The sequence below is a fragment of the Pleurodeles waltl genome, chromosome 10 (assembly GCF_031143425.1).
Source record: "Pleurodeles waltl isolate 20211129_DDA chromosome 10, aPleWal1.hap1.20221129, whole genome shotgun sequence".
NCBI classification, from domain to species: Eukaryota; Metazoa; Chordata; class Amphibia; order Caudata; family Salamandridae; genus Pleurodeles; species Pleurodeles waltl.
This window is the reverse complement of record NC_090449.1, coordinates 66,200,382-66,272,470: the sequence shown is the minus strand read 5'-3', so window position 1 is coordinate 66,272,470 and position 72,089 is coordinate 66,200,382. Positions and strand designations below refer to the sequence as shown.

At 47.8% G+C, this 72,089-nt stretch overlaps 1 protein-coding gene across 1 annotated transcript; it reads left to right on the top strand.

The window, feature by feature from the left end:
* Positions 1 to 45,392: 45,392 nt before the first annotated feature.
* Positions 45,393 to 51,677, top strand: LOC138261062 (ras-related protein Rap-2c-like). The gene has a single exon (XM_069209682.1). The coding sequence runs from the start codon at positions 49,423 to 49,425 to the stop codon at positions 50,089 to 50,091; it is 669 nt and encodes a 222-aa protein (XP_069065783.1). The 5' UTR covers positions 45,393 to 49,422; the 3' UTR covers positions 50,092 to 51,677.
* Positions 51,678 to 72,089: the final 20,412 nt, after the last annotated feature.

Below are 72,089 nucleotides of genomic sequence, written 5' to 3'. Positions count from 1 at the left end.
CGTGTGTGCATGTGTCCACTGTACAAAGTTAATGTTGTGTTGGTTTGTGCTTACTTTGCTTTTTTAATGGGCTACACATCATCCTTTCATCCAAGATTGGAAGCAAGTGACAGGCAGAAGTGGCATAACATGCTAAGGAGAGCTGGTGGTTTGAATTGGTAAAATAAGGGTTCTGTTTGCATGTTGTGGACATTCATTACAAGACAGTTTCCTCTTCTGGCATAACTCTGGCCATAACATTGTGGTTGCAATGAGCAGCATAATGGTGGGAATTATTGTCAGAATGAGCCCATCAATGGCATGTTCTACCCCATGCTGACCATGGCATGAAGGAAATAATTGTTGACATACTCTAACACACATGCAACCATTGAGCCTTCTCCTGTGTAATGCTTGCACTGGCATCATTTGGGAAAGTCTTAACATATTGTGGCATATTGGGCACAATGATGCCCCAGTGTAATAGATGCAGTGGTATAGCGTCCATGCAATGTCCCATCCATTAATCCCCTACTTACCCATAAATTATCGAAGCTTATGCACTCTCACATACGCCTGTTCATCCAGTCTAAACACACAAACATGGCAATATGTAAAGAAGCAATGTCACTTAGCAATTAGGCTGACTCATTGACATTACTTCACAAAAGGTGCTTGGTTTAGTATCCTATCACTGTTGAAGCTCAGATATAAACATATCTAAGGGTATACCCCAAAGTATCCTTTTATGCATGGGTACCCTTGATATAATTAAAAGATCATGGTGATCACGGTGAAATTGTTTTAATCTGACAGCAGTGAATCAGCCAACCATTCTTATTGCCAACACGTTTCGACCAAATTATATAGCCTTTACAGGTCTATGGTCTTCTTCAGGCCTGAAATACTCCTTCCATAACTAGTGTGCATAGCTCATGCAGAAAAAAATGAATGAGGCATAAGGTCCTCATACATGTTTGTTCATGTTCGATATTGGAATATAATTAAGAAGAAGGCTTATACTTACAACCCTTTTTCTTTCATCAATAGCTGTGATAGGGTATAGACCTAAGCACCTTTTGTGAAGTATAGTTTATATGGGACATGCTTGGGGGATTTTTCCTCTATCTCTCCCTTTGTGTTAAGAATGATCCATTGACATTGGCAAGGCTGGTTACTTTTGGAAATGTTAGCTCCTTGTCCTTCACCTAGTACCTTCGGACGCAATAATGAGGCTGCTGCGGACCCTGCAATGTAATTGAGGGGACGAAGGGTGTATGGTGTCACTCCCTCAAGCCCTGGAATTTTGGTGGATGTTCATCCATGAACCTAAGGCACATTACAGGAGGTGCCCTGACACTTTGTCGGTCTCAGTAGCAGAAGAGCAGCGGATGAGGCACAGAGTCAGGATGAGCTGTGAAAGAAAACCGTGGTTGAGATTGCTCCTGGTGAAAGATGAAAGACATCACCAGAGTTAAAACCTTGACTTGGCAGCAGGAATTACAGTGACCAGCAGGGAGGCATCAGGTTTCTGAGTTACTGTCAAACCCTTCTGAATAAACATTCCTACTGGAAGAATATGGTTCTAGGGAAGAGAAAATATGAATGGAAATATGCAAATCAGCTCAGTGTTTACAAGCAATCGGATTCCTGTTACCTAGAAGCAGAACCCACCCTGGCTGGATTACCCTGTCACTAAATTGTGGCATCACTGACCTCTACCTCTGGTCAAACACACAAATAAGAGTGTAATTCTCATGTAGGACCCCTAGGAGCTTAAGCCTTTGTAGACATAAAAGTTGGTGCATTAAGGTTTCTATTCGCTAAAGTCTGCCAGGCCTTTGAAATGCACCTCACTATTTCTGCCCACACGTTCCAGGCATGATCATGAGCGTGCAGGGAGCAATTGTGGTACCCTTGCAAGGAGACAACAGTAGAAAGCAATGTCCCCCCCCACCCTGTCCCGACTGAGCCCCACCACGATCATCCATTCTCTGTAGGTATCTTACGCTGGTGAATCTCAGTCGGCGGAGCATCCAGGTGTGACAGGCTGACCCAAACCGATTGACTTCCATGAAGTCCTGCTGTAGTCCTTCTGGTAACAGATGCAGTGTTGTGTTGATAGCTTCCTGTGCTGCAGAGGCACTCGCTGCTAAAAGATGGCAGTAGATGGAACCCAGAGAGGATAAAGAAACTCACATCACTATCTTTACACAGTACTATACTGACCACAAGGATTTTAGATTTGGGGCAGCTTCAGACGGAGCAGAACTTGTGGTATAGTCTGCTGAATACTGCAATGAGTGGTTGAGCAAGAACTCTGCGCATGAGCATTCTGGATGCTAATGCCGCTGACTTTTTTTTACGAAACACTCAATATATTTGATGCTGGTGGAGATGTATGCAAATGCAAAGAAAGATTTATAATTTTCTGTAGCATCTTCTGCTGTCGATCTGCCCATCACAATTCAGCATGTGTGCGCAACAGTAACACCACATACAATGTCCAGTAGCTACTACAGGGTGTATATTATGTACTGTCCAGCTGTGTAAGAGCACCGCCTATGCCACGCCCCTTCTCCACCTATGCCACGCCCCTTCTCCGCCTATGCCACGCCCCTTCTCTGACTACAGCCATCATGCAGTATCTGAAGTGCCAGTTACACGCACCCAGAGGAGGATGAAGTGGCCATCGCCAACCCAAAAAATATTTTTGATGTGCCAATGTATCACTGTTCAGAATGAGAACTACAGCTTAAATTGAAATTCCCAGAAGAACTAGGAGAAGTTGTAGAGGCATTGCCTGTCCAGCACACTGAGGCACGGGCAGATGAAGCCTTTGATGTTCCTGAGACTTCGTAACAGGAGGAAAGCTCAATTCAAGCCCTTGGAGAACCAGGGCTGGGTTTAGCAAAGTCCAGTCCTCTTACTCCCAGGACAGAAGCAGCAAGCTGCAGGCCAGAACAGCAAAGCAAAAGACAGAGTGGCATTCCCTCCTACGGCATCCAGCTCTTTTTCCTGGCAGAGTGTCCTCAGTGCAGAAGTGTTCTAGCTTTGTGGGGTCAGAGGTCTGGTTTGTATACCCATTTCTGTCTTTCAAGTATACAAACTTAAAAGAAAAATCTTTGTAGTGCACAAGACCCAGCCTTTCCTGCTCTGGCCCCAGACACATTCCAGAGGGTTGGAGACTGCTTTGTGTAAGGACAGGCACAGCCCTATTCAGGTGCAAGTGTCAGCTACTCCCACCACTCTAGCTCAGAAAGACCCATCAGGATATGCAGGGCACACCTCAGCTCCCTTTGTGTTGCTGTCTAGAGTGAATAGCCCAACTGTCATCCTGACCCAGACGTGTATTTCACAGACAGGCAGAGGCACAGAATCGATAAGCAACAAAATGCCCACTTTCTAAAAGTGGCATTTTCAAACTTACAATCTAAAAACCAACTTCACCAAAATATGTCTTTTTAGATTGTGTGTTCAGAGCTCCCAAAGTCCAAATCTCTAGATGTTCCCAATGGAAAATTACACTTCAATTATATTTCATGGCCATCCCCATGTTACCCTTATGGGTGAGATCGTCCTTGCAATAGTGAAAACTGAATTTAGCAGTATTTCACTATCAGGACATGTAAAGCACACCAGTACATGTTCTACTTTTTAAATACATTGCACCCTCCCCATTGGGCTGCCTTGCAGCAAGCAAAATATCCAGAAGAAAAAGATATGTACGGAACTCTCTAAGTGAAAAACTCAATTGTTCACTGAAAAATAATTTATTTTATATTCAATTAAACCAATTTAATCATAGTGCCTACAGATTACCTGTTCAACCAACAGGAATGTAATAACCCACACTAATAAAAACAATTCTAATTATATACACATATTATACATAGAAAAATCAACCAACAGTTCCATTAGAGCACTGTAATACATCAAATCTGATCTGCTTAGCCATTCAATAGCCAGCAGTCACAGAAGAAGGAGGTGGCATTTATCTAAAGAACGTATCTCGCCTCAGTGAGAGGTTACAGTCACTGGAAAAGAGTCCGATACAGTCCGCAAATTCTTAAATCCCACAGTTCAAAAATTCAGAGAGTCACTCCTTAAAAGATACAGTTGACGCGTTTCGGCCTTAACAAATCCAGCCTCCTCTGGACAATGGAAACAGTGCCTGCATGGCAATAGGGAAATGATGCACAAATGATTATAGAAGAAGGGCTAATGCTCTCTTACATCATTGTGGAGCCGGGCAGGTAATTTCCAGAACTTGGAGCTCTAAAGGAAAACGTGCTCGTGAGAGTCGCGTTTATGTAATTTCTGAAACTTGGAGCTCTACAGGAGGCTGCCTTGGGCTGACCTAAGGGGTGACTTACATGTAGTAAAAAGGACGGTTTGTGCCTGGCAAGTGGGTGCACTTGCCAGGTCGAAATGGAAGTTTAAAACTGCACACACAGACACTGCACTGGCAGATCTGAGACAGGTTTACGGGGCTACTCATGTGGGTGGCACAATCAGGCGCACCAGTAGCATTTGATTTACAGGCCCTGAGCACACATGACGCACTATAATAGGGACTTACTAGTGAATCAAATATTCCAGTCATGGATAAACCAATCATCAATACAATTTAGAGAGAGAGCACTTGCACGTTAGCACTGGTCAGCAGTGGTAAAGTGCTGAGCACTCTAGAGCCAGAAAATTCAGCACAGCATCAAAAACAGGAGGTCAGAAGCAATAGATCTGGGGATTACTCTGCAAAAAGGGCCGTTTCCAACACTTGTCTTTTAATATTTTATCCCTCGATACTCTGTCACACTATTGTAACCACTCTATATGGAGACTTCTGCTGAGAGTCCTGACTTGTCAAGTGGTGCCAACTCCAGACCCGGGGTCCTTGGAAGTGTAAGCTGGTGACCTGAAAAAGAAAATCCATACACCAATGCGCTGTGGCAGAAAAATTGATGCAGCACTGGTCCAGCGGCTGAAGAATCGACGCAGCACCTGTCTTGCAGCTGCAGAACCGATGCAGCACCTGTTTCCATGCTGCTCCATGAGCACAGCACCTCTGGATTTTCCATGCATCATACCCAGGGTGTCAATGTCTCATTGGTCCTGCACTGCAGTAAGGTACTGAGGCTGCTTTTGAGGAAATCAATGCATCCCCTTTCCTGCGAGGAAATAATCAACACATCACCTTCCCTTCCAGTAAGGAACCGACGCATCACTTTGCTTTTCGGCACCTCACCTCCTCTGAGGCCCGCATTGTCTTTGTTTTTGATGCATCCAAGATACAGCCATTGATTCCTATGGCTTAAGACTCATCTAAACCTTTAAAAAGTGATAACTTTACTTGTGTATGTTGGATTTATGTCATTTTGGTCTTGTTTTGCTCAGATAAATATTGACTATTTTTCTAAACTGGTGTGGAGTACTTTTGCAGTGTTTTCACTGTATTGCTGTGTGTGCAAATACTTTACACATTGCCTCTGAGATAAGCCTGACTACTCGTGCCAAGCTACCACGGGTGTGAGCAGGGGTTATCTTAGCTGTGTGACTCCCTTACCCTGACTAGAGTGAGGGTTCCTACTTGGACAGGGTGACAACCACTGCCAACTAGAGACCCCATTTCTAACAGTAAGTTTGTATACTTGTTTTATAATTACCTCCATGTGTATGTACCTTGGTTTATATATATATATATATATATATATAATTTTTTTTAAAGGTAAGTAGATGTGGAGTTAAGAATAGTAAATCCTTACCACCCTCTGTGAACTACTTACCTGTTCGATATTTAGTGCTTGATATTTCCTTCCACAATCCCTGCCAATCAGGTACAGGCCGCACAAAAAGGGCTGTGCTCATGCTCAAGTGCACCAGATTTGCAAGACCAGCATCTCTGCGAAGAGGTTTCTTTGGAAAAGAATGTTCAAATTATACTAATTTCTTTCCACACATTTCTTGAGGGAGACCACCCCAACCCAATAAAAGTGAGCTTCAAGCCAAATCTATTTAAGAATAATATATGATGATCCAATGTGCTCTGGAGTGCACCGGTCTACACTATTTGTAAAGGAATCCCTGGGAAAGAACTGCTTTGCAAGTGGTCTCAGTGCATCCTAAGGTGACCACTGCTGTTGCTCAATCCTGCTTTAAAATGAACTAATATACCAACATTTCCACAGTGGGTCCGACATCAAGCAATTCTGCGATCAGGCGAGGATATGTGCAGCTCTGAACTAACACCTCCTTCATTTTTGTCTTGAAAAGTTGGCAGGTACATAAATATTGCCCACCATCGATAATTGGAAGCAGTCACTGGGCACGTTATATGCGCGCAGTGCTTAATTTGTAAGAGAAAGAGTGCCGGTGTCCGAAGCCCAGGACCGGTGCAGCGAGATGTCTGCACGCCGAATAGCCTGTAAGGCCCCCCCAAGCCTCTCTCTCCACTACCAGGGTCTCCCTCTGCCTTTAACTCACTCCTACAGGTCCCTGCTTTCTCTCTTCCTGTCGGTTTTCCAAATGTCTCTACATCCTTCCTTCCAGTTTGGGTCTGATTTTCTTCTTTTGGTCTCGGAAATTATCCGATCAGGAATAAAATAAGTGTCAGTGCTCAAAAATATGTACCGGTGACCCCCCACCGGATACCACCGGCTCAAATTAAGCACTGTATCCGTGTGGTAAAACTATCCCTCTGTGCTGTTTTGTGCCAGAAGGATGATCCCTCGTCACTACGGAAGTGCACTGAAACCATTTGTGACACACAAACAGGTAGGTGCAACACAACTTACCCAGTGTGTGCATTGAGTACGTCTTGGTCGTCTTCCACGTGTTGTTCGTCGATGCACCGTGTACGTGCCGCGTGGAACAGCGAGTTGTCACTATTTTCTCAGAAAGTCATTAACTGCAGAGTGCACGGTGCCAGCATCAAATAAATGCTTCTTTATCCGTAGACAGTACTCGTCCTGCACCAAAATCCCTGCGGGTGTTTCCCTCCTCCTGGAGTTGAAGGGATTTTGCCAGAGTTCGTGCATCACGCGCAAAGCCCTTCACGTCCCCACTCCACCCTGTCTGGCTTAGAAACTGACTCTCTCTGGTGCTCGATGGTGGTCAAGAAATGCAGAATCCCTTCTCCCGCAGACCCCCACGTCCAACCACGAACCATGTATGAAACAGACCTTCTCAAGGACATGGAACTCACTCCCACCGGCACCGTGCACGCCCCCCTGTCTTGTTCCCTTAAAAAGGCTCCTGTTTCAAGCACATCCTGCCGAAGACCCAGTATCCAAGTCCCATTCCTGAATTTCTGCTGATTTGGCCAGAGTGAATCGGTTGGATGGTTAATCGTTTGTATATGTCGATTGTCATCCCTAATTGAATTCCTGTTCTTTTCGAAAGCGCACTAATGCCCTTGGGTCATGCTTGTCTATTGAAAAATATAACAGAAGAACAACATTGTTCTCTATAACTGAGTAAGGGACATAATGCTCCAGTTACTTACTGGTAATCTTCATTACTCCAGGTCCAAGTCTTCCCGATACAATCCTGGGATCCCTCCTCATGTCCCTGGGTGAGTTGGGGGGGAGGAGGGGGGGGGGGGGGGTTGACTATATGTGGTTCTTTTGTCTGTGGTTTGCTTGGTACTACAGAATGTGTGTATTGACTACTTCCTCTTGTAGTGGCCCCTTGGTAATGGCGGCCATGTTGGGGGAAGTATTTTGAGTCAGCCAGGGAATAGGTTCTGCCAGAAGGAGACGAGCTCTCAGTGTAAGGACTGGATCGGGAAGATAGACATGTGAGTAATGGCAGTCAAAAATCATGGTGGCTGCTCGGGATGAAGTGAGCTCTCTCACCGGGGGTGCACGGAAGTGTTCTTTGTACAGTGTGTGCACCTCCAATGGCAGTGCTCCCCCGCCCCAAGGCTCGCTGGTCTCGACCTCTATTCACGCTGCTGCCTCAGAGTAATAGCGTCCTCTGAAGTTGGATTCTTCATTAATCAAAACTATTCGCCTCACACATTTTTACCATAATATTTTTATTAGGGCTTGCCTACAGATAGCTTTGAGCTGTATGGTGGCCACAACCTGGTGTGGACATCGCCAATACTTACAATGGTCTTTGGGTCAGCCCATCTTTTCCATTGGTTGGCTTTCTTCTTAGTGAATGACGTTCATTCCTCTGCTTGTGTTTGTTCCTCCAGTGGAGCACAGCTTCTTACCCTTCTTTTGATCAGCTTGTAGCCTTCCACTGCTTACATTGAGGGGACTACTTTTTTCTTTTTATTCAGCACTCCATGGAAGTGCATGCATTTTATTTGCTGCTTCCAACCACAAATCCCCACCCTCCCACCTTTTTTGTGTTTTTCTCCCCTCCCTCTCAGCTCGTCAGTTACTTTCCCACACCACTCCTTTTTTCAAACCCACGCGAAGCTCTCGAGTTGCACCCAAACCACCCTACTCCACAGTGAGTGCTCCGCTCCCACCGCTCCTCCGTGGCATTCTCTTAAGCAGCTCTCTTCTAAATAGAAATGCACTTTGGCCCATTTTTTATGCTTTTTTAATTTGCTGTTCCAAGATGGTTGTCTGTAATCTTGGAACAGTAAATTAAAACAAAAAATGCATCACTATGCATGTGTGTGGTGTGTCCATCTTCACGCGTGCAAGCACATGAATAATGGGGCTACTGAGTCGCCTTGATGCATACATGCACGATGACACATACAGGCCTGTGCATTATCGCACATTGTTTAGAAAAAATGCTTGCCAGTGCTGTTCGGCATGTTCAGCAATAATCTTTTTTTTTATTTTGTGCCAAAGCTGAAAATAATTGACAAATAGCATTTCCAAAGGCAATAGACCTTCATTGGCTAAACGAGGTGATACCTATTGGCTTTGGCAAAGCATGTTGTAACTCTAGAACTCCATGTTAACCTTAAACAAAGGCAGAGTGGATGAGTTCAAATGAGTGAGTTAGTGACTGTGTTACAGTACGCTATTTATTATTTTCTAAACTATTTTTAATGTTTAGTGAGTTGGTGAGCAGATTTGAGTGTGATTGTAGATGTTAGCCAGTGAGTGATTTTTCTCTTTCAGCACACACTATAAATGAGAGGCCACTGATGAAATATGGGAGAGTGGCTCTAATAATTAGGAAAGGTTCCAGGAGTATGTAACCTGTTAGTAATAGTAGCTATCTGCATGACCGTCTACTTTCCACTCATTCACAATATCCTTTCTGTATGAGAACAAATATGCCTCTATGAACAACAATGCAGCCTTAGGCTTTCTGGCAAGCAGCTGTATGATGCACCAACGCATGCGTAGATCACGCATGCCTTTACAACGCGGTCGCTACAATGAATCCGTCTTTATTACGTATGCCTTTACCATGCATACCTTTATAACGAATTTCGTTGTAAAAGCTTATTTGGTAAAGGAACATGCATGGTAAGTTCTCACCTTCCTCTGCCCCCTACGCATAACACCATACTCCACCTGCCCAAACCCTTATATCTGCCCCTTCCACCCCCGCCCTAAACCATAAAACCTACTCTTTCCTAAAAACTACCACTCGCTGTCCTAAACACTACCCCAACCCCCCGCCCTGAAACCTAAAACTTAACAAGCCCTGTCCTAAAAGCTACCCGACCCTCACCTTAAACCCTAAAACCTACCCTGCCCAGTCCTAAAAACTACCCTGACCCCCAACCCCGTCCTTAACCCTAAAACCTACCCTGTCCTAAAAACTACCACAACCTCACCCCAAACCCTAAAAGCTACTTGCCCTGTACTAAAGCCATCCCTGCCCTTTCCTAAAAATTACCCCACCCTGTCCTAAAAATGACCCGCGCCTTGCCCTGTCCTAAAAACTACCCCTTCCCCACCCTAAACCCTAAAAACTACCCTGACTCTCCTAGAAATTATCCCACACTGTCCTTAAAACTACCCTGAACTCCAGCCTCGCCCTAAACCCTAAAACCTACAATAAACTACTGCACCCTGTCCTAAAAACCACCCCGACCTCCTGTTCCCACCCTAAACCCTAAAAGCTACCCTGCTCTGTCCTAAAACCTACCCCGCCATTTCCTACAAACTACCCCTCCCCACCCTAAACCCTAAAAACTACAGTGCCCTGTCCTAAAACCTACCTGCCCTGTCCTTCGAACTACCCCGAACTCCCACGCCGCCCTAAACCGTAAAAGCTATCCTGCTCTGTCCTAAAACCTACCCTGTCCTGTCCTAAAAACTACCAGGTCCTCCCTGAACCCTAAAACCTACCCTGTCCTAAGACCTACCCCGCCCTGTCTTAAAAAGTACCCCGCCTTAAACCCTAAACCTACTCTGTCCTAGAACCTACCCCACCCGGTCCTAAAAACTACCTCGACCCCACCCTAAATCCTAAAACGTACCCTGTTCTAAAAACTATCCCACCCTGTCCTAAAAACTACCCCGACCCCCGCCCCACCCTGAACCATAAAACCTACCTCACTGTGTCCTAAAACTACCCCGACCCCATGCCTCCGCCCTAAACCATAAAAGCTACCCTGCCCTGTCCTAAAACTTACCCCACCCTGTCCTAAAAACGACCCCGACCCCCTGCTTTCACCCTAAACCCTAAAAGCTACCCTGCCCTATCCTAAAACCTACCCTGCCCAGTCCTAAAAACTATCCCCACCTCCCCGCCCTAAACCTACCCTGTCCTAAAACCCACACCACCCTGTCCTGAAAACCACCCAACCCCCCGCCCTAAATCCTAAAAGCTACCCCACTCTGAACTAAAAACTACCCCGACCCTGTCCTAAAAACTACCTCAAATCCCCCGGCCACCCCTCCCTGTAAACCCAGCCCCACTTTCCTCTCTCTCCTCTGGTCGCTGCTCCTCCCTGTTCCGGCAGGACTGCTCTCTCTGCCGTTACCACGCATGTGCTTGGTAAAGGTATGCGTAGTAAACGCATATGCGTGGTAATGGAAGCGCGGTTGATACATAGCGTTGCATTGACGGCGTTGTTAGTGATGTTTTCCCTTTTTTCTCTAATAAAAAAACCAGCAACGTCGAAGTACCTTGTTCTTTGATTGATATTTGCATTGCACAAGTCTAACTCTACCTGGATTGCAGAGCTCCACTTTCTGGGCTATCCGGGGTGTGTGCAGACTCACGTGTTCGGGCAGTCGGAGTGTGCCCTGCTGCACACCCACGCTAGGAGCAGAGCATGGAATGACCCACGCTAGGAGCAGTGCTCGGAATGACCCACGCTAGGAGCAGTGCTTCTAATGACCCACGCTAGGAGCAGTGCTTGTAATGACCCACGCTAGGAGCAGTGCTTGGAATGACCCATGCTAGGAGCAGTGCTTGGAATGACCCACGCTAGGAGCAGTGCTTAGAATGACCCACGCTAGGAGCAGTGCTCGGAATGACCCACGCTAGGAGTAGTGCTTGAAATGACCCACGCTCGGAATGACCCATGCTAGGAGCAGTGCTTGTGATGACCCACGTTAGGAGCAGTGCTCGGAATGACCCACGCTAGGAGCAGTGCTCGAAATGACCCACGCTAGGAGCAGTGCTCGGAATGACCCACGCTAGGAGCAGTGCTCGGAATGACCTACGCAAGGAGCAGTGCTTGGAATGACCCACGCTAGCAGCAGTGCTCAGAATGACCCACGCTAGGAGCAGTGCTCGGAATGACTCGGAATGACCCACGCTAGGAGCAGTGCTTCTAATGACCCACGCTAGGAGCAGTGCTCGGAATGACCTACGCAAGGAGCAGTGCTTGGAATGACCCACGCTAGGAGCAGTGCTCGGAATGACCCACGCTAGGAGCAGTGCTTGGAATGACCCACGCTAGGAGTAGTGCTTGAAATGACCCACGCTCGGAATGACCCACGCTAGGAGCAGTGCTTGTGATGACCCATGCTAGGAGCAGTGCTCGGAATGACCCACGCTAGGAGCAGTGCTCGAAATGACCCACGCTAGGAGCAGTGCTCGGAATGACCCACGCTAGGAGCAGTGCTCGGAATGACCTACGCAAGGAGCAGTGCTCGGAATGTCCCACGCTAGGAGCAGTGCTTGTAATGACCCACGCTAGGAGCAGTGCTCGGAATGACCCATGCTAGGAGCAGTGCTTGTAATGACCCACGCTCGGAGCAGTGCTGGGAATGACCCACCTTAGGAGCAGTGCTTGGAATGACCCACGTTAGGAGCAGTGCTTGTAATGACCCACGCTAGGAGCAGTGCTCGTAATGACCCAGGCAAGGAGCAGTGCTCGGAATGACCCATGCTAGGAACAGTGCTCGTAATGACCCCCGCTAGGAGCAGTGCTTGGAATTACCCATCTTAGGAACAGTGCTTGGAATGATGCATGCTAGGAGCCGTGCTTCTAATGACCCATGCTAGGAGCAGTACGTGTATGACCCATGCTAGGAGCAGCGCTTGAAATGACCCATGCTAGGAGCAATGCTTGAAATGACCCATGCTAGGAGCAGTGCTTCTAAAGACCCATTCTAGGAGCAGTGCTTGTATGACCCACCCTAGGAGCAGTGCTTGGAATGACCCACGCTAGGAGCAGTGCTTGTATGACCCATGCTAGGAGCAGTGCTTGTAATGACCCATGCCAGGAGCAGTGCTCGTAATGACCCACGCTAGGAGCAGTGCTCGTAATGACCCACGCTCGGAGCAGTGCTGGGAATGACCCACCTTAGGAGCAGTGCTTGGAATGACCCACGTTAGGAGCAGTGCTTGTAATGACCCACGCTAGGAGCAGTGCTCGTAATGACCCAGGCAAGGAGAAGTGCTTGGAATGACCCATGCTAGGAACAGTGCTCGTAATGACCCCTGCTAGGAGCAGTGCTTGGAATGACCCATCTTAGGAACAGTGCTTGGAATGATGCATGCTAGGAGCCGTGCTTCTAATGACCCATGCTAGGAGCAGTGCGTGTATGACCCATGCTAGGAGCAGCGCTTGAAATGACCCATGCTAGGAGCAGTGCTTGAAATGACCCATGCTAGTAGCAGTGCTTCTAAAGACCCATTCTAGGAGCAGTGCTTGTATGACCCACACTAGGAGCAGTGCTTGGAATGACCCACGCTAGGAGCAGTGCTTGTATGACCCATGCTAGGAGCAATGCTTGTAATGACCCACGTTAGGAGCAGTGCTCGTAATGACCCACGGTAGGAGCTGTGCTCGTAATGACCCACGTTAGGAGCAGTGCTCGAAATGACCCACGTTAGGAGCAGTGCTCGTAATGACCCACGCTAGGAGCAGTGCTCGGAATGACCCACGTTAGGAGCAGTACTCGTAATGACCCACGCTAGGAGCAGTGCTCGTAATGACCCACGTTAGGTGCAGTGCTCGAAATGACCCACGTTAGGAGCGGTGCTCGGAATGACCCACGTTAGGAGCCGTGCCTGTAATGACCCATGCTAGGAGCAGTGCTTGTAATGACCCACGCTAGGAGCAGTGCTCGGAATGACCTACGCAAGGAGCAGTGCTTGGAATGACCCACGCTAGGAGCAGTGCTCGGAATGACCCACGCAAGGAGCAGTGCTTGGAATGACCCACGCTAGGAGTAGTGCTTGAAATGACCCACGCTCGGAATGACCCACGCTAGGAGCAGTGCTCAGAATGACCCACGCTAGGAGCAGTGCTCGGAATGACTCGGAATGACCCACGCTAGGAGCAGTGCTTCTAATGACCCACGCTAGGAGCAGTGCTCGGAATGACCTACGCAAGGAGCAGTGCTTGGAATGACCCACGCTAGGAGCAGTGCTCGGAATGACCCACGCTAGGAGCAGTGCTTGGAATGACCCACGCTAGGAGTAGTGCTTGAAATGACCCACGCTCGGAATGACCCACGCTAGGAGCAGTGCTTGTGATGACCCATGCTAGGAGCAGTGCTCGGAATGACCCACGCTAGGAGCAGTGCTCAAAATGACCCACGCTAGGAGCAGTGCTCGGAATGACCCACGCTAGGAGCAGTGCTCGGAATGACCTACGCAAGGAGCAGTGCTCGGAATGTCCCACGCTAGGAGCAGTGCTTGTAATGACCCACGCTAGGAGCAGTGCTTGTAATGACCCACGCTAGGAGCAGTGCTCGTAATGACCCACGCTAGGAGCAGTGCTCGTAATGACCCACGCTCGGAGCAGTGCTGGGAATGACCCACCTTAGGAGCAGTGCTTGGAATGACCCACGTTAGGAGCAGTGCTTGTAATGACCCACGCTAGGAGCAGTGCTCGTAATGACCCAGGCAAGGAGCAGTGCTTGGAATGACCCATGCTAGGAACAGTGCTCGTAATGACCCCCGCTAGGAGCAGTGCTTGGAATGACCCATCTTAGGAACAGTGCTTGGAATGATGCATGCTAGGAGCCGTGCTTCTAATGACCCATGCTAGGAGCAGTGCTTGTAATGACCCACGCTAGGAGCAGTGCTCGTAATGACCCAGGCAAGGAGCAGTGCTTGGAATGACCCATGCTAGGAACAGTGCTCGTAATGACCCCCGCTAGGAGCAGTGCTTGGAATGACCCATCTTAGGAACAGTGCTTGGAATGATGCATGCTAGGAGCCGTGCTTCTAATGACCCATGCTAGGAGCAGTGTGTGTATGACCCATGCTAGGAGCAGCACTTGAAATGACCCATGCTAGGAGCAGTGCTTGAAATGACCCATGCTAGGAGCAGTGCTTCTAAAGACCCATTCTAGGAGCAGTGCTTGTATGACCCACACTAGGAGCAGTGCTTGGAATGACCCACGCTAGGAGCAGTGCATGTATGACCCATGCTAGGAGCAGTGCTTGTAATGACCCACGTTAGGAGCAGTGCTCGTAATGACCCACGGTAGGAGCAGTGCTCGTAATGACCCACGTTAGGAGCAGTGCTCGAAATGACCCACGTTAGGAGCAGTGCTCGTAATGACCCACGCTAGGAGCAGTGCTCGGAATGACCCACGTTAGGAGCAGTACTCGTAATGACCCACGCTAGGAGCAGTGCTCGTAATGACCCACGTTAGGTGCAGTGCTCGAAATGACCCACGCTAGGAGCGGTGCTCGGAATGACCCACGTTAGGAGCCGTGCCTGTAATGACCCATGCTAGGAGCAGTGCTTGTAATGACCCATGCTAGGGTTAGGAGCCGTGCTCGTAATGACCCATGCTGGGAGCGGTGCTCGTAATGACCCATGCTAGGAGCAGTACTCGTAATGACCCATGCTAGGAGCAGTGCTCGAAATGACCCACGTTAGGAGCAGTGCTCGGAATGACCCACGCTAGGAGCAGTGCTTGGAATGACCCACGCTATGACCAGTGCCTGGAATGACCCAGGATAGGAGCCGTGCTCGTAATGACCCATGCTGGGAGCGGTGCTCGTAATGACCCATGCTAGGAGCAGTACTCGTAATGACCCACGCTAGGAGCAGTGCTCGTAATGACCCACGTTAGGTGCAGTGCTCTAAATGACCCACGCTAGGAGCAGTGCTCGTAATGACCCACGCTCGGAGCAGTGCTGGGAATGACCCACCTTAGGAGCAGTGCTTGGAATGACCCACGTTAGGAGCAGTGCTTGTAATGACCCACGCTAGGAGCAGTGCTCGTAATGACCCAGGCAAGGAGCAGTGCTTGGAATGACCCATGCTAGGAACAGTGCTCGTAATGACCCCCGCTAGGAGCAGTGTTTGGAATGACCCATCTTAGGAACAGTGCTTGGAATGATGCATGCTAGGAGCCGTGCTTCTAATGACCCATGCTAGGAGCAGTGCGTGTATGACCCATGCTAGGAGCAGCGCTTGAAATGACCCATGCTAGGAGCAGTGCTTGAAATGACCCATGCTAGGAGCAGTGCTTGTAATGACCCACGTTAGGAGCAGTGCTCGTAATGACCCACGGTAGGAGCAGTGCTCGTAATGACCCACGTTAGGAGCAGTGCTCGAAATGACCCACGTTAGGAGCAGTGCTCGTAATGACCCACGCTAGGAGCAGTGCTCGGAATGACCCACGTTAGGAGCAGTACTCGTAATGACCCACGCTAGGAGCAGTGCTCGTAATGACCCACGTTAGGTGCAGTGCTCGAAATGACCCACGCTAGGAGCGGTGCTCGGAATGACCCACGTTAGGAGCCGTGCCTGTAATGACCCATGCTAGGAGCAGTGCTTGTAATGACCCATGCTAGGGTTAGGAGCCGTGCTCTTAATGACCCATGCTGGGAGCGGTGCTCGTAATGACCCATGCTAGGAGCAGTACTCGTAATGACCCATGCTAGGAGCAGTGCTCGAAATGACCCACGTTAGGAGCAGTGCTCGGAATGACCCACGCTAGGAGCAGTGCTTGGAATGACCCACGCTATGACCAGTGCCTGGAATGACCCAGGATAGGAGCAGTGCTCGAAATGACCCACATTAGGAGCAGTGCTTGGAATGACCCACGCTAGGAGCAGTGCTTGGAATGACCCACGCTAGGAGCAGTGCTTAAAATGACCCACGCTAGGAGCAGTGCTCGTAGTGACCCATGCTATGAGCAGTGCCTGGAATGACCCAGGTTAGGAGCAGTACTTGGAATGACCTACGTTAGGAGCAGTGCTTGTAATGACCCACACTAGGAGAAGTGCTTCTAATGACCCATACTAGGAGCAATGCTTGGAATGACCCATGCTAGGAGCAGTGCTTGAAATGACCCATGCTAGGAGCAGTGCTCATAATGACCCATTCTAGGAGCAGTGTTTGTAATGACTCATGCTAGGAGCAGTGCTCGAAATGACCCACATTAGGAGCAGTGCTCGTAATGACCCACGGTAGGAGCAGTGCTCGAAATGACCCACGCTAGGAGCGGTGCTCGGAATGACCCACGTTAGGAGCAGTGCTCGAAATGACCCACACTAGGAGCAGTGCTCGGAATGACCCACGCTAGAAGCAGTGCTTGTATGACCCATGCTAGGAGCAGTGCTTGTAATGACCCATGCCAGGAGCAGTGCTTGTAATGACCCACGCTAGGAGCAGTGCTCGTAATGACCCACGCTCGGAGCAGTGCTGGGAATGACCCACCTTAGGAGTAGTGCTTGGAATGACCCACGTTAGGAGCAGTGCTTGTAATGACCCATGCTAGGAGCAGTGCTCGTAATGACCCAGGCAAGGAGCAGTGCTTGGAATGACCCATGCTAGGAACAGTGCTCGTAATGACCCCCGATAGGAGCAGTGCTTGGAATGACCCATCTTAGGAACAGTGCTTGGAATGATGCATGCTAGGAGCCGTGCTTCTAATGACCCATGCTAGGAGCAGTACGTGTATGACCCATGCTAGGAGCAGCGCTTGAAATGACCCATGCTAGGAGCAGTGCTTGAAATGACCCATGCTAGGAGCAGTGCTTCTAAAGACCCATTCTAGGAGCAGTGCTTGTATGACCCACACTAGGAGCAGTGCTTGGAATGACCCACGCTAGGAGCAGTGCTTGTATGACCCACGCTAGGAGCAGTGCTTGTAATGACCCATGCCAGGAGCAGTGCTTGTAATGACCCACGCTAGGAGCAGTGCTCGTAATGACCCACGCTCGGAGCAGTGCTGGGAATGACCCACCTTAGGAGCAGTTCTTGGAATGACCCACGTTAGGAGCAGTGCTTGTAATGACCCACGCTAGGAGCAGTGCTCGTAATGACCCAGGCAAGGAGCAGTGCTTGGAATGACCCATGCTAGGAACAGTGCTCGTAATGACCCCCGCTAGGAGCAGTGCTTGGAATGACCCATCTTAGGAACAGTGCTTGGAATGATGCATGCTAGGAGCCGTGCTTCTAATGACCCATGCTAGGAGCAGTACGTGTATGACCCATGCTAGGAGCAGCGCTTGAAATGACCCATGCTAGGAGCAGTGCTTGAAATGACCCATGCTAGGAGCAGTGCTTCTAAAGACCCATTCTAGGAGCAGTGCTTGTATGACCCACACTAGGAGCAGTGCTTGGAATGACCCACGCTAGGAGCAGTGCTTGTATGACCCATGCTAGGAGCAGTGCTTGTAATGACCCACGTTAGGAGCAGTGCTCGAAATGACCCACGTTAGGAGCAGTGCTCGTAATGACCCACGCTAGGAGCAGTGCTCGGAATGATCCACGTTAGGAGCAGTACTCGTAATGACCCACGCTAGGAGCAGTGCTCGTAATGACCCACGTTAGGTGCAGTGCTCAAAATGACCCACGTTAGGTGCAGTGCTCAAAATGACCCACGCTAGGAGCAGTGCTCGGAATGACCCACGTTAGGAGCCGTGCTTGTAATGACCCATGCTAGGAGCAGTGCTTGTAATGACCCATGCTAGGGTTAGGAGCAGTGCTCGTAATGACCCATGCTGGGAGCGGTGCTCGTAATGACCCATGCTAGGAGCAGTACTCGTAATGACCCACGCTAGGAGCAGTGCTTGGAATGACCCACGCTATGAGCAGTGCCTGGAATGACCCAGGTTAGGAGCAGTGCTCGAAATGACCTACGTTAGGAGCAGTGCTTGGAATGTCCCATGCTAGGAGCAGTGCTTGGAATGACCCACGCTAGGAGCAGTGCTTAGAATGACCCACGCTAGTAGCAGTGCTCGTAGTGACCCATGCTATGAGCAGTGCCTGGAATGACCCAGGTTAGGAGCAGTGCTTGGAATGACCCACGCTAGGAGCAGTACTTGTAATGACCCACACTAAGAGAAGTGCTTCTAATGACCCATACTAGGAGCAATGCTTGGAATGACCCATGCTAGGAGCAGTGCTTGAAATAACCCATGCTAGGAGCAGTGCTCATAATGACCCATTCTAGGAACAGTGTTTGTAATGACTCATGCTAGGAGCAGTGCTCGAAATGACCCACATAAGGAGCAGTGCTCGTAATGACCCACGGTAGGAGCAGTGCTCGAAATGACCCACGCTAGGAGCGGTGCTCGGAATGACCCACGTTAGGAGCAGTGCTCGAAATGACCCACGCTAGGAGCAGTGCTCGGAATGACCCACGTTAGGAGCAGTACTCGTAATGACCCACGCTAGGAGCAGTGCTCGTAATGACCCACGTTAGGTGCAGTGCTCGAAATGACCCACGCTAGGAGCCGAGCTCAGAATGACCCACGCTAGGAGCAGTGCTCGGAATGACCCATGCTAGGAGCGGTGCTCGGAATGACCCACGTTAGGAGCAGTGCTTGTAATGACCCACGTTAGGAGCAGTGGTTCTAATGACCCATATTAGGAGCAGTGCTTCTAATGACCCATGCTAGGAGCAGTGCTTGTAATGACCCATGCTAGGGTTAGGAGCCATGCTTGAAATGACCCATGCTGGGAGCGGTGCTCGAAATGACCCACGCTAGGAGCAGTGCTTGGAATGACTCATGCTCGGAGCAGTGCTCGTAATGACCCACGTAAGGAGCAGTGCTCGTAATGACCCATGCTAGGAGCAGTGCTCGGAATGACCCACGTTATGAGCAGTGCTCGAAATGACCCACGTTAGGAGCAGTACTTGGAATGACCCATGCTAGGAGCAGTGCTCGGAATGACCCACGCTAGGAGCAGTGCTTGGAATGACCCACGCTATGAGCAGTGCCTGGAATGACTCAGGTTAGGAGCAGTGCTTGGAATGACCCAGGTTAGGAGCAGTGCTTGGAATGACCTACGTTAGGAGCAGTGCTTGTAATGACCCATGCTAGGAGCAGTGCTTCTAATGACCCATACTGGGAGCAATGCTTGGAATGACCCATGCTAGGAGCAGTGCTTGGAATGACCCATGCTAGGAGCAGTGCTTGAAATGACCCACGTTTGGAGCAGTGCTTGAAATGACCCATGCTAGGAGCAGTGCTCATAATGACCCATTCTAGGAGCAGTGTTTGTAATGACTCATGCTAGGGGCAGTGCTCGGAATGACTCACGCTAGGAGCAGTGCTTGAAATGACCCACACCAGGAGCAGTGCTTGGAATGACCTACGCTAGGATCGGTGCTTGTAATGACCCATGCCAGGAGCACTGCTTGAAATGACCCATGCCAGGAGCAGTGCTTGTAATGACCCACATTAGGAGCAGTGCTTGAAATGACGCACGTTAGGAGCAGTGCTTGCAATGACCCACGCTAGGAGCAGTGCTTGTAATGACCCACATTAGGAGCAGTGCTTGAAATGACGCACGTTAGGAGCAGTGCTTGCAATGACCCACGCTAGGAGCAGTGCTTGTAATGCCCCACATTAGGAGCAGTGCTTGAAATGACGCACGTTAGGACCAGTGCTTGCAATGACCCACGCTAGGAGCAGTGCTTTGAAATTACTCACACTAGGAGCAGTGCTTCTAACGACCCATGTTAGGAGCAGTGCATTAAATGACCCATGCTAGGAGCAGTGCTTGGAATGACCAATGTGAGGAGCAGTTCTTGTAATGACACACGTTAGGAGCAGTGTTCAGAATGACCCATGTTAGGAGCAGTGCTTGTAAAGACCCACGCTAGGAGCAGTGCTTGTAATGACACACGTTAGGAGCAGTGCTTGTAATGACCCACACTAGGAGCAGTGCTTGTAATGACACACGTTAGGAGCAGTGCTTGTAATGACCCACACTAGCAGCAGTGCTTGTAATAACTCATGCTCGGAGCAGTGCTTTTAGGACCCATGCTAGGAGCAGTGCTTGGAATGACCCATGCTATGAGCAGTGCTCGAAATGACCCACGCTAGGAGCAGTGCTCGAAATGACCCACGCTAGGAGCAGTGCTTGGAATGACCCATGCTAGGAGCAGTGCTTGGAATGACCCACGCTCGGAGCAGTGCTCGAAATGACCCAGGCAAGGAGCAGTGCTTGGAATGACCCATGCTAGGAACAGTGCTTGTAATGACCCATGTTAGAAACAGTGCTTGTAATGACCCACGCTAGGAGCAGTGCTTGGAATGACGCATGTGAGGAGCAGTGCTTGTTTTGACACACGTTAGGAGCAGTGCTTTTAGGACCCATGCTAGGAGCAGTGTTCGAAATGACCTACGCTAGGAGCAGTGCTCGTAATGACCCATGCTAGGAGCAGTGCTTGTGATGTCTCTAATACTGGAATGTTCAAATAGTGAGCTTCAACGATGTTTTCTTATATGAAACGTGTTAATTATCAAACCTAGCTATTGGCACATGACATGTATGCTTCTCAGCCCTGATGAAGTCGATGGGGTGGTCCCAAGACGAAACACGTTTTGGCTGTGGGATCTGATCAAAGAGACATCAAGTGCATGATTCCTTGATGACTGCTTGATTTATTGGATTCATGTATATCTACACATTGGAAGAACAAGACATGGGACAGAGACAATAAATCTCAAGATTGATGAATCACGCTAGAGACTACTGATGCCTCTTTCCTTCTGAAATGAGCATCACACTATTCTGTGATACTCACTTTGGTGTCATTGGAACTTTCTAAGGTTGTTCACACTGACTTTGATGGATATTTTGATACTTAATAACTGTACACATTTAATTATTTAACGAGTGCCTCTTCTGTATATTGTTTGCCTGTTTGGTTAGCCAATCAGTTGGGGGTTAGGGGTGTAGTCCCTCAGGAGAGCACCGTTTGCGATTCTTGGAAGATCATACACACACCTCCAAACTTTGAGCGCCAATTCTCCTAAACTCAACACCCTTTCTATTTTCTTCCTCTTTGCAGCTGGTTTGACCCGGCGAAATGTAAAGAGCGTCTAGAAGTACCAGAAACATTCACCACTCTGTCCAGATTGATCTTCCTCTACCAGCAGCTCACTGGTCTTAGATCTTCCTTTGCTATACACTATCTCTATGCTATCTGTTAAGATTCCTAAATGCTAATTTGCTAAAATTAACTCCATTTGTACAAAATTCTTATGGAACAATAAACCTGCCCGTATTGCCCTTTTAAAACTTAAGCGACCAAAAATGAGGGTGTTGTACACTTTCATTATTTTAAACTTTATCAATCTGCCTTTTTAATTAGACAATTGTTCTTCCTAGTTTATGACTTTCAAGACCTTCCCACTCCACGTTGGATTATATTTGAGAAAACCTTAATAAATGGTTGTTTATTGACAGATATCATACATATGTCTAATTGTACTTTTATTTCTAAAAATCCCATTTTGAAGTACTGCGCATCACTTATTACATATGTTATCTTCCACAACTCTTAACTTTCACCAATGCTTTTTATCCTCATCAATTTGGTATAATATTTTTTTTTAATTCTGTTATAAAACTTTCGACTGCAAACATTGGAAAGAAAATGGTATTAAATGTGTTCACCAATTTGTAAATTACACTTCTGTTGTACCTTTTTCCCAACTTACAAGCACAATATCACTTCCCTAACAAATTTTTAAGGGAATATGACTTATTCTCCTAAACTCTCCATTTATTTCACATTCACCAATTTCCTTCTTCTCCTGTTTCACACATTCCTTTGACACCTCATGACTGTATTACCAAGGCTGCTTGTATATATAAAACCTTGTTGTTGCTTACTTCTATTAGAACCAAGGGCTCTATTGAATTGCTATGGGTAACAGATCTATCCACATCGCTTCCTGTTGAATTCTGGGATAAAATATGGCTTAAGTTATTCAGTACTTCGAGAGCAGCTTGCATTACACATTTCCTCTTTTTTTATTTATAATAGGGCTGTTCTTAACCCAGAATGTATTTTTAAATTTGACCCTTCTGCTTCTCCCTTATGTTGGTCATGTTCCGCATGTAATGGTTCTCTAACACATATGTTATACTACTGCTCGTATGTTCATAAGTTTTGGAACTCTATTTGGTCTAGGTGCTAGATGTACGACCTTTTGTTTTGCGACTCGCAATTTGCGATCCGTTTGGAAATTTAAAATTGCCAGTCGCAAAACAAAATGTAAAACCTTGTTAAGCACAGTGTTTGTGATTCCCAATGGGGTCGCAAATAACCTACCTCATCAATATTCATGAGGTAAGTCACAATTTGAGACCCCATTGGGAATGGCCAGCACTCACAGGCATGGTGGCCCGCTGGAGAAAGCAGATCACCATGTCTGTGACTGCTTTTCAATAAAGCAGTTCTTTCTTGTTGATGCAGCCCATTTTCCTTAAAGGAAACGGGTTGCATTTCAAAAAGAATGAAAAGTTTTATTTTCATTTTTTCAGAGTAAACAGTGGTCTATGGGCTCACTGCCTGCACTAAAGCAATATTTTCGCTACCATTCACAAAGATGAAGGGGTCCCATCGGGACCCGTTCCAGTTTACAAATGGGTAAACACCAGAAATTGGTGTTATCTGAGATTGTTTTGCGACCGCATTCACGGTCACAAAACAATCATACATACCACTCTGAGTCTCAATTAGGAAGGGACGCCCTCGGACGCCCCTTCCTAATTGCGAGTTGCAATCCCTATTTTGCACGTCTCGCAAAATAGGGATGGTACATCGTACCTGCCCATTTTGCAGTTGCCATGGTGATTTTCACCATTTGAGACCGCAAAAAGGCATCTTACATCGGGCCCTAAATGTTTGAAGATTTTTTATTGTAATACACCACTAAATTTTCTAATTGTGTTCTTCGGCTCCTTAGCCCCAAGCTTCAACAATTATCACCTAAGCCTCTGTTGTTTGAGCTTATCACTGCACTTTGTTCTAAGATTATACTTTCTTGTTGGAAAGACGTTTCTAACCTATCCATGCTAACATGGTGGTACTTTGTTTGTGATAAGCATAGAATTCATACTGTTTCATTGGTGACATTACACCAGAAGATTATATCAAACTTATTCTGGTTACCCTTTACTACCTTTCTATCCCTACACTCATAAATATATTAATTCAATATATATATATATATATATATCCAAAACAGTCCTCTCACGGCGCGCTCAACAGCTGGTGCCTGGGCCAGGGACGGACCATTTCCCTGTGATTGGATAGCTTCCAAATGGACACACAGCACTCCAAAAGACTTGATATTTATATTTTAATGATCACCAAAGCAAGCCATTACCATCACCAACACGTTTGGACTGTTACAGTCTTGATCACGGTAAGTGAGTGCATTTTATATGTCACCTATATATAGTGTCCCATTATATGCCCCGATACAGCATTCTGGGAAATGTAGTTTATTGTTAAAAGCAAACAAAATACATGAAACATATCAGTTGATGAACCAACATTAAAGGTGCCAAGCACATGTAAAAAGGCATTGTATTACATTTTTCTAAGGATTTCGACATCCCGCCACAAATCTGTTTGTCTTCATTCAAATTAATGAGTTGGCTGTAATGAATGTGACTAAAACAATACATTCAAATCAATCGCTTGTATTCATAGGAAACCTAAATACTGGCTAGTTTCATCCAAAATCTATCTTTCTATAAGTCTTGCGTGAAGTATGGGTTCTATTCTGATATTCCATGCTAGTCTAAGGTAATATAATGGTCCTATTACTTAGATCATTTACTTAATATTGCCCTATTACTTAGATCAATTACTTAATATCACTGGCCTATTATTAAATTGCTATACCTAGTATAGCAATCTAGATATTGAGTATCGGATATAATATTCCCAACATACATTAGGTTAACAACATTAGGTACCTTAGGGTCTCCCTATTTAGCTAGTTTGCATCACTGAGAATAATTATATAGTATCCCTATCATCCCCTTAATTCACAATGTTAGGTCCCTAACAGTATCCCTTGTTCTCTAATGATATTTCTCCATAAGTATGGCCATACGGGCCCACATTTGCAATCCAGTGCCCCTCTACCCACCATGGAATATTAGATATAATCTTACTATAATCTTCCTAAGGGATTTTTCAGTTCCCACAGTTTCTTCCAAAATGTATATCACTCAGGGGTCACTATAGCTGGTCAAGTGCCCCTCCACCTGGTATACAGCTTGTCAGCCATAATTTTCCTAAAGGAAAGATCTCCCCCATGGTTAACACTTTCTGTGTCTCAGGAGATTGTCCATCTACAACCAACCATTAAACATCCAATTCGCTGCTGTTTCACAAGCAAGTCAATTTCCTATCTTGGGCATATTTCCTATCATGGAATATTTAGGTCTGAGAGTGCTTGGTAGACATCACAATTTGCATATTACAAATGGCTATAATCTGAATGCACAATTCTATTAGCTGTTACAATACCCTCATTGTTCCATCCCTACTGATGACTATGCATTTCTTTGTCCCCATTCAATCCATACGGCACCTTTGTTTTGAGTCTAATTATCAGTCTGGACTCCAAAATTCTCAATCTGAGCACCCTCTTTCTCTTTTATGTTTCTTTACACAGGCTGCACCATAATAGTGCATGTGCGACCAGTTCGCCCCATCATGACACTGCAGATGTTTTGCCATGGCATAGCTCATGTCTCTGTTTTGGACTGTTCTTATATGTTCTAGTATCCGTTTTCTCAAAGGGCAGATCGTACTTCCCACGTACCGCAGTCCACAAAGGCACTCAATGATGTACACCACAAATGAGGTGTCACGTGTTATCCTCTCCTTTAGAGATATCCTTGTTTCCTTATTATATATTTCACCCTCCGTTCTCTTATCCCTTTTATTTCCTTTCCCTCCCTCCCTCACCCTCTTGGATACCTTTTCCCCATCTCTTCTTTCTTAAGGTTTTCTTCTTAGTTATGTAAAAAGAATAAAACATCTTTTTTAAGTTATATCTCGACACTGCAATACTTGTTGATGTATGCATTCTTGTATAATACTTATTTGTGGTTGGTATTGTTCTTTTAATATTAGTAAAAATTATTTAACAAAAAAAAATCTTCCTTTAAGAGATATATTTTCCTTTTTGGATAGACTCTTCGTCAGCAAACCCATTTCTTCTTTCATCATAATCAGATAATGTCCATGAAGAATAAGAGGAGTCAGAAATATAGTACTTCTCAGATGATAAAGGGGAAACCTGAGAAGGCAGGCTCCTTCTATTCTGGCGCTGTACAGGAAGGGATTTCACCACTTCCTGTAGATCTGGTTAGCTGTTTTTATATGTTGATTCTTGTCCGTAACTGAATTCCTGTTCCCTTGTAAAGCGCTCTAAAGCCCCTGGGTCATGTTTGTCTATAGAAGAATATAACAGAATAACAGAATTGCCATTTATAACTGAGTGAGGAACAAAAGGTGCTTTTTAACTCCTGTCATCTCTTAGGGCTCCATGTGAGTCCCCCTGCTGGTCACGCAGAGAGGTGTACTTTGTACTGTGTGTGTGTGGAACCAAGGAGAGTGCTTTACCCTAAAGCTTGCTGGACTGGACATTTCTTGCCCCTACAGCACCAGAGTGATTCAGTCCTCTTAAGTTGCATTTTATGTGAATCAAAAGTGTTTATCTCATATTTATCACATTATTTTGATTAGGTCTTGCCAACAGACAGCTTTTAGCAATACGTTGTTGAAGACTTGTTATGGACAATACCAATATATACAGTGGGATTTAGGTCAGCCCGTTGCCTACTACTGGGTGGCTTTTATTGTCAATCCCATCTGCTTGAGTCTTATTAAATGATGTTCTTTTCTCTTGTGTTCACTGGATCCTAGCGCATTAACCTGTCTTTTGATTGGATTACGTGTATCCTTCCACTGCTTACATTCAGAGAACCACTTCTTGTATTTTATTCAGTACTGTTATAAATGAGGTCTCTAGCTGGCAGTGATTTGCACCCTGTCCAATAAGGAACCCTCACTCTAGTCAGGGTAAGGGAGTCACCCAGCTGAGAAAACCCCTGCTCACCCCCTTGGTAGCTTGGCACGAGCAGTCCTGCTTATCTCAGAGGCAGTGTGTAAAATGTTCGTACACACACACACAGCAACACAGTGAAAACACCACAAAATGACCACACCAGTTTAGAAAAATAGCCAATATTTGTCTGAGTAAAACAAGATAAAAATGACAAAAATCCAACATACACAAGTAAAGATACGAATTTTCAAGGATTGAAGATAGTATAGCGCTTAGAAACACAATAGCTCCTAATGGGGCAAATTGGCATCCAACAGTCCGGAGCCACCCACGAGGGAGTGTGGCCAGCCAGAGTCGTGTAGACCCTGGTTACAGTACCTTGGAAAACGATGAGGAAACAAAGATGTTACATGGAGTCGGGGAGGTGAGGCATTGCTGGAGCTGGTGTGGCGTTGGTTCCTACTGCCACCAGGGAAGTGAGGCATTTGTTTCTTACTGCTAGCCAGGGGAGGTGAGGCGTTAGTTCGTTGCGGTTGCAGGGATGTGATGTGGCGTTGGCGGCGAGGTGTTGGTTCCTTATGACAAGGAGGGGGTCGATGAATCCAGCAGGGCAAGATGTGAGGCATCGACTTCACAGTGTCACAATTATACCACGGGCCATAGGTGCTGCGGCACAGTTGGGTGCCAAGGACATCGGAGACACAGCATTCTGGACTCATGCTGTGGCAGGGTTTCGGAGGTGCTGTGGTGGTGCTGGGCCTGCTTTGTAGGTCGTGGTCGTTGCACTCAGCAGGGACCATGGCTTCACTCCATTCAGCGCCACGGGGTCAGAAAGCAGCACAGGTTCCGAAGTCATTCTGGCCATTGATGCACTAGTTTCCTCCTTGTTGTGCCAGAACTCACTCCCAAGGGCCCAGGAACTGGATTTGGCACCACTTGGCAAGTCAGGACTCTCAGCCAGAGAGCCCAGGTGCTGCAGGTGAAGTCTTTGATGTCCCTGAGACTCTTAACAGGAGGAAAGCTCAGTCTAAGCTCTTGGAGAACCTTTTGGAAGCAGGATGTGGAAGTCCAGTCCTTTCACTCCCAAGACAGAATCAGAAAGCAGCAGTCCTGCACAACCAAGTAATAGGCAGAGTGGCAGTTCCTCCTACAGCATCCAGCTCTTCTTCCTGGCAGAAATACCTCAGTCCAGAAGGATTCTAACTATGTGGTGTCAGAGATCCAGTACTTATACACATTTCTGTCTTTGAAGTATGCAAACTTCAAAGATAAATCTTTGTAGTGCACAAGACCCTGCCTTTGCCTGCCCTGGCCCCACCAGGCACACTCCAGGGGGTTGGAGACTGCTTTGTGTTAGGGCAGGCACTGCCCTATTCAGGTGCAAGTGTCAGCTCCTCCCACCACTATAGCTCAGGAAGACCCATCAGCCTGGTGATGGGCCATCGAGATATGCAGGGCACACCTCAGCGCCCTTTTTGTGTGACTGTCAATAGTGAATACACAAACAGCCCAACTGCCATCCTGATCCAGATGTGTATTCAGCAGACAGGCAGAAGCAAAGAATGGTTAAGAATGAAAATGCCCACTTTCTAAAAGTGGCATTTTCAAACTCACACTTCAAAAACCAACTTCACCAAAAGATGTGTTTTGAAATTGTGAGTTCAGAGACACCAAACTCCACATCTCTATCTGCTCCCAGTGGAAAACTAAGCTCACCCTATGAGAGAGACAGCTCTTACAATAGTGAAAAACAAATTTAGCAGTATTTCACTATCAGGACATGTAAAACACACTAATACATGTTCTACCTTTTAAATACACTGCACCCAGCCCAAGGAGCTGCCTTGGGCCCACCTTACGGGTGACTTACAGGTAATAAAAGGAAAGGTTTAGGCCTGGCAAGTGGGTGCACTGATTTGTCTTACCGCATATGTATCAATGAACGATAACACACAGGCGCCTATGCATCAGGATTATTGCGCTTTGTTCAAAATAACATTCTGCTGGTGCTGTGCACAATGGCAATGTGGTAATAATCTATTTTTTTCGTTATGCCAGTGCTGAAAAAAACTGACAAATTGCATTGCTAAAAGCAATAAGCATGCATTGGCCAAAAAAATGTGCAACCTATTCACTTTGCCAATGCTTGCTGTAATTTTAAGCCATATGTTTATCCCAAGATAACCTTAAATGAAGGCAGAGTGAGAGAGTGCAAACTGGCAAGTGGATTAGGTGCTAATAAATGGAGCCAGGAGAGTGCAAGGTGTTAGAAACAACTGTCCTGCCCTTCCACTTTGTACACATTCACAATATCTTTTCTGTGAACACATATATCCCTTTGAACAACAATAAAGCCTTCAGTGTAGTGGCACTGCATTTTTCTCTAATTAAAAAAATAGGCAAAGTCAAAGTACTGTGTTTTGTGGTCGGTATTTGCAAGGCATCAGTCTACTATTAGTGAGGCCTTTAGCACCTGTACCAGGTCTAGTTGGCAAAGCTGCACTTTCTGGGGGTCTGTGGTGTGTGCTACCACATGCATATAGGCGCTTTGATGGTGTGTTGATGCCTGGCTGTGCTAGGCATGAACCAGACTTACAGAACTGGAGTAGATCGGATAGTTTATGCGTGTGTGTGCCCTGTTGGCCAGGTAAGACTTGCCCACAGAGATGGTGTGGAATTGCGGTGGAGGGACTTGCTAAGGGTGGCAAAACAGGGGATCTGATTCCAAGTGTCACGAGGGACAGGGGATATTCAAAGCACACAATAAAATAAGACTCCTGGTGGTTTGGAATTTAAACGTGTGATAACTAGCACCTATTCCAAGTTTTTGGGGACTAAGGGCCTGATTTAGATGTTCGTGGTATTACTGCCAAGCCGCGTTGGCGGCGGGTCTAAAAAGACCGTCACGTCGGCGGTCTCCTGCCAGCCGTATTTAGCTGTTACGGTTGGAAAGGCTGTGTATTGGCGGACAATGTCAGTGGCCATTGAAAAGAGGTAAGTCACACACATACACACACTCTACTCACATATGCGTCCCCTGTATCACACACGGCACAACACACCATTATCCATTGCCATTACACCACAACACAATGCCTACATGCCGCAAACACACATACACGTACATCCATCACACAACATACACACACCAGTGACATTGCACCCACACACAACACCAAAACAACAACCAACACACTTATCTACACAAACACAGGCACACTGGCAACTACATCACAACAGCGACCGCCACACAACAACATGCACCTGAGTTCTGCAAGCAGCAACACAACACAAAACATACACAACTACATCCACGCCCCAAACAAATCACTCACTACACCTCTCTTCACCTCACCCAGCCAATCACATCGCACACACTTATACACGTACTGACTCACACACACAACTCAAGCACAATATGAAAGGTACATGTCCCCTTGCAATGTGCACACATCGCCACAGTTGACAAGTGTGAATGTATCGTTGTTCTGTTGCCAGCATTCATTTCTCAATGAATACTGGCACCATAATAACAATTGTTTTAACCTACAGTTCTCAGAAATCTATAGTGTGCTTCTACAGTGGTGTTTGTAGGTTGCACTTGGTTCCAATTTAGACGTGTTGGTCCCATGATAACCATGTTTAATAGCATTGAATGTGCTAGCACTTTGTCTATGGTCAGGTATGGAAATAACAGTATCGTATATAGCAGTGTCACATCCTGACCTAAAGCCACTAGATAACTAGATAATATCTCTCCCTGCCTGTGGCAGATAAACACCCCTGTTCTTAGGGGTCCGACAGTTTACTGAAGCTGACCCTGGAATGAGTACCCACTATATCCACTTGGGCTTAGCTCAGGCAGCACTTTCAATGACCCCTGTAAGAACATTCTGCAGAATACACAATAGAGTGGAGATTATCATCAGCTTCACAATAAATATAAGGCATCATCCACAATGGATGTCAGTCATTCTTTCAGTTCTTCTCTATTGTTTCTGTCACTCATATATTATGAAAAATAATGGCACTAGGGCCCAGATGTACTATTGTTCTAGTTGCAAAAAGATGTTTCAATTTGTGACCAACAAAAAGATGGATGCACTGTTCCACTGTGAAAGTGATTCCTCTCTACCCGGGTGCTGACAAGCTCTGGGATCCACAAACAAATTAATACAGTTATTGGATCACGAATGCCCGTCGTTATCCCTATTGGGCCCGTCCTTAATTTGAGGAGGGTTCCTGTTCCATATATACCACATAGTCTATCGTGACAGTGAGGATTACGTATGATTTTTTCTAGGTCCTGATGAATCACACTTAGATTTTTACAACTAGCATAGCGAGAAACATGTTGACCTTTCCATGATGGGCAGTGTAGCGACTTCCAACTTTACCCTCTGTAAGCCAACCCCTCGATGATAGGGAACTTGACACATAACACCATATATGAGTAGGGAAACATAGTCATTACTCTTACTTTCCCCTCACCTGCTTTGTTTTTAACCTTGACAGAGGTTCAGATTTTCAATAAAGATTCATCATATGGTTCTCTAGTCAATTTTAACAGTTTAATTCCACCAGTCCCACATTATTGCATTCACTACCAGCAAAGATTTCTAAACGATCTCCGGCAAAGAGCCCCCTTGAGGGGCCCGTCAGGCATTGCAGTGCCGGCCTAACGAGCACCAAAGCCTGATGATGAAGCATGTCACTGAATGGTGAGTGAGGGCTCTTGTTCCCAATCTTGAACACTCACAGGGACCTATTGATTCCTCCCCGACCGGGTAGAGAGGAATCACATTCACCATGGAACTGTGCATCCGTCTTTTCGTTAGTTGTATGGGAGTAGTACGCACATGACCACTAATAAAATCCCCCACGTGATCAGCCCTTCTCTTATTGTTTTGTCAATTTGTGACCAGCCTTTGAGGCCAGAGGTCGGTTCACAAAATAAGTAATCGGAGTGGGTCCCCATCTGATGAGTACCCATCAAATGGAGTAGACACTCAAAAAAGGAGTAATTTTATCTCCAAATAATAGGTTAATATAAAAAGGTATATAACATGGTCTTCCAACCCCATAGAGGCCACCGCACCTTGAACCAAAAAGCCACTCAAATTAGTAAAAAAGAAATCTGGATTCATCATGACAACCATTGCTTGGAGCTGCAGGTCAGTAGCACTGAGAATTATCTCCCCACAGTGATCTGGTTCTATGTCAAAAATATCAAACTGCAAAAATATTGTGGCTAAAATACTACCCAACAGGAAATCATAAAGGTAAATATATATGGGTAATAATATATTTCCTAATCTTAAATCCACATGTTCGTCCCTTGAAGATATTTATGTATTGTCTCAGTACATATTTGTAGAATTAAGTACAGCAAACCTGTACTTCCGAATATATCCCTTGCATCACTGTGAATCAGTACCATGGCCACAATATTTTGGCGGGTTGATATTAAACACTGATTTTGTTGTAGTAAAAAACTTTGTTGTAGTAAAAAACTTCGTATTGATCTGAACTCAAACTGATCGGATTCCCCAGATGGCACTTTCATTAATTGAGCCTTGATAGATGTATCTTCTGAGGATATTGTTAACAGTTTATAAAGGATAATGAGCTACATAATGGCAATCTTTAATGGCATCATTATTAGTGCCATATTTGTGCTCAGAGGTAGGCGAATTTTATAACCATTTTAAGAAATGTTGAATTAGACTTTCTCGTCACCCGCCATCCTATGCCAGTAATTTCTAATGTTCTAATGAATTAAGTCCAAGATAAGGTTTGATGAAAGATCTCAAATACATCAAGAATGGTTTTCTCCTTTGGGTGCTACGCACCCCTACGGGCTTCTATGTCAAGTATATCCCCAAACACCAACACTGATGCCCTGCCTGGTCTCTTTCACCACAGCATCTTATTTCTCTCTTCCAACTAGAGAATGGCATCTGCCTTGTGTGAGAACCATTAAGACTTTCCATATTTCCTCAAATCTCAGTAAGTCTTTTGTTATGACAAGCAAGCACTTTACCTCTCCAGATCTTTGATGTCTATGTCTACTCTATTAATTTCTCGTCTAAAAACTTTTTAATAACTTAATCTGTGGAGATACATATGGCTCTATGGGGTCCTGGTTGTGGCGGAGTGGTGCTGGGGTAACAAAAGTGGCAAAGCCAGGAACTCCTGACTACTGCAACACAACAGAATTGCACATAAGTGTGATATATTTAATTCCATGCTACACTTTCCACAGCCTGTGATCTCTGACTGGATGGATGGCAGTAACTCCTTCTTGGCCAAGGAAAAATGGACTAGCGCTTCATATGCTGCTCACAAATTGCCTACTACCACTGGTAGATCATTAACCTTTTCCTAGAGGACTTTCCTGGTTTTGCCCACCATGCAGTCGAACTGTGGTAATTGGAAATGCTCTGTCCTTCCTATCTCAGCATCTCTTCTCCCTGGCTGTCTTGTGTATTTGTTTTCTCTCTGATGCAGGTTGTTTTTAGTCTAGATGGTCTGTCCTACCTCTAATCAAAGATGCATGCATGTCAACAACTTCCATTTAAGTTGCATAATCCCAATTTTTAAAGCAAAACAAGGTGTTGTCTTCGCTTTCTCCTACTCAAATCCATCACCATAAAAATAGACTTTTACAGAGGAAGTAAATTCTCTCATTTTTTTGCCAAAACCTTCCTCTTAAGTATTCCTCCACGTTGGCGTGTAGGAAGAAGCGTGGGTCCATCCAAGTATAAACATATTAGAGTGGGGTGGTTTCCTAAAACATCACTCTACTATTTCTGTGGTTGTCGTGATGCGTGTTTTTCGATTCAAGAAGACCAACCACTAGGCTATCATTCCCATTAGAATGACTTGCTTCATCCTTACTTTTCTCACACAACCGCTTTAATTCCTTTTAAACTCCAATCATCTTAGTTTCACCTTTTGAGATAACTAGTCACCCTTAAGGTCTGCTCCCTCGATGATTGTCCTGACTTCACCCAACATCTGGAAGAGTTGTTGCTCAACGTTACTGGCATCCTCATCACTGCTCCCGACCAGTTCCTCGTGTGTTCCGGGTACTTTCATTTCCAGGTTTGGCTGAGGCTTACGATACCTGGCATATCTGTCCAGCGTGTTTTTGTTTTTTTCCTGATCTCACATTTTGCTTCCTTTAACTGCTGCACGACCAGCAATATGCAATATTCGCAGTTTTGATCATTAAAATTTTTATCATTTAGACTCTTAGTTTAAGCGAGGCAAATGACAAATAAGGAGGACAGTGACATCACAGCATTGATTCTTTTCTGCTCCCTTAGTACTCACCATAAACATGTTGGTACCATCAATAACATAAGGCCTGATTTAGATCTCAGGCGTATGAGTTACTCTGTCACAACGATGATGCATATCTCGTCAGCCAAAATAGAAATTCCATAGGAAATAATGGGATTTATATTTTGGCGGACAGGAAATCCGTCATCATTGTGATGGAGTAACTCATCCGCTGAGATCTAAATCAGGCCTTGAGTTTGCTCAAATTCCCATATGTATTTAATGGTGCATTTCTGGAACTTCAAGAAGGTGGCAACTTCAGCTGTTATTTAGATGCATGCTAGTTATCCATTGTTTATTTTGTTCTAAATGTATGTTTCTTTGCGTCAAGCACCATAAACCCTTCTTCCAGTTTAGCCACCTCAATCAGCCACCTCATCCAAGGCATGACTACAGACCATCAATGAGCCACATTCCCCTAAGTCTGCCCACGTAGCACCTGGACACGAATCTCCTCAGGTGTCACTGGTGATTCCACAAGGTCTTGGGAACCGGCTGAGTGAGTTCATATTCCCACTCATAGCAGCACTGCAGGAACATGGAGAACCACGTGACCATTGAAGAGGTGAGACTACGCCCAATCCTCAGGTCTGTTGGCTCAGCTGGTTCCAATCTGTGACGCCACATACATAGGCTACGACTTCTGGCGTTCGTTTAAACAAGCTTTGGCAAACCAATAGGTCTCGCCAATGCAGGAGCTATTGGCTTTGCCAATGTGTTTAAACCATGTTGTACTACAACGTGGATGCTGTTCAGCATGGCTAAAAGTTAGTAGCATAGAGAAGAGTGGCATGGAGTGCCGTAGAGTAGATTGGCGAAGAATGGAGTACAGCAGAGTGACAAAGAGTGTTGTTATTGGAGTGGCATAAGGTGGACTCATGTAAAGTGGCATACATGGGAGTGACAGAGTGGAGCTGACTGGTGTAGAGTGCATCGACGTTGAGTGTTTCAGGATATAGTGGCTTAGAGTGCAGTGGCACCGAGTGCAGTGGCATTGAATCCATCGTCTTGCAATCCAGTGTCACAGAAAGCAGTGGCGTAGATTGAAGTAGTGCACTGTAGAGTGCAGTGGTGCAGGGTGGAGTAGCGCAGAGTACAGTGGTGCAGAGTAGAATGGTACAGAGTAGAGTGGCGTAGAGTGCAGTGGCACAAAGTGAAGTGGTGTAGAGTGGTGCAGAATGGAGTGGCATAGAGCTGAGTGATGCAAATGGCAGGAGCGCAGAGTAGAGTTAATTGGCATAGAGTGCAGAGGAGAGTCGAGTGGCATGGAATGCAATGGAGTACAGTGGTGCACAGAAGGGTAGCATGAGCGGTGCAGCATAGAAATTAGTGCCGTAGAGTGAAGTGGCACAGAGTACTGTTCCGTAGAGTGGAGTAGTGCAGAACAGAGTGGCCGAGAGTTCAGTGGCAGAGAGTGCTGTGTTGCAGTGTCAGAGTGCAGTGGAAAAGAGTAGCATAGAGAGCAGTGCTGCAGAGTACAGTGATGCAAAGTACAGTGCAATGGAGTAGAGTACTATGACATACAGGGCCTCATTATGACCCTGGCGGGCGGCGGAGGCCGCCCGCCAGGATCCCGCCCTCCAAATTACCGCGCTGCGGTCAAAAGACCGCGGCGGGTATTACGAGTTTTCCCCTGGGCTGGCGGGCGGTATCAGTAAAACCGCCCGCCAGCCCAGGGGGAAAACGACCTTCCCACGAGGATGCCGGCTCGTAATCGAGCCGGCGGAGTGGGAAGGTGCGACGGGTGCAGTGGCACCCGTCGCGTATTTCAGTGTCTGCAAGGCAGACACTGAAATACTTTTCGGGGCCCTCTTACGGGGGCCCCTGCCGTGCCCATGCCATTGGCATGGGCACGGCAGGGGCCCCCAGGGGCCCCGCGACCCCCCCTACCGCCATCCTGTTCATGGCGGCTTTCCCGCCATGAACTGGATGGCGGTAGGGGGGGTCAGAATCCTCATGGCTGCGGAGCGCGCTCCGCAGCCATGGAGGATTCCAAAGAGCAGCGGAAAGTCAGCGGGAGACCGCTGACTTTCCGCTTCTGACCGCGGCTGAACCGCCGTGGTCAGAATGCTCATTGGAGCACCGCCAGCCTGTTGGCGGTGCTCCCGTGGTCGGTGGCCGTCAGAATGACCCTCACAGTGTAGTTGTGGATAGTGCAGTGGTTAAGAGTAGAGTGGGTTAGAGTGCAGTGGCATAGAGTAAGGTGGCATAGAGTGCAGTGGTGCAGGGTAGAGTGCAGCTGCATACAGTGGCACAGAGTGCATTGGCGTTGCGTAAAGTGATGTAGAGTGCAATGACATAGAGTGCAGTTGTGTAGACTGCATTGGCGTAGAGTGCTGCGAGTAGAATGGAGTAGAGTGCAGTGGTTAAGAGTAGAGTGGCATAGAGTGCAGTGGCATAGAGTGAAGTGGCGTAGACTGGTGCAGAATGGAGTGGCATAGAGCTGAGTGATGCAAATGGCAGGGGCGCAGAGTAGAGTCAATTGGCATAGAGTGCAGAGGATAGTTGTGTGGCATAGAATTCAGTGGAGTACAGTGGAGCATAGAAGAGTAGCATAGAGCAGTGCAGCATAGAGATTAATGCCGTAGAGTGAAGTGGCACAGAGTACAGTACCGCAGAGTGGAGAAGTGCAGAGTAGAGTGGCCTAGAGTTCAGTGGCAGAGAGTGTAGTGTTGCAGAGTGTCAGTGCAGTGGTGAAGAGTAGCATAGAGAGCAGTGCTGTAGAGTACAGTGATGCAGAGTACAGTGCAATGGAGTATAGTACTATGACATAGAGTGTAGTTGTGGAGAGTGCAGTGGTTAAGAGTAGAGTGGAATAGAGTGCAGTGGCATAGAGTGGAGTGGTGCAGGGTAGAGTGCAGCTGCATACAGTGGCACAGAGTGCATTGGCGTTGCGTAAAGTGATGTAGAGTGCAATGACAGAGTGCAGTTGTGTAGACTGCACTGGCGTAGAGTGCAGTGAGTAGAATGGCGTAGAGTGCAGTGATTAATAGTAGAGTGGCTTAGAGTGCAGTGACATAGAGTGGAGTGGTGAAGAGTGGTGTTGAGTGGCGTAGACTACAGTGGCATAGAGTAGATTGTTTCATATGAAGAGAAGTGGCATTGAGTGGGGTGGTGCAGGGTAGAGTGCAGTCGCACAGAGTGGCTTTGAGTGCAGAGTAGATTAGAGTGGCATACGCTGGATTGGCGTAGAGCGCAGGGGTATAGAGTTGAGTGTTACAGAGTAAAGTGCATTGACATAGAGTGCACTGGCATAGAGGGCAATGTGTTGCAGAGTGGCACAGAATATATTGCTGTAGAGTACAGTGCTGAAGAGTGGAGTTGTGCAGAGTAGATTGGTGTGTCCTAGACTGGAGTGGTGCAGAGTTCTGTGGCGAAGAACGCAGTGGTGTAGAGTGGAGAAGAGTGCACTGGCATAGAGTGGTAGAGTAAAAAGGCGTAGCGTGAAGTGGCGTAGAGTGCAGTGGCATAGAGTGGAGAGGTGCTGAGTGTAGTGGTGTAAAGTAAAATGGTGCAGAGTAGAGTGCAGTGGTGTGGAGTGGTGCAGAGTAGATATGAATGGCGTAGAGTGGAGTATGCATGGTGTGGTAACACACTGCCATTACAGACAACACATTTTCAATTGAAATGACCATTACATTTGCACAGACAGGGTTACTATTACAACTATATAGTGCACAGACGAAAATGTGTGGAACCTAAAAATTGCTGGGCAAAGCTGCAACTGCATGGTGCCGTCCACTTAAATCAATTCTGCTGCCAGAGGAAGCTCTCAGCACTGATGTCCAAACGGGGCGGCTGATTCTAGACAGTGGTCTAGACAGGTACTTCGCTGACCACACAGGCCTCCCACTCAAGTCTCATTCAGTTTTCACGCCTCGTGCCTCGTATGTGCACCCAGATTATTGAGAATTCATAAGAACATATAATTGCACATAAGGCGCAGCATCAAAATTACCACTACTTGGAAATACCACTGCTGTGATCACCACTGCAGCAAATAACATAAATACAATATTAGTTTTAGGGTTAGGGTTAGGGTTTTGTTTATTGTGGGGTAGTCTTAGTCTTAGGTTTAGGGTTAGGGTTAGGATTACGCTTTAGCTTTAGTCTTTACAAAAGGGATTGTTGGGTTTAGGAATGGAATTATGCTTTGTGGAGAAGAGGTCAGAGAAGGTTAAAGAGGTTAGCTGCGGTTAGGGGTTAAAGCTTTAGCATTTTGGTCACGGTCAGGCTCAGTAATACGATTAGGGTAAGGTATGGGTTGGTATTTGTTCTGTGGTAGTGTCAGAGTTAAGTAAAGGACAGCGTTAGATTCAGGGCCCGATTGAGTGACAGTACACCAACTCTTGTTCTATAATCAATCAATGTAGTGGATTGCATAATTAACTTTCTGAATCTGCCCCTAAGTGTGGAATACATAAGTTCTGCTTAAAGTTTCTATGTGAATCTTGAGGAGAAAATACCTAAGATCATCAGTTCTGGAGAAACATTCTGTCCACATTAATGGCAAGATGTTAAATCCATCTAGTAGACGTGGTTTCTGTGGAAATATTCGACGCCATCCATTTTTCCAGGATCACACAAACCCCTTGTTTTGCTTCTAAGAGGAGAGGTCTTACCCTCAACCCTCCCTTCTCTCCAGTCTACTTTGTCTCTCTCTGTCATGTTAGAGGGAGGGGCTCCCTCGTCATCACCCTCTTTCCTCTCCAGTCTTCATCCTGCTTCCTGTAGCTGTCAGTTCCTTCTTCCTTCTACTTCAGCTATGAAGTGAGACATACTTCACCGCAGTTGACTTTACTCCTGCGCTCTGGATTCTGTTCTGCTACCAAGGTCCTAGTGGTTGTATGTCAGAACATCAGTAACAAAAATATTGTCTTGCAAAAATATTGTGGCCTAAATATTGTTTACAAAAGTATTGCTCAATGTTGTATAAATGTTTTGTTATTAACTCCAACCGGGCAATATTTTTGTCAGATGATAGCAAACCCACAGTATCCTGATACCAAGCCTCCCTAATACCTCTAGCCTTACGTATACTCTAGTACTCTAATATCCCCACCCTGCCAATATCCAAGAACGTCTCCCCCTACATATGTGTGCATATACCTCTATACCCTAATACCTCTAGCCTTACTGATACTCTAGTACTCTAATATCCCCACCCCTGCCTATATCCAAGAACGTCTCCCCCTACATATGTGTGCATATACCTCTATACCCTAATACCTCTACCTTTGCTATTACCCGTCACTAGTGCATCTATTCCACCTACACCTAGACCTTTGTACAACTGTCCAGGTTATATTTACCACAATCTACATCCTAGCACTGCTACACTGGTCCGTACCCTCTTCCATCTACTTGACCTAGAACCCAGTACCTATAACCTGCTCTATTCACCAGTACCTCTTGCTCTGCCAACACCCTAGTACCTCTTCCCTCACCTGTACCTTAGTATATTTATTCCTACATATAGCCTAGTCTCTTCATCCTGCAACCTCAGCCCCGCTCACACCCTAGTACCTAAACCCAGTAAGTCTCCTCCTTTCCATCTCAATTTCTCCTGCCTCTTTCTATCCTTACCTCTTGTCGTGGGCCATTGTTTGTCCTCTCTTTCTATCTTACTTCCTCAAATTCTTCAAATAAAACGGCTTCTCCTGCTTTTGAGAGTCCCCTAAATACAGTTTCCCCAGCCTGGGATTGTCAGAGAAGGTATGATTTTTGCCTCAACGAACGACAATCATGCGTGTTCATAAGACGTCTCCTCATGCGTGTTCATAAAAGGTCTGCCATGTGAACGTACTGAGAACTGGAGTGTGGCTCCAAGGTCAGGGTGTACATCCGAAGTAAACCCCTAGTAACTGTTGTCCTGTAACTGGGATGCGGGAGACTGGCTTTCGTAGCAGTGTGGCTTTCTCCTGGAAAGGACCTGCTCTTTTTAGCTATCGCTTTCAAGGAAAGGTGCCTACTGGCCTCTCATGATAAAAGGTCCTGCACCCATTCCATGTGGGACAGAGATGAAGAGTCAATGTACACTTTGCATGGGTGAGCCAGGGTGAGTGTAGAGCTTGTGCATGTGCTTGGCTGTCTGGGCTCAGGATCCATCTAGAGATTCGTTCATTAGTTCATGTGGATGTGCCCAGGACCTTTGTGTGACCTGGAAAGTCAATAGAACATCCCTGAATTTTCCCTTCAAAGATGCCTCTGTGACTGGACTCCAGTAGCTCATGGACAGGAGTTACATATGCTCTCCTCTGCCATTCAGGAACTTGTCCTGGAACCTTCCTGTCCTTTCTCCTTGAGTGCCCTCTGGTGGGAGGGAACACATCCTTCCCTTTGAAATGTACCCACTTCTTCCCTTTTAGGGCGCTCCCAGCTCCAATCCCTCTCCCTGCTGCACCATCATAACAAAAGACTGTGGCTGGGCAAGTCTGAATTTAATACAACATAGGCACTGCCTGAATCCAGCTTTGGGAAAGCTCCTTTGGAAGGCATCTGGCTTGCACTTTTCATGCTCTGATCATGCAAGGACAAGCAAGGTCTGGTTGGAGTGGGAGTCCTCTTAATTTTGAACATTGCAGAAGGCCGAATGACTAGTCTGAGAATAAATACTAGCCACACTATCTACTCAGTGAGCTAAGAATCCTCCTGCCAGGGAGAGGAGACACAAACCCTTTTCTTTGAGAAATCAACTGTGTTCCAGGGCCAGGATTTTTTATGACTTGCTTCCTTACAGATTGTGGCAAAGAGTCTGCCAGTTGTGGCCTCCAAATGGACCTACAGCTCACTCAGCCCTCCCTCCTGGCTTGAAACTGATTGAAGGGCTCGTGAAACCAGGATGTGATGTACAAAAACCTTGGCAACCCAAATGCAAATATGTGCAAAGGACGCAAATATATTTCACTTAAAAGCCCACTTTGTGGAAGCCCTTTTGTGCCACGATAACTTCACTTCAGCTCCGAGGGTCAGTTGTGTCTTTTAAATTCAAAATACTACATATATTATGAGTGGGTTTATTGGTTCTTTACATTTTTCAAACTTAGTTCTCCGCCTCCCGGGCACTGAGATTCCAGCATGCACTGCCAGGAGTTGTGCCCCCTGGCCGCCCTTCCATCGGTGGTCCCGTTAGCTCTTCTCTCTCTTAGGGTGGGCATTTGCCTGGGCGCAAGAGAGAATGCCTGCGGAGACCATGGTCGGGTGACGTAAGAGCCTGCTTGGTCAAGAGGGATGTTGGAGCTGTGCGCAATACCTAAGAACAGGCAGCGCCTCTAGTGGGTCTTCAAGGCACCAGACAAGCCTAGTGTGAGAGGCGGCTATTAATGCAGGCACAGTCGAGCATCGGGACAGCGGTTTGAATTAGTGGGGTTTACGAGCTGGCATTGCCCTACTATAAACATTAACCCTTTTCCAGTCTCTAGAAAGCCTCTGCCAACCCCAACAAGAGGTGATTTGTGTGAGCTAAAGTATCCTATGCCACACCCCATGATTTGGCCGTAGTGATAACCCTCTGGCAAACCCGAAAAGCGTGAAAAGTTACAGGGTGGAAATCCCTTGTATGGTGGAACTTCATATTGTGGAAACACTGTCAGGAAGATACCGGCTACTACTGTGTAGTGAAAACTCTGGCTACGCTGGTTAGCACAGATCTTCATTTGTATTTTTGTATGTGTAGGATTTTGCAGTATGTGGAATGAAAGAGCTTTTATAAGTAAAAGAATTGTCCTGATAGGTAGTCTTAAGGAGAGTTCTTAATGTCTCAGCTGAGCTCTGAGTTTCTTGCCCACGCCTTATCCTTTAGTTGGTCTTGGACTGCCCTGTCCAATTATCTCGAGGGTTCATTGATAAGGGGTGTGTACTTGGTGCTTGTTTTTAAGGGCCAGTAGTAAGGTGGCCTCAATACACCAGGTGTAACAGTCCCTAATTGTTACTGTGGGAGCCCAGTGACACCTTAGTGGCCTGTGACCCCCTGAACCAGTTCGGACATTTGCACCTTGTATGTGACTATCCTCAAGACATATGTGTATATAAGGAATACAACTTATCGTTCATCATCTCACTCCACATTCCACCCCCGATAGAATCCTGCACTCATCCACAGCAAAGCTCATCACCCACTGATCATATAAAATGATGACTGGTGGAGAAGAGGGGCTGGAGTCCAGGGCCCCAAGATGTGGAACTCAGTGTAGCCAAGCATGAGAGCAGAGTGAAACTACATTCAATTCAGAAAAAGCCTGAAAACTGAAATATTCTACATGGCGTTCACCTGAACTTTTCACTAACGCGGAAGCGAATGACAAACGCCGTGCCAAAGGGACTCTAATTCCTCTCAATGGCTCAACATCCAACCTCGGTGCTCCGGAATACCTGAAAGGACACGTTCAGTTCTTTATACAACTCCAAATAAATAGTTTTTAGTTCCTAATATATATGCATGGTTAGAAAAGTTGAGGAACTGTAACAGCTTAGTAACTGTAATATTTTCCTATCAAAATATGTTTTCACAAACACGCCACCCCTTCCTGTGTAGATTCATCAACTTGTAACAAGCATTGGCAAAGCCAACAGATCTGGCTTTCTCTTTAGGTCCTGATTTCCTGATTGAAATAATCTACAGCATTACATCGTTTTGGTCTACGTGTAGACTCATGGTGCTTACGATGTGGGGAGTCGGAGGCAGTTTTTTTTTAGGACGTGGTCCTACGCTGGATCACGGGAGTAACAAAGGTCCCCGCAGTTCGGGCGGGGAGGGTGGACGAGCTCCATGGCGGGACCTTAGCACTGCACCTGGCCTAAGTGAGTCCGAAAGGGGAGGGGGCTTCACTCCATGTTCTTTGCAAGGGGGGGGCTCCAGTTTCGTTACGCCACTGCGCCTGAGTGCCAACGTCTCAGGTTCCCCTAATCAATACATAGAAGCACAGGCTTGCCAGTGGCATTGCACTGGACCCTAGGCCGCCCTGCTTGGCTGGACCGAGAAAATCCTCAGCCAACAAAAGCTCTCCTCGCGCTTGCATTGCTGTTGGCACAACGTGTGGTCGCGCTTTTATAGCGCCTCTCCCCTCAACAAAGCACTAGTTCGTGGACTGGTAGCTCGCTACTCTGTTCCTGTATTGGTTGGTAGAGTGCGGGGCTGCAGTGGGACCTACATGGCAAAAGTTCCGGTGTCACGCGGACGCACGTGCACAGGGCTCCCACTGTGTCGCAAGGAACGTGAACCAGCTCATGAACGCAGCTGCAAGTGTGCCCAAAACATCACCCCTGCGCACCCCGTGACAGCTGCCCTGTGAGGCAGGAGAGGGGAGAGGTCAGCACTGGGAGATGATGTAGATCTGCAGATGGTGGAAAGGAGGGAGTAAACTGAGGAGTGAAGGAAGGGCAGTGCTGGAAGGGAGGTGAGGGGTGAGGAGGGAAGGAGGCGAGGGGTGAGGATGGAAGGGAGGTGAGGGGGTGAGGATGGAAGGAGGCGAGGGGTGAGGATGGAAGGGAGGTGAGGGGGTGAGGATGGAAGGAGGCGAGGGGTTGAGGAGGGAAGGAGGTGAGGGGGTGAGGATGGAAGGAGGCGAGGGGTGAGGATGGAAGGGAGGTGAGGGGGTGAGGAGGGAACTAGGCGAGGGGTGAAGATGGAAGGAGGTGAGGGGGTGAGGATGGAAGGAGGCGAGGGGTGAGGATGGAAGGAGGTGAGGGGGTGAGGATGGAAGGAGGCGAGGGGTGAGGATGGAAGGGAGGTGAGGGGGTGAGGATGGAAGGAGGTGAGGGGTGAGGATGGAAGGAGGTGAGGGGTGAGGATGGAAGGGAGGTGAGGGGGTGAGGATGGAAGGAGGCGAGGGGGTGAGGATGGAAGGGAGGTGAGGGGTGAGGATGGAAGGGAGGTGAGGGGGTGAGGATGGAAGGAGGTGAGGGGTGAGGATGGAAGGGAGGTGAGGGGTGAGGATGGAAGGAGGCGAGGGGTGAGGATGGAAGGGAGGTGAGGGGGTGAGGATGGAAGGAGGTGAGGGGTGAGGATGGAAGGGAGGCGAGGGGTGAGGATGGAAGGGAGGTGAGGGGTGAGGATGGAAGGAGGTGAGGGGTGAAGGTGGAAGGGAGGTGAGGGGGTGAGGATGGAAGGAGGTGAGGGGTGAGGATGGAAGGAGGCGAGGGGTGAGGATGGAAGGGAGGTGAGGGGGTGAGGATGGAAGGGAGGTGAGGGGGTGAGGATGGAAGGAGGCGAGGGGTGAGGATGGAAGGGAGGTGAGGGGGTGAGGATGGAAGGGAGGTGAGGGGGTGAGGATGGAAGGAGGTGAGGGGTGAGGATGGAAGGGAGGTGAGGGGTGAGGAGGGAAGGAGGCGAGGGGTGAGGATGGAAGGGAGGTGAGGGGGTGAGGATGGAAGGGAGGTGAGGGGTGAGGATGGAAGGAGGCGAGGGGTGAGGATGGAAGGGAGGTGAGGGGGTGAGGATGGAAGGGAGGTGAGGGGGTGAGGATGGAAGGAGGCGAGGGGTGAGGATGGAAGGGAGGTGAGGGGGTGAGGATGGAAGGGAGGTGAGGGGGTGAGGATGGAAGGAGGTGAGGGGTGAGGATGGAAGGGAGGTGAGGGGTGAGGATGGAAGGAGGCGAGGGGTGAGGATGGAAGGGAGGTGAGGGGGTGAGGATGGAAGGGAGGTGAGGGGGTGAGGATGGAAGGAGGTGAGGGGTGAGGATGGAAGGGAGGTGAGGGGTGAGGAGGGAAGGAGGCGAGGGGTGAGGGGTGCTAGAGACGGGGTAATGGGTGGTGCCGGTGAGATGGGAGGGAGAAGGGGCCACAGCGAAGAAGTGAAAGAGAACTGAGCGCAAAGAGCGGGTGAAGATGCGCCGAGAGGCTGGAACTGCCGGCTTTGGAAACGATAGATGGGCTGGGGACTTGGGTGAGGGAGAAACTGTGAAGGATGGGGGGTGAGAACGGCGGCGGGGAAAAGAAAGAGGGAGTCCGGTGAGTGATTTGCTCCTGTGCTCGTGTCTGCTGTCAAAGTCACTGTGGAAAGGGTGGGGGGGGGGGCGGGAGGTATAGAAAGGGGTGCTGAAAAGATGACAAGACACTTTGGACAAACGTCGGGGCTGACTGGGGGCGAGGGAGGTGAGAAAGAAGAAAATTGAGGTGAACATGACGCTGAATTGAAGTTTGATGTGAACAGGGAGCGGCGAGGTGAAAGGGAGGTGCGATTTGAGACCAGTGATGACCGAACTGCGGAGTTAAAGAGGCGGACGACGAGAAAACAAGGTGAGGAGAGAGGTGCGCGAGCCGAGGACAGACGAGTGAAGCACGTGCACCGCCTAACTCCGCGCCAGCCAATGCCAGGGCAGGATGTCACCCGCTGGCACCGGATTGGACGGAGCTGGGAACCCGCAAGGTACAAAGCCGGCGGCGCAGAAAGCAGAGCGCGAGCTCCAGGGCTGGCGTGTCCCGTGCACGAGAGCCAGTGGTGGGGAACTTTACACGAGTGTCCCGAACTTCACGAGCGGAGATAACAGCAGCTGCCGAACCAGCATCTGCAAGGAGAACCGAGTCTGCAGCTCCGGAACCAGAAGGTGCACTGTCTGCACAGACTGAAGCACACGGACCAGGAGGTGCACTGTCTGCACAGACTGAAGCACACGGACCAGGAGGTGCAACATCTGCACAGACTGAAGCACACGGACCAGGAGGTGCAACATCTGCACAGACTGAAGCACCTGAACCAGGAGGTGCAACATCTGCACAGACTGAAGCACCTGAAGCAAAGTGCAGAACCTCCAGCGCCTGAACCAGAGAGTGCAGAACCTGCACACAGAACCTCCAGCACCTGAAGCAGAGTGCAGAACCTCCAGCGCCTGAACCAGAGAGTGTAGAACCTGCACACAGAACTTCCAGCACTTGAACCAGAGAGTTCAGAACCTGCAGCGCCTGTACCAGAGAATGCAGAACTTGCAGCGCTTGAACTAGCGAGTGCAGTACCTGCAAACAGACCCTAGGACACCCGAAGCCGAGAGTGCAGAACCTGCAGCGCCTGAACCAGAGAGTGCAGAACTTGCAGCGCTTGAACTAGCGAGTGCAGAACCTGCAAACAGACCCTAGGACACCCGAAGCCGAGAGTGCAGAACGTGCAGCGCCTGAACCAGAGAGTGCAGAATCGGCAAACAGACCCTGCAGCACCCGAAGCAGACAGTGCAGAACCTGCAGGTGCAGTGCCTGAACCAGAGACTGCAGAACCTGCAGCACCTCAACTAGAGAAGGCTGCAGAGGCTGCAAACAGACCCTCCAGCACCCGAAGCAGAGTGCGAAACCTGCAGCGCCTGAACCAGAGAGTGCAGAGCCTGCAGCACCTGACTCAGAGTGCAGAACCTGCACACAGACCCTGCAGCACCCGAGCCCAGAGTCCAAGGCTGCAGCACCTGAAGAAGCACCTGCATACAGAACAGCTGGGGCACCCCTGGGGCCAACATTTGCACGGACCCTGCAGCGCCAGCACCAGATTCCACCTCTGCAACACTTCACTCAGCGGTGTGACATCTGCACGCACGTCCTGCAGCACCTGGACCCGGCTATCTAACTCTAACCCCTGAAGAGACCCAGCACCCGAACCAGAGAGTGCAGAACCTGCAGCACCCGAGCTACAGAGTGCAGACCCTGCAGCACCCGAACTATAGAGTGCAGAACTGCAGCACCCGACCCCAGAGTCCAAGGCAGCAGCACCTGAAGTAGGTACCATCTGCAGAGAGAATAGCTCGTGCACTCCAGGGACCAGAGGGGCCAACATCTGGACAAACACTGCAGCACCAGAGTCCACCTCTTCATACACGAGCTGCAACACTTCATCCAGGGGGTGTGACCGCTGCATAGACATCCTGCAGCACCCAAACCAGACTAACCCTGACCCGCAGTATCTGGACCAGGGAAGGACATCACAGAAAGGCTGCCACATCAGTGTCACGCATCTCCACAGGGATCCTTCTTCACCAGAAACAGAGGCTCTCTGAAGCGGCTGAACCAGGGAGAGCCACAGCAGAGGTCCTACGCCTTGCGTCCCACAACTTTACTGAGACCAGATCCGGAAGCATCCGAACCAGACTGTCTAACTCTAACCTGCTGTACCTGAACCAGGGAGAGCCACAGCAGAGGTCCTACGCCCTGCGTCCCACAACTATACTGAGACCAGACTGTCTAACTCTAACCTGCAGTATCTGAACCAGGGAGAGCCACAGCAGAGGCCCTACGCCTTGCGTCCCACAACTATACCGAGACCAGACTGTCTAACTCTAACCTGCAGTATCTGAACCAGGGAGAGCCACAGCAGAGGCCCTACGCCTTGCGCCCCACAACTATACTGAGACCAGACTGTCTAACTCTAACCTGCAGTATCTGAACCAGGGAGAGCCACAGCAGAGGCCCTACGCCTTGCGCCCCACAACTATACTGAGACCAGACTGTCTAACTCTAACCTGCAGTATCTGAACCAGGGAGAGTCACAGCAGAGGTCCTGCGCCTTGCGTCCCACAACTTTACTGAGACCAGACCCTGAAGCATCCGAACCAGACTGTCTAACTCTAACCTGCTGTACCTGAACCAGGGAGAGCCACAGCAGAGGTCCTACGCCTTGCGTCCCACAACTTTACTGAGACCAGATCCGGAAGCATCCGAACCAGACTGTCTAACTCTAACCTGCTGTACCTGAACCAGGGAGAGCCACAGCAGAGGTCCTACGCCTTGCGTCCCACAACTATACTGAGACCAGACTGTCTAACTCTAACCTGCAGTATCTGAACCAGGGAGAGCCACAGCAGAGGTCCTACGCCTTGCGTCCCACAACTTTACTGAGACCAGATCCGGAAGCATCCGAACCAGACTGTCTAACTCTAACCTGCTGTACCTGAACCAGGGAGAGCCACAGCAGAGGTCCTACGCCTTGCGTCCCACAACTATACTGAGACCAGACTGTCTAACTCTAACCTGCTGTACCTGAACCAGGGAGAGCCACAGCAGAGGTCCTACGCCTTGCGTCCCACAACTATACTGAGACCAGACTGTCTAACTCTAACCTGCAGTATCTGAACCAGGGAGAGCCACAGCAGAGGTCCTACGCCTTGCGTCCCACAACTTTACTGAGACCAGATCCGGAAGCATCCGAACCAGACTGTCTAACTCTAACCTGCTGTACCTGAACCAGGGAGAGCCACAGCAGAGGTCCTACGCCTTGCGTCCCACAACTATACTGAGACCAGACTGTCTAACTCTAACCTGCTGTACCTGAACCAGGGAGAGCCACAGCAGAGGCCCTACGCCTTGCGCCCCACAACTATACTGAGACCAGACCCTGAAGCATCCGAACCAGACTGTCTAACTCTAACCTGCTGTACCTGAACCAGGGAGAGCCACAGCAGAGGCCCTACGCCCTGCGTCCCACAACTATACCGAGACCAGACTGTCTAACTCTAACCTGCAGTATCTGAACCAGGGAGAGCCACAGCAGAGGCCCTACGCCTTGCGCCCCACAACTATACTGAGACCAGACTGTCTAACTCTAACCTGCAGTATCTGAACCAGGGAGAGCCACAGCAGAGAACCTGTGCCTTGTGTCCCACAACTATACTGAGACCAGACTGTCTAACTCTAACCTGCTGTACCTGAACCAGGGAGAGCCACAGCAGAGGCCCTACGCCTTGCGCCCCACAACTATACTGAGACCAGACCCTGAAGCATCCGAACCAGACTGTCTAACTCTAACCTGCTGTACCTGAACCAGGGAGAGCCACAGCAGAGGCCCTACGCCCTGCGTCCCACAACTATACCGAGACCAGACTGTCTAACTCTAACCTGCAGTATCTGAACCAGGGAGAGCCACAGCAGAGGCCCTACGCCTTGCGCCCCACAACTATACTGAGACCAGACTGTCTAACTCTAACCTGCAGTATCTGAACCAGGGAGAGCCACAGCAGAGAACCTGTGCCTTGTGTCCCACAACTATACTGAGACCAGACTGTCTAACTCTAACCTGCTGTACCTGAACCAGGGAGAGCCACAGCAGAGGCCCTACGCCTTGCGCCCCACAACTATACCGAGACCAGACCCTGAGGCATCCGAACCAGACTGTCTAACTCTAACCTGCTGTACCTGAACCAGGGAGAGCCACAGCAGAGGCCCTACGCCCTGCGTCCCACAACTATACCGAGACCAGACTGTCTAACTCTAACCTGCTGTACCTGAACCAGGGAGAGCCACAGCAGAGGCCCTACGCCTTGCGCCCCACAACTATACTGAGACCAGACCCTGAAGCATCCGAACCAGACTGTCTAACTCTAACCTGCTGTACCTGAACCAGGGAGAGCCACAGCAGAGGCCCTACGCCTTGCGCCCCACAACTATACCGAGACCAGACCCTGAGGCACCCACACCAGCCCCAGGACATCCGCACCGAGAGCCCTCCTTAAGGGTCCAACGTCCCCAGGGCGCGCCATGGCCCCGTCCCAGAAGCACTGCGAGGACCCCGGGCCCACCGTGCGCCTGGTCTTCCTGGGCGCGGCCGGCGTGGGCAAGACGGCCCTGATCCAGCGCTTCCTGACGGGCCGCTTCGAGAGCCGCCACCGGCGCACGGTGGAGGAGCTGCACGGCCTGGAGTGCGCGCTGGGCCCGCGCAGGGTGAGCCTGGAGGTGCTGGACACCAGCGGCAGCTACTCCTTCCCGGCCATGCGCAGGCTCAGCATCCGGCGCGCCCACGCCGTGGCGCTGGTCTTCTCGCTGGCCGAGCCCGACACCTTCCAGGAGGCGCGGCGCCTGCGCGACGAGGTGGCCGCGCTGCGCGCCGGCGAGGACCCGCCGCTGCCCGTGCTGGTGGTGGGCAACCAGGCCGACCTGCTCCCCGGAGGCCTGGGCCCGCGGCCGCCGCTGGCCGAGCACCTGGCCGCCACCGCCGAGCTGGAGTGGGGCTGCAGCTACCTGGAGACCTCGGCCAAGCAGGACTACAACGTGCAGCGCCTCTTCCAGGACCTGCTGCTGCAGGTGCCGCTGCCCTGCCCCGGCCTGCCCAGCCCGGCGCTGCGCCGGAGGAGGTGGACGGAGGGGCAGGCGCGGGTGGCGCCGCAGGGGCACGCGGGGGGCAAGCGCGCCAGCTGCAGTGTGCAGTGAGGGGGTGCGACGTGGTGCCAGGAGACATGGACTGCGGCAGATGTGCAGGTCTGAAGTGTGCAGCGTGGGGACCTGCGGGCCTTGGTGCCAACAGACCAGTGTGCAGGTCTGTAGTGTGCAGTGAGGGCATTTGCGGGCCGTGGTGCCAAGTGACCAGATGCACAGGTCTGCAGAGTGCAGTGACAGGCCGTGCTGCCAAGAGACCACATGTACAGGACTGCAGTGCCTCGTGCTGGGCACAGAGGGCGCTCTATGCCAACCCATGACATAGCTGCCAACGTACCACCTAAACTCAACTTCAGCCAGTCTCTTTATTTTTCTTTGAAAATCTCGTTGAAAGCCGCAATTTGTAGCACTGCTGCTCTATTGAGTGAAAGCCAGGTCTGACCCATGGTCACTATTACAACTTGATGACATTTGGCCTCTGTGCCATGATGGTCTAAGAACAGTAAAGACAATTTCCCCTGGCTCGTAGAATGGTGCCACAGGAAACCGAAGTGATCAACTGGGACTCAAGAACCGCAAAGAATTCCCAGTGACCCTCGAATGCCCATAATGGTACCTTAATGTCTGTAAATGATCAAAGACTATGAACTGACCTTAAAGTGACTGCAGGCAGTGGCAGCTTCATTCGCGAGGACTCGTGCACTTCTCGTCTGCAAGGGCATGCACATAGCATTGCAATGGGTCATACAAATGTATGGTCACTGCAGATCGCTCCATTGAATTATGCACATGTAAGAACGGATACTAAAATGTTGCAGTGGTTGATGCACACATCATAATGGCTGCCAAACACATCTCAATATTTGTTGCATATAGTGTTGCAATTGTTAATGCACATATCGTTGCACCGGTTAATGCACGTATACATGTTGATGCACAGACTGCGATGGTTATTGCTCTATAGTTCAAACAGTGGCTTCATGTATGTGTGCAACGGATAACACACTTTATAATGCAAAGACTTTGCAAGCTACTAGTCCGCAGCTGAGCTATGTGCCAAGTAACTTGTCACCCACGTGCATTGTATATTGTGGCACACAATAAGGTTAATTCAGCTTCACGTTACTTGGGGTGTACCTGCACACAACCACCCACTGCACACCCAGAATGTATTATTGCACACTATGTACCCTTGAGTATACAGCTCTATGATCAGGGATGCAATTTGACACACCGACGAGGTTATCACTCAGTCTCCCCACATACACAATTGCTTACCCTGAATGTAATAATGCACACCCTCGGCTGTGTACCCAAACACTCTTGAATTGCTCACTCTTTTCCCGGAAGTGAAATACTGCACACCTTGCAGCCACTGCGGCAGACCCAGGGGACGTCAGGCTGGACAGGGCGTTGCCAAGGGTTTCTTGAATTATACTCCTGTCCACACCCCCCCTCCCCGAAAGCTGCAAGGAGGCCTGTTCTCATTCTCCAGATTGGAGGGTTTTATCATTTTTTTACATTTCATATATTTGGGGATGTACCAGTCTTTTAGATTTTGTGCAGTATTTGTATTTTAACATATCTTCTGTTATATGTTCAGCAGGCTGCATATATATTTTTAAATAAATACATAGTGAAATAAATGTGCTGTTCTTTCCTGCGTTGGGTATTCAGGCTGACGTGTTTGCCTGGTAGCTCTTTTTCACCACAGGACCCCGGAGGAAGGGAGGTTCGGGGAAGGGGAGACTCATTGCTCCTTTACAAAGGAGGGGACCGTCTTGCGCCACCTGAGAACGGGCAGAGAAGTATCATAGATTAATTCGGGAGGAAAGGGGTTCTACCACAAGTTTCATGAAGTGGAACACCTAAGCGCGCGCGTTGTAGACTCTCAGAGTTGGTGATGAATCGTGAGGGACGGCGAATAAGACAACAGACAGTGGCGGCGCGTGCACTCACTATGGTGAGGAATTTACCAACTTTCACAGGACTGTAAGGTCCGTCAGGGTCAGGCAGTGATGTACACGTGGTGTGGATATGAGCGAGTGCATTGAACACCATAAGGATCACTGAGTTATTGGTGGCTGTAGGGCAGACATGAAGACCGGAAGTGACGGGGGCATGCACAGGAAGTGATGTAGTCATACACATGCCAGTGGAGTGAAGTATTGACAAGTGGATGAAGCGAGGTGGGTGGGCACAAGGGGTAGGTAGGATGCTGATTTTTTTGAGGCGCTGCAGCGGGCAAGGTTTGGGAGCCACTCGGAGGAGTACAGTGCCTACAATTTCAGGGTGAGAGATGTGCATAGGCTGTGTTTGGCAGCCAGATGATGGAAGCCGGCGGTGTGAATGTGTCTGAGGCAGCTACATTTATGTCACCGCGTGGCGCAGGGTGGAGCAGGGGTGCAGTGGAGTCCGGTCCGCTGGAGAGCCTGTCTGCAACCAGGGTATTAGGAAGGGATGTGGCTGCATGGGGGGCGAAGTGGGAGGTCCATTCTAGTGTTCACAACCCGACCTGGCTCCGAGAAGAGCAGCGAGGGAACCTCCAGCCACGTGCTAGACCTACGAGCAAAGCACGTCTCTCTGCAGCAGCGGAGGGGTTGAAGGGGATGGATGGGGTGGTTAGGGAACCAGAGAAGCTGCCAGTGCTGGACGAGGTCCCCCGTGGGTGAATGGCTTCCGTGCAGGTGGACGCACGAGACTCCAGCTGGAGGAAGAAAGATGGATCTGCGTCAGCACGGAGGCGGTGGGAGAATCCGAAGGAGGGAGTGATGCCGACGGGGAATCTGGAGTACTGAGGCTATATTAAGGGGGTACAGAGGAAGAGTTTGGGGGTACAGCATGTAGGTGGATGAAGTGAGAAGCCCGGGTAGTCACACTGACTGCTGACGAGGTGAGGCCAGAAGCATGGCAGTGTGTGACGGCGATGGCTGGGCATGAGAGATGCAGCACAGTGGCAATGCCGCCGTTAAGTAAGATAAAACCGCAGGCGAGTGACTGCCGCGACCAGATGAAATAAAGATGCAGTACATGAGTGACAGCAGCCTCTGTAGTGTGAAGTACCCGAGGTGAGGTGCAGTACATGAGTGACAGCAGCCTCAGTGCTGTGAAGTACCTGAGGTGAGGTGTAGTACATGAGTGACAGCAGTCTCAGTGCTGTGAAGTACCCCAGGTGAGGTGCAGTACACGAGTGACAGCAGCCTCCGTGCTGTGAATGAAGTACCTGAGGTGAGGTGTAGTACATGAGTGACAGCAGTCTCTGTGCTGTGAAGTACCCCAGGTGAGGTGCAGTACACGAGTGACAGCAGCCTCCGTGCTGTGAATGAAGTACCCGAGGTGAGGTGCAGTACATGAGTGATAGCAGCCTCTGTGCTGTGAAGTACCCGAGGTGAGGTGCAGTACATGAGTGACAGCAGCCTCCGTGCTGTGAATGAAGTACCCGAGGTGAGGTGCAGTACATGAGTGATAGCAGCCTCTGTGCTGTGAAGTACCCGAGGTGAGGTGCAGTACACGAGTGACAGCAGCCTCCGTGCTGTGAATGAAGTACCCCAGGTGAGGTGCAGTACATTAGTGACAGCAGCCTCCGTGCTGTGAATGAAGTACCCGAGGTGAGGTGCAGTACATGAGTGATAGCAGCCTCTGTGCTGTGAAGTACCCCAGGTGAGGTGCAGTACATGAGTGACAGCAGCCTCTGTGCTGTGAAGTACCCCAGGCGAGGTGCAGTACATGAATGATAGCAGCCTCGGTGCTGTGAAGTACCTGAGGTGAGGTGCAGTACATGAGTGATAGCAGCCTCGGTGCTGTGAAGTACCCCAGGTGAGGTGCAGTATATGAGTGACAGCAGCCTCTGTGGTATGAAGTACCACAGGCGAGGTGCAGTACATGAGTGACAGCAGCCTCCGTGCTGTGAATGAAGTACCCGAGGTGAGGTGCAGTACATGAATGATAGCAGCCTCGGTGCAGTGAAGTACCCGAGGTGAGGTGCAGTACATGAGTGACAGCAGCCTCTGTGCTGTGAATGAAGTACCCGAGGTGAGGTGCAGTTCATGAGTGACAGCAGCCTCCGTGCTGTGAATGAAGTACCCCAGGTGAGGTGCAGTACATGAGTGATAGCAGCCTCTGTGCTGTGAAGTACTCAAAAGCCAGTTTGTAGAACCTCGAGTTGGTTGTAGATCGAGAGTTGGAATCACATGAAACGAAACCTGCAGGTATTTGACAAAAACCAAAGGCGAGAGACCTGATTTTGTTCAGAAGAATATGGATCAGCTGTAGGTTTTTAGAGGGTGGGGGGTTTAATCACTGTGGCTGGGTTTTTCCCTTCCTCAATACCCAGTGATTTGCTGCCATGATTTTCCACCACTATTTGTTCTGGACCCTCCATGCTGCACCCCTGCCTCTCAATGCCCACCAAGAGGCCACTCCAAGCACCGGTGCGCACACTAAGCTGACACCTAGGCCCAGATTTACAAAGAAATCACGCAACACAATGCAGCATGTGAAGTTGCTGCGCTGTGTGAACGGGTGAGAGAATAGCACTATATCTACTAAGATGTGACACTGTTCTCTCCTAGCGGGTGGTGCACTTTGACTCCCACGCAGCCACACCGTTACCCTTGTGCCATAGTGCAAAGGTGTCTGAGTTGTTGTAAGCATCGTTTTTGTGCAGGAGGAGTTTGTTTCTGTACAAAACTAAGATTTAAGGTGTTTCCCGCGTTGTATGTGTGCTGTAGAATGCAGCACGCATGCAAAGAGGGAAAAACATGTTGCTTTGTTACACCTGCCTCAAGGAGACACAGGATATTTACAATTCTCTGTAAATAGGGATTTGCGTAAAAAATCATGAGTGGTTGCTTGCGAATGCCCATGCACCTCCCATGGAACGCCCCCTTGACACAAAGTAACTTAAAATGGAGCTTTGTGCACCATTGCGTTACTATGGGGTACATTCCAGTGCAGATCACAATTTCCATTGGATGTAAATACCAACACAGCACTCAGGCTTGTGTTAGAGAAGCAATGCTCATCCGATGCAAAGTCTAATCTAATGACCTCTGGCGGGTACAGAGTTCCCACTTGGGACTGTACCTTGAATCCAATTTTTGTGCTGCACCGGCGCAGAAGAGGGGCCATGTACTTCTTTTTGGCATCTTCAGTGCACAAGTTGACTTGAAAATATCAGAATAATGCATGCCTTGCTGAAAGCAGTGCTCGGGAACACAGGTAATTATTGCCCTGTGTACCCAAGCTCTGCTGTCATGACAAAATACATCAACTCTGAGTTTTTTCAAGTTAATGTATGTGCTAAGTACGTCAAGAAAAGCTTGCAGACCCTTCTTGTGCCAACACAGCACAGAAAACAGCATCAAGGTGACCCCCTGGTTATGACATTGCAGTCTGGAGATTGGTAGTAGAGACCCCTTCCCAGGGACAGACAATGGTGGAAAAGTAATAGGGAAAGCAAAGCTCTAGTCGAGAGATGAGGTGTCTGGCTTGTCCCAAAGAACGAGCTGTGCACCCCCAAAAATGGCATTTAAATCAAGCAAGAAGCACCATGGAAACATGTGATAAAGACTCTGAAATTCAAAAACATGTGTTTCTTTTAGAACTCTGGGCCTGATTTAGAGCTCATCAGGCGCATTACTGCATCACTACGGTGATGGATATCCTGTCCACCGAAATCTAAATCCCACATGCTATAACGGGATTTAGATTTCGGAGGACAGGATGTGACGAGTAACATGTCCACTGAGTTCTAAATCAGGCCCTTAGTGTTTCTGCAGCAGTCACATCACTGTCTTAATTACCCAGAAGTAATACAAAGGCAACAAACATCCCTCCAAAACCCCTTCAATAAATAGAATGATTTTTATTAAAAGTGATGGCTGGCGAATCAAAAGTCAAGTCAGTTGTCACATCCTTCCTTATGTATGGCCTATCGTTTTATTATAAAGGGGGCAACTTTATAGTGCAATGAAATATATACAGGAGAGGTCTTTTGTGCCATGCTCACCTGGAACCGAATTACTTCAAGGTGCTCTCAAGTGTGATGATCAAGGAAAACAAGGCATGGCGGAATAAAGTGATTTGTATAGGTTCACACAGTTTGGTCAAGCTGTGATTTGATTCCATGTTTCCTGGTTAGATACTGCAATTCAGCCACTGCGTGCATATCTCCTTCTCTCTCCTGTTTCACTCCAAAGGACAATGCTTTGTGTTTGCGAAGTTATATCAGCACAGCATGTATATAAATACACTTACCACACATAAAAGGGCCACAGAGTGAAAAAGAAAAAAAACGAATGTTCTTGCCCAATGTTACGGTATCAACAAAATGCCACAAATATGGGTTCCAGAATCAGCCTTTGTTTGATGATGTCCAGTTGGGTTGTGAAACCTGTTGTGACATCATTCACTGGATGCCTTCTTTAATCAATGTAACACAAGAAGCCTTTCCAGAGGAAAAAGGTACAAAGTTACACAAGAGGCCTTTCCAGAGGAAAAAAAATACAATGTTACACAAGAGGCCTTTCCAGAGGAAAAAAAATACAATGTTACACAAGAGGCCTTTCCAGAGGAAAGAAGTACAATGTAACACAAGAAGCCTTTCCGGAGGAAAGAAGTACAATGTAACACAAGAAGCCTTTCCGGGGGAAAGAAGTACAATGTAACACAAGAAGCCTTTCTGGAGGAAAAAAGTACAATGTAACACAAGAAGCCTTTCCGGAGGAAAGAAGTACAATGTAACACAAGAAGCCTTTCCGGAGGAAAAAAGTACACAGTTAAGGGAATGTTATACACTCTCTTCACTCAAATTGCATGCTAATATCACTGGCTTCCCATGGCTTAATAAAGAGAATGATTCTAGGAAAGGTTCAACATCTCAACCAAAGCTATTACGCAAATTAGAAAAAACAAGGAGGGTTTGCAAATTCAGCCTGATTGTCTGTTAAGTTGCAAGTCTTCAAAGAGTAACATGTAAACTTCTGAGCTCGGCTGCAGATACACTTTCACCTAAATGTTCTACGATCAGACACCTGCTAACAGCTGAGGCTGAGAAGCAACCGTTCAGGATTTGTGTGCGGACTTATCTTCCCTCACGTAGCAGTTCTCATATTTTAGAAAACTGCATTGAGGCAGAAAAGGAGCAGTGTCTCGACTCTATTTTGGCTCATCAGTCCCAAAGGACAAGGGCTGGGCCAGATCCAGCCACACAGCATAAGCCAGACTCAAGCTTTGCTTGCCCCGCCCACCTTACCCCTTACCACAGCTGTCTCTCAGCAGTCTAAACAGGTGCAACATCAACAATCTACAAGAAAGGTGTGGAGCCTCCGGTACACACCTACTTCAAAGGCTGAGCTCCCACCCCACAAGCTTTTTCAGTGTTTTCAATATTTTTTTTTAAACATCACTGGTTATCAGTGTTTACTCTTTTTTTTAGTCCACAGCAAATAACAGAGGTGATGCTTTTCCAGTGCTTAAGAATATGTTTTGCTTTTAACTCCTTCCTTCCTTCCTTCCCTCATTCATTCATTCCTCTTGTCAATTCTACCTCCCTTCTTCCCTGTTCCTAACTCCTTTCTGTATCTTTGTACCTTTACGCTTGAATTTTATCTTTCAAGTATTTTCCATTGCAGTTTAATCTGTGTCTATTACTGCACCACCTTCTCATACGGGAGTTGGGTGCCAAGGAACTAATATATATACTGGTCACGAAATGACCTTTGGTGACAGCCACTGACCACCAAACATTGATTTTCACCAATATGTGGCTCTTTGTTTATTTGACAACAATGCAGGGACTACCAGGCATGTGTGAGGATTGCACAAGGCACTTTACCTTTGTGTTCTGTGCAACTGCACTTTTCTAGTGCATTTTCCATTCCGGAGTGGCGGGGAGAGAATAAAGGCAGATGGATATGTTTCTATTAATTGCAGTCATAGTGGATTGTGCAGGTGATTTTGCTAAGTGTCTGGCCTTGTTCGAGCACCATACGTTGCAAGCTTCGTTTTGACATGGAAGCAATAGGAATGAAAGGTGAATATGTTGGTCCTGAGGTTGTATCTTGAACACATTTTATATCAGAGTGCAAGCTCAGAACAGATCCAGGCAAATGTTACCCAAACTGTGCTGTTTCAGTACAGACAGGGCTGGCTTTAGGGTGGTGCAACTGGTGCCGCCACACCTGGATCTGACGGGGGGGAGGTGTTTTTAGAAATAACTTATGGGGTTAAAAGTACCTGCTGACCCAGAGTTCCTTGCATGTCCAGCAGTTTTCAGATAACAATAAAATATCATGAATACTCTGGTGATTGTGGCACATATGCAAGTGACATAGAGCAGGTTGTGCTCAGAGAGGGGTCATACAGAGGATGGAAAGGAAGGGATAGTTTGAAAGAAAATGGAGGAATGGCAATCAGGAGTTTTAAGTAAAAAAAAGTTTTGATTAAGAGTTTTAGGAATATTATAAAGGCTTTTTGAGACAGCATGCAGAAGCAAGTGCCTTAACCCAGTATGACATTTGAAAATGCAGCCTCTATGTAACTAATTAAGACAGAAAAAAATACTATTTATTATTCTGAAATGTACTAATATTTTAAAATTGTATTCAAAGCCTGGTCTGGTGTTTCTTTCCTTGAAAATCTTCTGTTTTTTGGGGAATGGCTTTTCCTCATTTTGACAATTCCCAAAATCGAGTTTCATCGGCCAGGTTTCATTAGGCTGGTTTTCTCAGATTTTGGAATTTGCCAATTTAGGGCTCGCCAAGAGTAGTGGGTATTTTTGCAGAGTCACTTTTAAATCTTCAAGATCAGCCGTGCATCCATCAATTGGTGCTGCACAGTGTCCATGTATGTGGAGAAGCAATAACTCCAACTTGGTGCAGACATGCAGCACACTTATTTAATGCAACCTGAGAAATGTATGTGGTTTGCATAGCTGCCAAGTGGCCCCATGCCACATCTAACACCAGGGCCGGAGTGGGAACCCAAAGCAGCCCTGGCAATTTTGTCGGACCAGCCCCGGATCAGGTGATGGGTGGGAGGTGGGGTGGACGAGCAAGTGCGAGCTTGCTGCAGCTTTTCCTACTGGGGGCCAATATTGCAGCAACTTTGCAAAATCTGCCCTCAGTCACAAAACTGGCCCCTACTGCTGCAAAAGCAGCTCCCACCCTTCTAGCCTTCCGGGAAAACGCCTGATGCCCACTGCCGCCAGTCCGGCCCTGTCTAACACCATCAGTCAGTACAGTTTCTTCTGCCAGCAGCATTATGTATTTGTGGACTTCAGGTTTTGCCGTTAAAATTGTAAGCATTGATGTCCCCAGATAATCCCATCAGGATTTCATTCTGACAATATTTAGCCAGGACATGGATCAAAGGGTATGATGATCTCCCTCACTTTTAGCTGCAAACCAAAGTCATTCATGCTCACTGGAGAATACCTACCTACTATACCAACTACTAGGGATCACCTACTTTTTAGGACTGGCCTAGAGACAACTTTAACTATCTCGCAACCTCATGTTTCCTATAAAAATCTTAGTAAAGTATATGCAAGCATACATATATATAGGGGACTTTTGGTCAGCCCTCTTCTCTCATTGGTCTGTTCAGTTGTCATTCAAATCTTGCTTCCACCTAGCATAGCACAGTCAAAAGGCAAGTGGGCATGCCCGCTTCATCCTTTGCTGCCCTGCACTGTAAGGGATGGTAATTATTCTCTTTACATGCTGCTGAAAAGGGAGTGGACTACTTTTTCCACAGCTGGTGTGCTTGGCGGGTGGGCCAACTTTATTGTATATATTTGCAAAATAAGCAATCAAGTAAAACAGGGAATTAATGCATACCAAAGGCAGACCTACTGGCTTTGAAAAGGTGTCCTGTCATATACAAGCAAACCCTCAGAATGTTGAACTTGAGGCAAAGTTTGACACATTAAACTTACGCTTATGCACTGAGACAGGCATAATTCAGGTATTTTGAACAATGGAAGCCACATGCCTCCTTTTTGGGGTTATTTTTTGTAACGCTATAGATAGCACGCATTGTAAGCACCGCGTTTGTATTGTCGTAAATATTGTATCTTCTATTGTGAAGGGCAGTAGAATGAGTGTTAGGAACCGTACTGAAAATCACAAGCTTTTGGCGCCACCTGCTGGCCTCCTACTGATGCAGCTTACATCGAGTTCTTCTGGAGGAGGACTCCAAAACACATGAAAACTGATTACATGTCTCCAATTATGGAAAGCTCATGAGGGGCTCTATGGCAGTATTTACCCTGTGGGTGCAATGGACATTTGCACCAGCTTGTGCCACCCCAGGACACTTTGGTATTACAGAAGGGTCCACAGATGCTTGCTACAGCATGTGTGTGGCTGGTAAACTCACGAGGGGGCCTTACATCATCTGCCTTATCAAAGAGTTGGAGGCGAAGAGACCGTCAGGAGGCTCACTAACTGTGCCACGAAGAGGGAGGGCATAGTCACTCACCTTATGTCGCCCCTTGCAAGGGAAGAACGGGGGTCCCAGGGACTTCCCCCAAGTATTCCCCCGCAGTCTTACAGTGCACCAGCCTTGATGTGGATCTCTTTCTCCCATTTGAATTGCAGCCCTGGTTACCACCTAAACAGTGAAAGGCAGGCCTGTGGCTTGCACTAATGCGCCATATGCAGGTCAAGGGCATTCCCAGTTATAGGGCTCATCTTCTCGCTCTCCACCACCGAGTGAAGGATGCGAGACAGCCAATGCACCTTATACCCTTAGATGACTGCACGACATCTGGAACACCAGCCTGCAGTTTTTACTCTTAAAACTGCTCTAATCTAAAATGCCAGGGGCCATATTACGAAAAGACCCCTTGGGGTGCAACAGGGAAGCATCACCATTTACCGCACCCAGGGGCACTTTAAATTAGTAAAAGAGGCCTCAGATGCTAGCACGGCCCCTTCCGTAATACAGTTAGCTCCTGTGCTCTCTTAAGGGGCGTTGCCTCATTAGGATGGGGGTGAGGCCTTATGTTGGGGGAAACATTTTGTGTCTGCTCCCTCTCTGCACCAGTGCAATATTACAGAGGTGAGGACAGAGACAAAGAAACCATCAGAAGGCACACTCACTGAGCGACACAAAGAGGTGGCGTATTTGTCAGTGCATACCCTCTGAAGGGGGATAGGGGGAAGATGGACCCCACAGACATCCCCCTGCAGGCAGGTGCAGTCACTCATTGCACCCTCCCCCAGGGGGCTCTCTGTCCCACTGAAAGTGTAGGCAGGTGCTGCCTGCACGGTGAGAGGGAGTCTGGCTTTAATCAGCCCTTCCATCTTTCACTGATGCACTGGCCCCAGGGTAGCAAGAGTTTGGGGCTGGTCTTGGGACATTAATTTGTCAGTAATATGACTCAAACAGCGACAGGGCGCCCTGCCTACAATAAGAGACTAGGTGGCCTTCTCAGAAACAGAACAGGAACTGCCATCAGTTGAAGAAGAAATCGATTCGTGTAGTCTATTGAAAAGGAAGACCAACTCGAGCAAATACCTGTCTATCGATGGAACAGAGCATCAAAACAAAATAATTAAGCGTAGGGCCTGAATGTCGGTGCAAACCGTCAACAGAACGAAGGAGTCTTACAACGCTGTGAAGTTTCCTAGGGGCAGGGACTGCTCCAGTCCAGGTTTATACTTTGAATTCTGCGACTTGTAGTCTTGTTTATACCATTATAAAATAGGACTACAAGTCCCAGAACTGAAAGAACAAAAAACTGGGCTGGAATAGTACATCAGTCATGGAACTGGAAAACTTGGCTACGATGGTCTTAACAGCCCATCACACATCTTTACCAGACACTCTGGTTATTGTTCTGAGTCTGCTTATATTGTCTTTGCCTATCATGGCCTGGATGTGCAATGTGCCTGACCTTTGTGTGATGCTTAAGCTCCGCCCCCTGAGTGTGCCTCAGCCGTCACTAACTACCTTTCCAACAATGCTATTGTCTAGCCCATGGGCACTAGCAAACATTTTCCCAGGGGCCAAAAAGTCTAGTCTGTGATGTGACCGAGGGCTGCAGTGATGCCACCAGGGTGGTGGTTGGGGTGGGGAGTGGGAGGAGGGAGGGGGCTTCAGGGGCAGTGGGTTTGGTAGGGTGGGTTTAGGGGAATTAAAACATGTATATCTAGTAGCTGGATTGCACAATGTGAAACCAGAAAACCTGTGATTCATCCCGGCTTCCCCACTTTAGCAAATTGTGTGATTCTAGGCAAATATTTTATTTCACTTTCTGTTCTTTTTCTTCATCATCACATATAAGAGGACTTCGTAAAACATGACTTCAGGATGTGGACTTTACAAAACTTTCTCCAGTGTTTGATTTAATATTGTTGTTCATGTATAATAGAAACCAAGGGGGGTACCCAAAGAGTGCACCTTACAACTGACTTGCTTCTTACTTCACTATTGGCATTGTTGTCAGGGTGGGGTTGGAAGGAATCTTTCTAAATTCATGTTTGAAAACTATCACTCCATAAAAATGCTTCTCAATGCACTGATATGATCTGTATGTACTTACTTAGGTGAAATGGTTCTGCATGTTAATGACTTTGAAGAGACTTTATCATACTTTTACAATTTTGCTGCCAGATGTCTTTAAAAATGAAGGTGTTATTAAATTTAACAGACGAAGGACAACCTAGCTCCTGACTTTCTTTAGCATTAATTAACATTTTTAAAAAATGCTTGCTTGTTTATTTAACATCTTTTTAATGATAGTGCTGAGTCAAGTAAACAGCAGCCCAGTGGTGCTGTTGACGAGGGGGTGGGGGGGAGAATGTAAAGGTCAAGAGGGCCGTATGTGGCCCATGGGCCGTACTTTGACTATTATTGGTCCAGCTCATGGTGCATGAAACCCTTCCCAAAGAATGTGGCTTCTGACAATCTCTTAATGGGACTCACTGTGGGATGTATTCTCCTTGTTTTTGCCATGACCCTGACACATGGCCCACTGTCCCTGATGCTTTCATGTTCACCCCTGAGACCCTGACAGCTCCCTGATGTTGGTGCTGTCTCAGTGGAAGCACAGAGTGTACCTGAGCCTCTTGTCCACCAAAGGGCTGATAGCTCCCTGCTTCTAAAATATTCATCTTATCAGGGGCAAAGCTATCAATAGTGCAGCAGGTGCAGGGCCACCAGGATGTAGGAGGGGCCCACTGGATCACAAATAATGCTGTTTTCTACTACTACTAACCCCGGTTGGTGGGTCCAGTTCCTTAGCTTGCACTGGGACCCATGGCGCCTTTGTTACGCCACTATATCTAATCCGATCATGCTCCTTGGCAGCAACACAAGCAACCAGCCCTTGCCTGCAGACACTGAAATAATTGTGCAGAGGTGGTTAATTGCAAACGTTTTCCTTGTTCCCTCTTCCGTGCCAGCAATGAATCCAAAGCTCTGTGCTCATGTGTCCTCAGATGCTTCAGAAGGATGGAGGTGATAGCAGTCGGATGTAAAATGGCTGCTGATCTGCACTGCACCTGATCTACTTTCATAGGGAAAATTTAGGGGGATGTAAGAGAAAACCTTTGGGGTTCATAGAATCAATCACTGGGGCAGACAGAAAATGTCAAACCAATCTCTGTTGTCAAACTTAGAGGTTCTGAGTGTGATTTAAACCTTCTTTTCAAGAAGTTGCCCATCATGCTGGGTTTTCAAATGATGCTGCCAGATGACTTCACGTCTCCAAGGACACAGTGCTCCAGTACTGGGCTCTTGTCTTGGAAACCTCAGTTGTCAGGCGTGTTTTAGCTCAAGTGGATCACCTGAAGTGAACCAGGACATCAACTTGTGGGTTGTATTAGTTTGTTATATGAAAAACATTGGATTTCCATATCCTTGGTGACATGGAGTCATCTGGTAACCTCATTTTATAAATATGTAGACTGTCGGCTCACATACACCATCGAAAGCTTCAGTAAACTCAGACGGGTTACAAGTTTCCACCCTTCTCACCCAGAAAAAGTGCACACCAGAAGCAGCAGTGCAAACGTACAACATACATGGCAGTGTTCAAGCTTCTCTAGTTACGACACAAGCAGCAACAGTGCAAGCTTCCTTCACACACACACACACACCCACACACACACACACACACACACACAAGTGAAGTAAACTCAGACCTGTTGCAAAGTTCCATCATTCTCATCCAGAAAATGTACACAATAGTAGCAGAGTGCAAATGTACGACACACATGGCAGTACAGCTCTAGCATGTTCAAGCTTCTCTAGTTATGACACAAGCAGCAACACTGCAAGCTTCCTTCACACACACACACAACTGTAGTAAACTCAGACGTTGCAAGCTTCCATTCTTCTCACCCAGAACATGTACACAACGGTAGCAGCAGTGCAAATGTACAACTCACATGGCAGTACAGCTCTAGCATGTTCAAGCTTCTCTGGATACGACATAAGCAGCAACAGTGCAAGCTTCCTTCACACACACACACACACACACAAGTGTAGTAAACTCAGACGTGTTGCGAGGTTCCATCATTCTCACCCAGAACATGTACACAATGGTAGCAGCAGTGCAAACGTACGACACACATGGCAGTACAGCTCTAGCATGTTCAAGCTTCTCTAGTTATGACACAAGCAGCAACACTGCAAGCTTCCTTCACACACACACACCCAACTGTAGTAAACTCAGACATGTTGCAAGCTTCCATCCTTCTCACCCAGAACATGTACACAACGGTAGCAGCAGTGCAAATGTACAACTCACATAGCAATACAGCTCTAGCATGTTCAAGCTTCTCTGGATACGACATAAGCAGCAACAGCGCAAGCTTCCTTCACACACACACACACACACACACACAAGTGTAGTAAACTCAGGCGTGTTGCGAGGTTCCATCATTCTCACCCAGAATATGTACACAATGGTAGCAGCAGTGCAAACGTACGACACACATGGCAGTACAGCTCTGGCATATTCAAGCTTCTCTAGTTATGACACAAGCAGTAACACTGCAAGCTTCCTTCACACAAACACACAACTTTAGTAAACTCAGACGTGTTGCAAGCTTCCATCCTTCTCACCCAGAACATGTACACAACGGTAGCAGCAGTGCAAACGTACGGCACACATGGCAGTACAAATCTAGCATGTTCAAGCTTCTCTGGGTACGACATAAGCAGCAACAGCGTAAGCTTCCTTCACACACACACACACACACACATACACACAAGTGAAGTAAACTCAGACATGTTGCAAAGTTCCATCATTCTCACCCAGAACATGTACACAATGGTAGCAGCAGTGCAAATGTACGACACACATGGCAGTACAGCTCTAGCATGTTGAAGCTTCTCTAGTTACGGCACAAGCAGCAACACTGCAAGATTCCTTCACACACACACACACAACTTTACTAAACTCAGACGTGTTGCAAGCTTCCATCCTTCTCACCCAGAACATGTACACAACGGTAGCAGCAGTGCAAATGTACAACACACATGGCAGTATAGCTTTAGCATGTTCAAGCTTCTCTGGGTATGACACGAGCAGCAACAACGCAAGCTTCCTTAACACACACACACAAACAACTGTAGTAAACTCAGACGTGTTGCAAGCTCCCATCCTTCTCACCGAGAACATTACACAACGGTAGCAGCAGTGCAAATGTACAACTCACATGGCAGTACAGTTCTAGCATGTTCAAGCTTCTCTGGGTACGACACAAGTAGCAACAGCACAAGCTTCCTTCACACACACACACACACACACACACACACCACACACGTGTAGTAAACTCAGATGTGTTGCAAGCTTCCATCCTTCTCACCTAGAACATGTGCATAACGGTAACAGCAATGCAAACGTACAACACACTTGGCAGTACAGCTCTAGCATGTTCAAGCTTCTCTAGCTACAACACAAGCAGCAACAGCACATGCTTCCTTCACACACACACACACACACACACACACAGTGTAGTAAACTCAGATGTGTTGCAAGGTCCATCATTCTCACCCAGAACATGTACAAAACGGTAGCAGCAGTGCAAATGTACGACACACATGGCAGTACAGCTCTAGCATGTTCAAGTTTCACTAGTTACGACACAAGCAGCAACAGCGCAAGCTTCCTTCACACACACACACACACACACACACCTGTAGTAAACTCAGACATGTTGCAAGCTTCCATCCTTCTCACCCAGAACATGTACACAACGGTAGCAGCAGTGCAAATGTACGACATATATGGCAGTACAGCTCTAGCATGTTCAAGCTTCTCTAGTTACGACACAAGCAGCAACAGCGCAAGCTTCCTTCACACACACACACACACACAAGTGTAGTAAATGCAGACACATTGCAAGGTTCCATCCTTCTCACCCATAACATGTGCACACTGGTAGCAGTAGTGCAAATGTACAACACACATGGCAGTACAGCTCTAGCATGTTCAAGCTTCTCTGTGTACGACACAAGCAGCAACAGCGCAAGCTTCCTTCGCACACACACACAAGTGTAGTAAACTCAGACGTGTTGCGAGGTTCCATCCTTCTCACCCATGACATGTACACTCTGGTAGCAGCAGTGCAAACGTACAACACACATGGCAGTACAGCTCTAGCATGTTGAAGCCTCTCTAGTTACAGCACAAGCAGCAACAGCACAAGCTTCCTTCACACACACATGCACACATACACACGTGTAGTAAACTCACACGTGTTGCAAGCTTCCATCCTTCTCACCCAGAACATGTACACAACGGTAGCGGCAATTCAAACGTACGACACACGTAGCAGTATAGCTTTAGCATGTTCAAGCTTCTCTGGGTATGACACAAGCAGCAACAACGCAAGCTTCCTTATCACACACACACACGCAACTGTAGTAAACTCAGACATGTTGCAAGCTTCCATCCTTCTCACCCAGAACATTACACAACGTTAGCAGCAGTGCAAATGTACAACACACATGGCAGTACAGTTCTAGCATGTTCAAGCTTCTCTGGGTACAACACAAGCAGCAACAGCACAAGCTTCCTTCACACACACACCACACACGGGTAGTAAACTCATATGTGTTGCAAGCTTCAATCCTTCTCACCTAGAACATGTGCATAACGGTAACAGCAGTGCAAACGTATAACACGCATTGCAGTACAGCTCAAGCATGTTCAAGCTTCTCTGGGTATGACACAAGCAGCAACAGTGCAAGCTTCCTTCACACACACGCACACACACAGAAGTGTAGTAAACTCAGATGTTTTGCAAGCTTCCATCCTTCTCACCGAGAACATGTGCATAATGGTAACAGCAGTGCAAACGTACAACACACATGGCAGTACAGCTCTAGCATGTTCAAGCTTCTCTGGGTACGACACAAGCAGCAACAGTGCAAGCTTCCTTCACACACACACAAGTGTAGTAAACTCAGATGTGTTGCAAGCTTCCATCCTTCTCGCCCAGAACATGTATACAATGCTAGCAGCAGTGCAAATGTACAACACACATGGCAGTACAGCTCTAGCATGTTCAAGCTTCTCTGGGTACGACATAAGCATCAACAGCACAAGCTTCCTTCACACACACACACACAAGTGTAGTAAACGCAGACATATTGCAAGGTTCCATCCTTCTCACCCATGACATGTACACACTTCTAGCAGCAGTGCAAACGTACAACACACATGGCAGTACAGCTCTAGCATGTTGAAGCTTCTCTAGTTACGGCACAAGCAGCACACTGCAAGCTTCCTTCACACATACACACACACGCACAACTTTAGTAAAGTCAGACTTGTTGCAAGCTTCCATTCTTCTCACCCAGAACATGTACACAACAGTAGCAGCAGTGCAAACGTACAACACACATGGCAGTTTAGCTTTAGCATGTTCAAGCTTCTCTGGGTATGACACGAGCAGCAACAGCGCAAGCTTCCTTAACACACACACACACACATGCAACTGTAGTAAACTCAGACCTGTTGCAAGCTCCCATCCTTCTCACCCAGAACATTACACAACGGTAGCAGCAGTGCAAATGTACAACTCACATGGCAGTACAGCTTTAGCATGTTCAAGCTTCTCTGAGTACGACACAAGCAGCAACAGCACAAGCTTCCTTCACACACACATGCACACATACACACGTGTAGTAAACTCAGATGTGTTGCAAGCTTCCGTCCTTCTCACCTAGAACATGTGCATAACGGTAACAGCAGTGGAAACGTACAACACACATGGCAGTACAGCTCAAGCATGTTCAAGCTTCTCTGTGTACGACACAAGCAGCAACAGCGCAAGCTTCCTTCGCATACACACACACACACACACACAAGTGTAGTAAACTCAGACGTGTTGCGAGGTTCCATCCTTCTCACCCATGACATGTACACTCTGGTAGCAGCAGTGCAAACGTACAACACACATGGCAGTACAGATCTAGCATGTTGAAGCCTCTCTAGTTACAGCACAAGCAGCAACACTGCAAGCTTCCTTCACACATACACACACACACACACAGCCTTAGTAAACTCACACGTGTTGCAAGCTTCCATCCTTCTCACCCAGAACATGTACACAACGGTAGCGGCAGTTCAAACGTACGACACACATAGCAGTATAGCTTTAGCATGTTCAAGCTTTTCTGGGTATGACACAAGCAGCAACAGCACAAGCTTCCTTCACACACACATGCACACACAAAGTGTAGTAAACTCAGGTGTGTTGCAAGGTTCCATCATTCTCACCCAGAACATGTACACAATGGTAGCAGTAGTGTAAATGTATGTTACACATGGCAGTACAGCTCTAGCATGTTCAAGCTTCTCTAGTTACGACACAAGCAGCAACAGCACAAGCTTCCTTCACACACACAAACACAAGTGTAGTAAATGCAGACACATTGCAAGGTTCCATCCTTCTCACCCCTGACATGTACACACTTCTAGCAGCAGTGCAAACGTACAACACACATGGCAGTACACCTCAAGCATGTTCTAGCTTCTCTGGGTACGACCCAAGCAGCAACAGCGCAAGCTTCCTTCACACACACGCACACACACACACGTGTAGTAAACTCAGATGTGTTGCAAGCTTCCATCCTTCTCACCTAGAACATGTGCATAACGGTAACAGCAGTGCAAATGTACAACACACATGGCAGTACAGCTCAAGCATGTTCAAGCTTCTCTGGGTACGACACAAGCAGCAACAGCACAAGCTTCCTTCACACACACACGCACACACACACACGTGTAGTAAACTCAGATGTGTTGCATGCTTCCATCCTTCTCACCTAGAACATGTGCATAACGGTAACAGCAGTGCAAACGTATAACACACATAGCAGTACAGCTCAAGCATGTTCAAGCTTCTCTGGGTACGACACAAGCAGCAACAGCACAAGCTTCCTTCACACACACGCACACACACACCCAAGTGTAGTAAACTCAGATGTGCTGCAAGCTTCCATCCTTCTCACCCAGAACATGTACACAACGGTAGCAGCAGTGCAAATGTACAACACACCTGGCAGTACAATTCTAGCATGTTCAAGCTTCTCTAGTTACGACACAAGCAACAACAGCACAAGCTTCCTTCATACACACTCACACACAAGTGTAGTAAACGCAGACACATTTCAAGGTTCCATCCTTCTTACCCATAACATGTGCACACTGGTAGCAGCAGTGCAAATGTACAACACACATGGCAGTATAGCTTAAGCATGTTCAAGCTTCTCTGTGTACGACACAAGGAACAACAGCACAAGCTTCCTTGACACACACACACACACACACACATAAGTGTAGTAAACTCAGACGTGTTGCGAGGTTCCATCCTTCTCACCCATGACATGTACACACTGCTAGCAGCAGTGTAAACGTACAACACACATGGCAGTACAGTTCTAGCATGTTGAAGCTTCTCTAGTTACGGCACAAGCAGCAACACTGCAAGCTTCCTTCACAGATACACACACACACGCACAACTTTAGTAAACTCAGACGTGTTGCAATCTTCCATCCTTCTCACCCGGAACATGTACACAACGGTAGCAGCAGTGCAAATGTGCGACACACATGGCAGTATAGCTTTAGCATGTTCAAGCTTCTCTGGGTATGACACAAGCAGCAACAGCACATGCTTTGTTCACACACACACACGCAGACACAACTGTAGTAAAATGAGACACGTTGCAAGCTTCCATCCTTCTTACCCAGAACAAGTACAGACCGGTAGCAGCAGTGCAAACGGATGACACACATGGCAGCAAATCTCTAACGTGGGCCGCCACAATTCAAGCTTCTTTAGGTACTACACAAGCAGCAACAGTGCAAGCTTCCCTCCGAACCAGAACAGGGACACAGCATTGTGCACACTTAAAGATAGAGGCAGCTTTAGGGCAAACTTCCTCATCGAGAAACATGTTAGAACGTAAGCCACAGCGAGAGATTACTATGCAAACTTTCCTCACATACAGGGGACAAATACAGCAATGACTCCAATTGTATAAGATTCTCCCTCATAAAAGGAAAAAGCCATGGAGCTGGACCAGTGGATGAATCCACAATGTTGGGGCTCTTGGATCTAGGTCAAACTCTGCACACTCTGTCGGATCTGATCCGATATTCCCTCTGGTTCTCAAACCGAAGCTAGAGTGTCTCTCCAGACCAATGGCTCGTTCTCTTGTTTCCGCACAATAACTTTCTATTTCTTGGCATCATAAAGTAATGGCATTAATGCATCTTTTATTGATAGTTGCCTCAGGCTCATGGAAGTGTCAAAGCACCAAAGTCAGGTGTCATTATTTGCCATGATAATGATCCTCATTACCGAGGACTCAAAAGAATGAAAGGCTGTACTGGCAAGGCCGGACCTCAAACCTGTGACCAGAGTTACAGTAGATGTGCCGGATGTCGGGGTGCAGGAATGCTGCAGCACCTTCAGAATAAACATGTAGGAGTTCAGAAGGTGAATGAGCAATAAGTATGCCCCAACAGCTTGTTTTTATCTTGCAATATTTTCTGTGTGTTCAAAGACAAAGGTAAAATCGCAGGCTAAGGTTTCTGACAAACTGATGCTGATTCTTTTAACATGCAGACTGTTTTAACTCTTTTTCCTCTCACTGCAATGCATCGGAGCCTTTTGTAAAGAGAAATATCTGACAATCTTGCCAGGGTACAGGGAGTGTGAAAGGAAAGGCTGTTTATTATCAGGTTCTTCCTAACACACAACAACATCTACATATCTGTAAATTATCTATACAAATATTTAAAAACTTATGTGCATGTAAGAAAGCACAAATGAAGCACTTTTTTTTGCAATTCTGAAGTGTGAAGGAAACAAATATTTTAATAGGATTGAAACGAATCAAGCCACTACTTGTAGATGTGCAAATGATAAATATTTGCTGAAACCTGATGTGCACACACTATCGTTTGTGCGCTATCCAGTTTTATCAGTAAAACAGAATGGCAGTGCAAATTTTGTTGTCATTTCAATGGGAAATGTGCTGTCTGTAAATGACAGTGCGCTGCCATTATATGTTTACGACCGTGTGCTCCAAAATGCATCACCAGCTACATACTCCACCTTTACCCCTCTGCTGCCGAATCGGCATGGCTCATTTGCGACACTTTTTTTTGTGTGATGCTTGGATTTCTCACGGTCCGTAGCACTGATGGCTTCATACCTTCTCCAAAACTTGCTCAAGAACCACTGAGTTACACAAGTTGTCTCTACTTTTAGTAAATAAACAATGTGTATTTTGTCTTGGTAAACAGCTCCTCTTGTAAGGCACTTGCTCAGAAGCCCCATGAGCTCATCTTTGATGCAGCCAGTATACTTTGTGAGCAGTTCCTTGTTTCTGGTCAGTGGCCGACTATCTGTTCCAGTCAACTGAATCAGAGTACCTTTCCACAGCTATGTTTGTTTTCGGTGTGCATGCAGGTGTTTTTTTTTTCTTTTGGGTGATCTCCAGCTTTTGTGCTCTTTCCATAACAGAGATTACATAATTGTTCATACTTGCCAAGTTTCTGCGTGCATTTG

Excerpts from the sequence above, each read along its gene's own strand:
- LOC138261062 (XM_069209682.1), top strand. The coding sequence starts at position 49,423 with ATGGCCCCGTCCCAGAAGCACTGCGAGGACCCCGGGCCCACCGTGCGC.